Source organism: Hyperoodon ampullatus, assembly GCF_949752795.1.
Source record: "Hyperoodon ampullatus genome assembly, chromosome: 16".
Lineage (NCBI taxonomy): Eukaryota > Metazoa > Chordata > Mammalia > Artiodactyla > Ziphiidae > Hyperoodon > Hyperoodon ampullatus.
In genome coordinates this window covers 57,309,783-57,381,871 of record NC_136929.1, presented here as the reverse complement: position 1 = coordinate 57,381,871, position 72,089 = coordinate 57,309,783, and the positions used below count along the sequence as shown (strand labels likewise).

At 41.5% G+C, this 72,089-nt stretch overlaps 1 protein-coding gene across 1 annotated transcript; it reads left to right on the top strand.

Moving 5' to 3' along the window:
- Positions 1-25,651: 25,651 nt before the first annotated feature.
- LCP1 (lymphocyte cytosolic protein 1) lies at positions 25,652-62,814 on the top strand (the record flags this gene model as incomplete). The annotated part of the gene is made up of 15 exons (XM_079721684.1): positions 25,652-25,715; positions 26,324-26,487; positions 26,656-26,785; positions 28,936-29,068; positions 31,307-31,388; positions 33,223-33,388; positions 34,959-35,101; positions 37,829-37,924; positions 43,428-43,623; positions 45,948-46,026; positions 46,607-46,721; positions 47,964-48,097; positions 55,666-55,789; positions 59,303-59,427; positions 62,578-62,814. 15 exons carry the CDS (start codon positions 25,652-25,654, stop codon positions 62,708-62,710), a joined length of 1,884 nt encoding a protein of 627 aa, XP_079577810.1. The 3' UTR covers positions 62,711-62,814.
- Between the last annotated feature and the right edge of the window lie 9,275 nt (positions 62,815-72,089).

The window sequence follows — 72,089 nt, the reverse complement described above, 5'->3', positions numbered from 1 at the left end:
TTCTCCCATAGGAAGGAATGAAGCACTCATACACGTTACAACATGAATGAGCCTTAAAAACATCCTGCGAAGTAAAAGAAGCTAGACACTAAAGACCACATATTGTACGGTTCCATTCATATGATATGTCCATAACAAGAAATCTGTAGGGGGCTTCCCTGGTGGCGCAGTGGTTAAGAGTCCGCCTGCTGATGCAAGGGACACGGGTTCGTGCCCCGGTCGGGAAAGATCCCACATGCCGCGGAGCGGCTAGGCCCATGAGCCATGGCCGCTGGGCCTGCGCGTCCGGAGCCTGTGCTCCGCAACGGGAGAGGCCACAACAGTGAGAGGCCCGCGTACCACAAAAAAAAAAAAAAAAAAAAGAAATCTGTAGGGACAAAAATTACAATAGTGGCTGAGGGTTTGGGAGGTTGGGAGTCAAATGGAGAGTAACTGCTGGTGCTTTCTTTTGGGGGTGATGAAAATGTTCTGGAATTACATAGTATGATGGTTGCCCAACTCTGTCAGTATACTAAAAGCACTAACTTTCACTTTTAAAAGGTGAGTTTTATGGTATGTGAATCATATCTCAATCAAGCCATTATTAAAAAAATAAAGGGGAAATGGGTTGCCAGAGGATAGAGTTGGAAGATAATATTTTTACTAAATAATTCATTGCATGTTTTGAATTTTGAGCCATGTACATATATTATTAATCAAGAAATTAATTTTTAAATTTAAATGAATAGTATTTAAAACATGATGAAAGAGAGTATCATCATCAACACTCATGTATCCAACACTTTTGCCAAATCTCAACATTTTGCTGTGGACATAGTTGAATTCTTCTGTCTACCTTCCCACTACCCTCCCTAACTTGCCAGAGTAGCTGTGTTCTTGAATTGGTATTTATCATGTCTCAGACATATTTTTATTATAAACACACACAGGCACAGACATATCCATAAACTGCACTATAAGAGTTCTTTAAAATGTATACAAATATATTAGTATTATTCTGCAACTTTTGCTTTACACCAACTTTATATTTTCAAAGTTCACTCTTACTTAGTCAGTCTAGTTCTAGTTCACTCATTTTAACTTCTGGATACTGTACTGAACCACAGTTTACATATTCACTCTCCTGTTATCTTCATATTTGCTGTACACATTCATTCACTCATTCATGCCATTCCATAACTGGGCACTGGTACTGCTCCAAGAGCCAGTAAAGACCTGCCCAAAGTTGAGCTTATTTTGGGGAGGAGACAGTAAGCTTAATCTTTAACATGTATGTTAGAAGGTGTTAAATCTGTGGAAGAACAGAGTGAGGGTGATTGGAAACGACAGGAGAAGGAGTACAGTTTTAAATAGCTGGTCGTGGCAGGGGAAGTACAAGTCATCTGTTTCTGTGATACTGCTGCCTCGTAAACAACCCTGAATCTCAACTGTTTACAACAACGAACCTAGATTCCTGTGTCAGCTGGGATGGCTCTGCTTCAGAACATGGTGAGCTGGAGTTGGCCTGGGCTGCGGGTCAGTTTCAGGTTGGCTTCATGCATCTCCTCATTCCCTTTGGACAAAGATGTGATTTTCTCATGGTAAATGTACTCAGAAGTACAGGAGACCAAGTTGAATCACATAGGCATATTCAAGACCTCTGTTTGTGTCCTGTCTGCTAACATTCCAAAGCTCAAGCAAGTCGCGTGCAGTAAGCTCCGGTAGGAGGAGAAGTATGCTCCACCTGCCTGAGTGGGAGGTCCTGAGCCATCTCACAGCAAGGATGTCAGTGTATAATTCTATAGTGGAGAAGTAGTGTAGACTTGGAAACTATAATTTTTAAAAACTGAAGGAAGAAAAGAAAACTAATACCTAATTCATAGGATTATTGTGAAGAATAAATAAAATAATGTATGTGAACAGTCTAGTCCAGAGCCTGGTATAAATATTACAAGACTAGTTAACACATATAGCATTTACTGTGTGCCACACACTCTTCCAAGTTCTCTACATGTATCAGTCGACCTCACCCTCACAACAGCATAGAAAACAGACACTGTTCTTATCCCCATCTTCTAGATGAAGAAACTTAGGCCAGTGAAATCAAATAATTTGCCTGAGGTCACACAACTAATACAGTAGTAGAGATGAGGTTTGATAACCAGACAAGTGGCCCAGCATCTTTACTCTTAATCACTCTGCTATGATCCCCCTGCATGCCTCCCAGACCCCAAGTCTGGGTTAATGCTGTGTGTTCTCACGGGCACCCAGCTTTTCTTTTGTCATGGTTCTGAGTACCACTGTGAGGTCACTTGTCTGCATCCTTGACTACAGTGGACATTCTGCAAAGGTGGAGATTGTGCTCACCTTAATTACTCTCATTCCCTGCCCATCAAATATCAGGGGGAGGGGATGGGCAGTAGAGTGAGGCAGAGGCATTTTCTGCTTTGAACAATCCCCACAGTGCACGAAGGGGAAGTGGGGAGAGTATAAGCCATTAAAGAGGCTAGAAAAACGAGATAATTGATGGAGCAAGGTATCTAAGTAAGTAGAAGATATAAGATTAAGATTAAAATGAGGAACTATTGACCTTGAGAAGATAGAACACCTTCCCTTTTAAGAGTGAAAGAGAAGGAAAAGATGGGTCTTTTAATTTTTTTAATATTCCATAAGAAAACAAGTTGTCCCATTTACTGAATAACTGGTCCTCATTTATTTTAATGCTTCCTTATGCCAAGTTCACACGTACACAGGGAATTGTTTTTGATCCATTCCCTTAACCAGTACATACTCTTTGTAGTATTTCTACTATAGCTCTGTAATATACTTTAATTCCTAGTACCCTTCTTGATATATTTCAAAACTGTATTTGGTTATTCTCATACAGTTATTCTTCCTTACATATTTTAGATTTAATATTTCAAGGGCCATAAAATCTGTTGGCATTTTAACTGGAAATGAATTAATAGACTAGAATGGGGAAATTCAACATTTTCAAGAAAATGGCCATGTCTATCCATATATTTTCCTATTTTTTTGTCAATTATTTTATGTCCATGTATAAAATTTTATAACTTTTTCCATTTAGGTTTTGCCTATATATGTATTATAAATGCTACTACTGCTACACAAATTGAGCCAGATATCATTTTAGGTAATTTGCAAGTATTATTTAATTTAATCTGTACATTAACCCTCTGAGAAAAGTGGCAATTATTATTCCCATTGAAAAGATGGGTCTTGTGAGAGTTGAGGCTAGAGAAGGAAGCTCACACCAGATGACTCGGATCATCTCAGTCAACAAGGGGCAGGAATATTGGGCCAGGAAAGGATGCAGGCTGGTAGAGAGGGAGACAGAGGCAAGAGGAGAGAGTTTGGAATAAATGTCTAACTTTTGGGTTCTGTGATCTCTTTAATACCATGATAAATAGTATGATGGACCCAGAAAAAAGCACATACACACAAAATCATGCATAAAGTGTTAGGGGCCCATGGACCCCAGGTTGAGAATACCTGTTCTCAGGAATTAATGAAATTGAATAAAAGCATTTCTAAGAAGTAATTTGCAGGCAAACAGCTTGAGTTTATAGCATTTCAAGTCTGTGTTTCTGGAACTTTCTTCAGCAACATTCAGTAGCCGGGGAGTAGCAGCTGATGCGGTTTTAGGGATTGAGGCTGTGAGCTCCATAGCCGCCCAGGGTGGGATAAAGTAAGGAGGGCAGTAAGGGTAGAGGGAAGGCAAAGCACAGGCCAGTCAAGAGGCAGAGGTGGCCGTAGAGGCATGTGGATGGTGGGGTAGGGAGTGGGAGAGGTCCTCTCTGGGTGTAGGCCATCAGCGGGGCATGACCTATAGAGGACGTAAGAATAATAAAACCAGAATCAGTCTGCTGTTGATTATCATGATGCACAAGCAATTCTATACACTGACAGTCATAAAGTATTCCTCTCTAAAAAAGCCTTGGTCTAAGACCTAAACAACTGACTGCCGCTGGGTAGCCTTGTGCCCCTTGAGGCAGATAGAGAGATTACGATGGAGGGAGTGGTCCAGGATGTGGGTGAGGCGGTGGTGGGAGGCTGAGGTGGGGACCACAGCTGAGTGGGTGCTAGAGAGGAGCGTTCCTTCACGTGGGTGTTTGCAAGCAGCAGAATTCAATGGCTTTCATCTCCTAGAATCTAGATGTTGACTGGAATCCTACGAGCTTTTTTTTTTTTTTGACTTGAATCAGCTGCTAGGCATAACCGCACATTTCACCCTCTTCAAACATCAGCTCTGCTCACATCTGCATCTGCCTCGATGTTCCACCGCCTTTTTCACCCCTTTTTATAGCAGATGGCATTTATTTCCTTACATGCTTTTCTCCTCTGCAGACTGTGTGCCCCTTAAGAGCAGCGATTGTGTCTTACTCATTTCTGAATCACCAGTGCCTCCAGACAGGCACTCTCAAACACCTACTGAACCCACGCACAAGTGTATTTTGCTCTTGTTTTAGATTCCTCAGATGTCCAATGACCAGGCACCGGTAGACACCATGCCGCTGCTGTCCTCCCAGGTAAACGAAATGAGTCTCTGTTCTTCTTTATGAAGTGTTAACTGCCACACCTCCGTTCCATCCTGAAACCACAGGGATGCAGTTAGGGAGATCCACAGTATCTCACATATTTTCATCCATCAGACCATCAAGACAGTATCTGTGCTGCTGCAGAGTCCTGACCGATGATGATTCACCCCAGAGTGAAAACCACCAGCATTTGGCTGCTTTGTTGTGTGATCAACCCTGTCACTGTGATGCATGGATGTGTCTCTGGTGTCCTGAAAGAACTTAGGTGCCTCTTGAACCCCACCCCCTACAATGAATTACTTGGGAGTAATTATGCAATGGAGAAAACAGGGTCCAATTCACCCCCTCAGTCTTCCCTGGGGAGTCACGAGAGAGTTGACAGTTCTCTGTGAGGTGAACCACTTCTAGAATGGACTGAATCTCCACCATCTATTCCTATTCTTCGGCCCAGCCTCTCCACCAAGATGGCCCCTGTAGGGTTCTGACCAAGGCACTGCCACACCGCTGACTAATGAAGTAGAGAAACCAGAGCAGCTTGGTCTGATATTTGAGGTTGGAAGCAGGAACTTTCTAGAGGAGAAATCAAAGAAGCAAAAGGAGTATAATGGCAGCCCCCCAACCATAGTACTCACTGGTGGGGTCCCAGGCCCCTCGCAAATACAGAAGTGTATTGAACAATCAAGCATCTTCAACTCACCATCAGAGCTGGAGCATAGCCTCAGATTCTCATTCCTCGATAGCAGGCTGGCTGCTGGAGCTGCACACAGGCTCTGGGCAACACGGAGACAGACTGTATAATGTTTGGTCAGCATTACTCAGGATACTATACAACCTTCACATCCTCTGTTAGGCTGTGAGCGCTTGAGCACTTCCATTTGAAGATGAGAATTTGCCCTCAGGACGAGCATTTGGGGTTTGGGCATAGAACTGAGATATTTTAATTCTCTTGCTAATTTTATAAAATGTGCATTCAAAAAATAAGTTGTGGTCTCTAGGAAGGAATTTAGCAACATTGGACTATAGCAGCTGCCTAAGTGATCTGCTGGTGCTCTTTGTAGGAAGCGTCTAAATAATTGAAATCTTTAATTGGGTTAAAGAGATCCCTAGTACATAGGTGCTCTATAAATAAAAGAATGAGTAAATAATATGGTGACCTTCCCTTTCGGGCCCTTCCCCTTAAAGAGATCATTTTGTTTTGTTTGCACCAATAAGGTCACTGTTCGGGGACTCTTGAGAGGGGTTTGGTTTCACCTGGGGTGGGGCTTTCCCAAGGAACTCCCTTTTAGCTTGTTTCAGGGATAATGCCACCTCTTCCCTTGGCCCTTTCATTAAAAATGAATAATTTGTTTATCTTTGCTGTAAGTAGCTAGGCACCAGAGCATTGCGTTTGCAATTAGGGTCAGAGCAAGAAGTCAAGGTAGCAGGCTGACCTTGCCTTGTTATCTGAAATCAACAGGTTTAAGTAGCCCAGTGCCTACAAGACAGCTAGAGGGGAAAGAAAGGGAAGGAGAGAGAAAAATGCTTATAAAGAGGAAGTGGTAAGAGGCTTCTGAATTTCAGTGTGACCTGTCAGGTGATTTTTGCAGGGGAGGGGACATGAGAAAAAAAAAACAAACACGTTAAGTAAAAATGTCCTTATAAAGACAAAATCTATTTCTTTCCTGGCTGATGATTTGTCATTCTAGTCACTTCCTGCCTTGTGACCACACACCCGGGGTTGACAAAGTTGTTCTGCAGATCAGAAAGAAGGGGGTTTCTGGTCACATACCAGTACCACTGAGAACAGTTTTGCTACCAGGTAAATTTCCTTTGTCTTTTTGTCATTTCTAAGTGCTTATGATGTTTTGCTTGTTGGGTGGCTCTGGTTCTGTGGATTGTGGATTTTGCCCCCAGGGGACTAGAGATCTGAGCACCTGTTGCCCTTGTCCGCTATGAGCCGTGGCACCGTTTAACTGCCCAGCAAAGCTCCAGCCACGTCTCGTGGCCGCCCAGAGTGGGACCCTCCCCTCCGCTCTCTGGGGTGGCTTCTTCTCCGGTTATATGCAGTTATCACCCCCCCAAAAAAACTATGATTTTTGTTTCCTATTTAAACCAAACCAAGTTCTGATTTATTTCTATTGCTTTATTTCAAGGAGGCTATTTACTGTGATTTGATCTGCTTTCAAATGTTCTCAGGAAGCTGGTTATTGATTGTTTAGATGGTGCTGCTCATTGGCCTAATGGGGATAGTTTAACTTTAGCTCCTGTGGTTCTGTTTTTCTAAAAAAGTCCTTTACAGTACTTTAGTGGATGTACTAACATCTTGAGTCATATGTTACTGAGTGTGATACTGGTTATTTGAGTGATTTTGGGTACCGATGGTTTTTAATGGGTGTGCTTACTAACCACATGGAATTAGAGGCTGCCTCTTCTCCATTTATTCTCTAAAAATAAGAGTAATTTGTGTTGCTTAATTGTACTGTTTTGTAGACTTGTCTGAACTATTTGGTATCCTTATGATCATACAAATGACCATTAAGTTACGGAAGAAAGGCTTCAGTCTATAATAGAAATTCTTATAAAGTTGATATGGGATATTTATTCCAGAAACTTTTTTGAAACATAGCTTTGAAACTTGTAGCATCAGCCTTTATTAATTACCATTATTCAACAATATTTAGTACCATTGACAGATGATAAGCATAAAAGCCATCCGGACTGGAAATGGATTCATTTATCCACACACTTATCAAAACCCAATTTTTCTTAATCAAGTATAGCAACTTGTTTTCTAAAATTACCTCCTCAGGACAACTTAAAAAAAAAACAAACTGTCGTTAAACAAAGGTGATTTATCCACACGTTTTGATTTTGAATTTATGTAATTTATCATAATTGGTTTCTAGTAAATGAAATGGTTTAAAGAACATCTACACAGGCAGATTTCAATGGAATTAACTGCTTACCTATAAATGTGAATTTCTGAAGTTGTAAAATGTGATCATCAATATTGTTTGACGCATCTTACCTGAATAGTTCTAAACTAGCAAAAATGTGGAGTTGAGGGAGAAGGACTTGGACCCCTAAAAATAACAGATTAAAAATATGCTACGTCTTATTTTAAGTAAATATATTGATGAGAATAAAATGAATTAGGACGCAAAGGTATGTCAGTATTTTCCTTACATTGGGAGGAAATAAAAATGGAATCAAGTTTAGATTGTTAAAGCATCAACCTGATATGTTATAAAATATCCATTTCTCTTCATTCTTGTTCACTGCCAGCAACATGAGGGAAGAACCTTCTGGGTCTTGCCCTTTGAACAAGCACTGCTGAGGTGGGACATTTCATTAGCTATCCCAGGGATGCTTTCTTTTGTCACATTTGAAATTTTGTCTCCTTCATAAATTGTGCCTTGAAACAATCGGTAATTTGGGAAACAATTTCCGTGTTTTAATACCATTTCTAATTCTTTTGCTGAACCCTTTGGGGAATGGGAGGCCACAAAGTCACTTTCTCATTCAAATGTATCTATTTAAATTAGGACGGAACAAGTAGTAATACCACTTAATACTGATACGTACTTACTATGTAAGCCACTCTTCATGCATGACCTCATTTAATCCTCCCAACTACCTTTAGAGATGACGAATGGGCTTCGATGGTTGAAGGACACGGCCCAAGGTCGCTGGGTGAGGGGCAGGGGCGGTAGGTAGCCAGGATTTCAGGCTCCATTCTGCCTCTCTGTAAGCGTCCGTCTATTCCAGAGCCTATCTTCCCCACCAGCATCTTTTTCCCAGATGTACCTCGTTATAGGCTTTTCGTTCTGAAGCTGACTGAAGAGATCTTAGCATTCATGATTTGAAGAGAGAAAGAAAGAAGACAACAATTTGCAATAAACCCAGAAGCTCTTTCATAAATAAGAGGTATCATTGTGGGTTTCATATAATAATAGAATGAAGTGTTTTCTTTTAAGTAATGCATAATTTTACTCAAGAATTGTGTGCCTTCACAAACCTGCCTCAGCCACTTTCCCAACCTTATTTCTTGTCACTTCCTTCTGCTCTAGCTGCCATCTCCCACCTCTCCCCCTCCTCCCTCCACTTACCCACATGCCAAGTGCACAAGTCCACAAACCACCAGAAAGTTCCATGCTCTTTCACTTCTTTTCACTCCAACTGTCTTTCCAAGTGCTTTCCTCTTTATCTGTGAAACTTCTGGTCATTTTTTAAGGCTTATTTCAAGAAACCTGTCCTTTTGCAGGTCTTTCCTACTGGTTCTTGCCTCCACTGATTCTTCTGTGTGTGTTTGCTTAATGCCTTGAGTTTAGAGTAAGTAGAGCAGGAATCATATTGTTTTCCTTTCAAGTCCTTAATTTGCTGACAGCCTGAGCTCCTTCTCTGTCTCTCCTGGCATGTAGTAGGTGCTCATGATATTTATTGAATTTTTTCTCAGTTCCTTAGATATGCATAGAAGTCTTTTTTTAATTTCACTTGTTAACCTAATATTTACTGAGTTTCCCCAGTGACTGCTATGAACAGAGATATAACACTATTACAGTATTTTGCTTTCTAACATGTTTCCTTTCTGTCAAAGCACTATTCTTCATTTTAGTCTCAAAGCACTAAACAGACATTGACTTCAAGGAATTTAAGAAATTGTCCAATGACCATAGCCAGCAGGCAAAATTAATCTTATTATTTTAGTTTAAATACATTAATTGAGCTAAAACTTAGCTACCCTTACCAAAATTATGTAAGGGTATAAGGACCAAGAGCACAGGAACAGATACCATTAACTTTTACTTACTCACTTTGCACTCCTCTCAGAAAATTCTCAAGTCAACTTCTCCTTGTTACCAAAAAAGTGAAGGCTCCTCTGCGTATACGGGGGAGATGGCAAATGAATTCTCAAATCAAGTTAGGTAAAATAAAACTAAGAAATTTTCTCCTAAGATGATATTTATGAAGAGTCAAAAATTTATAAAGTAAAATTATAAAATCTGATGACTTTATGACTCATAGATTTTATAGCAAAGTGACATTATTTAGGTTCATGTAATTGTCTCCTTAGGATATTTTTTGTTTGCTAGTTTTCCAACTCACAGATATCATCAAATGCAATGATTCTATTCCATCTGTGTATGAACCCTGCAGAAATAAAAATTAGAATTAGAGTGCACCAAAATATAAAGCTAATCAGTGTCAGCAGACTCCAAGAATTTCAAGTTTCCCTATCTTGCCAGATGGCAATGCACTTCTTAAATCAGAAGAGTTCATGTTTCACATTGTTTTCATTTTGAAGTATAAGAAGTTACCACCCAGTCAGATATTCATCTTCTAGGAGCATCTCCCTACAGCTGCTGTGACCTCTGGGCTCCCCAGATGGCAATTCCCCCGTTGCTTTCCTCAGTTACCTCCTGATTGAACTTCCTTATACTGTTCCCGTTGTTTTGTTTGTCAATTTCAGTCATTACATCCGTTTTCCCAGCAATTTCATAGTCACTCCATCTTGTAAGATACTGTAAGCAGCAGATGGGGAACAAAGAATTTCAATTCATCATCCTAATAATAACAGCTTAGCCTTCTATACTACTGTTTTGAATTGAGTGTTTTTCTAAATGTTTTGACCATATTAATGCATTGAGTCATCACAGCAATCCTGTGAGGTAGGTATTGGTGTTATCTTCATGTTTGAAGGCAAGTTAATCCATTCAAGTGTTTTATTACTTTAATTTTCTACAATTGAATCAATTTTATATTAACTACTGAATTCCAGGGGAAACCTCCTGGAATAAACAGGCAGCAGGCCATGGTGCTTATTTGTACCTAGACCTTGAGTTGCACACAGATAATAATAATTTATCCTAAATAAATGCATCTGTATTGTTAATTGCTTTTATTAAAGACTATTCTTTGTCAACATCATCATCATCAGTATTTACTCAGCCCCTCTGCACTTGACTATTTGGTTTTTACCAACTTATAGACCTGTGCATAGGTCACAAAACATGATCTCTACCCTCAAAAGCTTTGAAAAGTTCTCAGTCATAGAAGATTAGAATACTTGAGTCAAGTGGCATTTCCATTTTCTAACTGTTGTGATTGATAGACAAGAATAAATTAAACAATTTAGTATTTATACCCAAGCACACATATCTATAATTACATAGTAATGGCCAAATATAGGTGTCCTAAAAAATGTGAAAGAATGAAAGATTGTTTTAATTGTGAGCTGAAGAATAGAGGTAAAAAGTGACCCACTTACTGAGTTAAAATAAGTTTTGCTCAACTTCATAGCCACGCCTGCCTCAGCCCCACTTTAAGTTACAAGGAGGCTTGTTTCTCAAATATGGTCGGTTTTTTCTGGCGGAAGGAAAAGCTAAGATATTAAATTGAGGAACTTGCAAAGAAAGCCACAGTTTTGTGGTTGCAGCATTGATTCTTGTTTTAGTTTAGCACCAGTTCCACGGACAGATGGACACACTTGCATGCTCTCTCCATCTCTTTGTCTGTCTGTGTGTCTCCCTCTCCCTCTCCTCTCTCTCTCTCTCTCTCTCTCTCTCTCTCTCTCTCCCTCTCTCCCCCCACCTCTCTCTCTCTTTCACACACACACACACACACACACACATCCTCTTGACTGGCTGAGCTAAAATGGAAAAGAGATTACATTCCCCACAGGCAGAAAAGCCAAGATGCCAAATTTGGCTGGCAAATTAATGTTGCATGTGAATTGCAATCTCTAAGATAATTTCTTTTCCTTTTTTCTCTGGTTGCACTTTCAAGAGGGAAGTGAATGAATGGACTAATTACTTTACAATTAAATAATACCCTGCATTTTGATTCCTCAGTCTGGTAGTTGTCTCCAATATTTATCCAAACTGTGTATCTGAATGAATGAAGTAAAGAGGCGCACAAATGCATCTGTATAAAATTTGCATCCTGGGCTTCCCTGGCGCAGTGGTTGGGAGTCCGCCTGCCGATGCAGGAGACACGGGTTTGTGCCCCGGTCCGGGAGGATCCCACGTGCCGCGGAGCGGAGCTGAGCCATGGCCGCTGAGCCTGCGCGTCCGGAGCCTGTGCTCCGCAGCGGGAGAGGCCACAACAGTGAGAGGCCCGCGTACCGCAAAAAAAAAAAAAAAGGAAAGAAAAAAAAATTGCATCCTCTTCCTTTTCGCCGTTCCTCAAGCAAAATTTAGAATTAGACCTGCATCTTTGTTAACCTCAGGTGTCACATTTTAAAATGTGGATCCTTGATGTCATGGGCTCACATTACCTTCACCAGGAGGCAATGTGATTAAGAAAGAAGAGTGGAAAATACATTCCTTATGGAGAAAGCTACATAATAGCTGCAAAGAGAAAGTAAGAAAAAATGAGGAACGTGTATGCAGTTTTGCATTATTGAGCCCCTTTTTCTTCATCTCAAAGATGTAAATGAACTTTCCCTTCATTTCCAATGCTTTATAACATTAATTTTTTTTCCCTTTGGAAAGATGGAATATCATGGGCACCTTTGATGACTTTTTTCAGATTTTTTCCCTTCCCTCATTGTCTTTCAAGTTGAGATTTTTCATCAAAATATCCCTGATGCTCTGTTTCTTTCCTGTGACCACAGAGGAAGACAGTTGGGACTCTTAATCTGTCTGGTGATTGAATATAATGTATATAACATAACATGTATTCAATATCATACATAATGTCAGTTTTTAAAGCTTGTGAGTCTGAGTGTCTGCAGTTTCTGTGCATGAGACAAACAGGTATGGTATAAAGAAAAGAGCAAATTTGGATTCCTTTTCCAGCCTTTTACTCATTGTGGAGCCCAAGCAAGTCTCTTAAGCCCCCTGACACTCAGTCCCCTCATCTCTGAAATAGGGAAAAGTACTGTCTATCCGTTGGGTCTTCTCTTGGGTCCATTTCCCCTTCCGTTTCCCCATTTCATTAGTCTGTGTGTATATCTCACTCTGTTCTACTCACCATCGCTGCTGACTTATTGAGCCCTCGCTATTTGCTAGGCATTGTGCTAAGCTCTTGACATATATTTGCTCTTATATTTCCACACAAAATCTGCATGGGGTTGATGTTGTCATCTTCTTAGAACAGATGATCAAACTGAGGTCCAGGGAGGCTTAGTCCAAGGTTACAGAGCTAGTCAGAGCCGAGATTCACACCTGGCCTCTTTTCCATTTTAATATTCACAGTTTCTTAAACATGTAAACCATGTCTGTTTTCATTGCATTGTATTTTCTAACATGATCCACTGGCTACTTTCTAATAAGCCTAAATATTCCTTTCTGCGGGTGAATATTCAATGATTATTCCTAATTTTCCATCAGGCGGAGATCCCAACTCTGCTTTTGATGGGTCTGCTGCTATACCAAACAAATAAATGCTTGAGGATATTATGGTACAGAGCTCTTAAGGATTATGAAGCATTTAGGCTATTTAGTTATTTAAAATTTTGACGAAATGTCGTAGCATATCCCATTAGTAAATTGGTATTGGTAAATATTTGCCCACCAAACTGTGGCTTCCAAGAAAGTGTAGATAAATCTAGTCTATCAAATGAATACAAATTCCTGCCTCAGTTTATCTGTGACTGCTCGTTTTGTTTTTTATGAGAATGAGCTGGTCCTTAGAAGTTATAAAAGAACTACCCCAAGGAGCCCATAGAAAATGAAGTCACATTATTGAGAGTCAATAGAAGCTTCTGTTGTCATTGCTAGTATACAGTTGTCAGCGGCATGTTGTCTTGGTGTTTTTACATCAGCTCAAACCACAGCAGAGAAAGTGCCTGGAGAATTCCGGAGTGGATAAGAGATAAAGGCAGAGAAGAGGCCAACAGACTCAGTCCCTAAGCGCTGGTGTACCTGAGAGTGAGGAGAGACATAGCCCAATGGTCTTCATCACAGATGCCCAAGATCCTTTTTCATTTCATGTCTCACAATGGATGTGCAGGCTTTTCTTAAGATTGCTGTACATTTTCCCACTCTGGCCACACTTCCTCAACTGTCAGAAGGTACTTTCCACGATAAGTATTTCAGGCAAGACTAAGCCCAGAGCCCCTTGACCTCTCAGCATGAGATCAGCCAATACCGATGCTGTTGGCTTCTAACTGGTATCATCTTCTAATTCCACAATTGCTTTTGAAACTGCCTTCAAGGACTCTGGAGGAGAGATGTGGTACAAGAGCCAAAGCAACCAAGCTAAGATCATTTGAAGATAAAGCGTAGGTGTGAAATCTAGATTTACACCTACCCACACATGTAACATACATACAATTAAGTGTGAATTTTAGACAGTGACTCTATATAATATTTCATATAGTTTATAGTGGAAATTGGGTTTGTTCCCCAAGATAATTTTGTCAAAGTTCTGGTTCTTTTTTATTTTCTCCTTCCTTCCTTCTTCCCTCCCTCCCTCCCTCCCTCCCTCCCTCCCTCCCTCCCTTCCTTCGCCAAGCACTGTTGTATACAATTTAAACACGTTATCTAATTTCATTCTAACACAACTCTTATGGGGTGAGCACTGTGATTGCATTATTAATATCCCCTTTGTACATATGAAGAAAGTGAGGCTCAGAAATTTCAAGTAACGTGTACTCAAGCACACAGCAAGAAGCTGTTGCATCAGAAAATCCAGCATCTTTTCACCATACCATGTTGCTTCCTAGTTCATTCTTTTTTATGTATATAGCAAGCTTAATTTCATAAAAGAAGATAAGATCATTAACGTACAGATGAGGTTTGTGAGACGCCTATGATGCCTTTTCACGCTTGCTTAGACTGGGAGAAAGTGGGTCGTGTTCTAGCACAGGTGAAGCTGTAAACTAAGCCTGTGCTGTTCTTAAATCGAGTGGAAGAAACTCCTCCCCTCATTCTCTCCATCCACGTATTGAAGATGTCAAGTACATTTCATGGACTGTGCATCTCCGGGTTTTTTTTAACCTTTAAGTTGTTTACATGTTCATTGACTTGTGTTTTTCCCGTACTCTGGTTACCCCAGACTAAGCTTCCGGAGGTTCTACTCCTCTTTTCTGATGAGTCACTGACTCACTTTGAGACTTTGGGGAAGAACTTCACTTTTCAGGTCCCCTATTTTCCCGTTTTCTCGTGCGGCAGGGCCATAATGTCTGAGGCTACCCCAGTTCAGAGCAATGTAACCCTGGGCCAGTTACTTAAATCTCAGTTCCCTCATCTATAAAGAGGAAATCATCATAATGCTCCATAGAGCTGTGCTGGAATTAAATATGATAACGCATATAAAACATTTAGCATTGGGTAACCACTCAGTAAACATTAGTTCGTCTTCCATTTGTCCTTTAGCTCTTGTTTTCTCTGGCTCCAACATAGATAAATAATACTTTATTTAGATATATAGATAAACTTTCTGTGGAGAGTATCTGGGTTCATCATTCTACATGAATAGGGAAAAGACTGACTGATCTTTAAGCTCTCTCCTCCTCATCTGTGGAAACCCAGGTCACATGTCACTTCTCCCCGGGGCACCACACGTGGCTCCCCAGGGGAGAGCTGTTTTCCCCATTCCTGTGGATCTAAAAAGTCCCCCTGTATTCTAGTGACTGGTGTCTCTCTCCCCTACTAAACAGGCCAGGACCACATCTTATGTCTGTGTCGCCAGCATCTAACCCACGACCTAGCATATGGTAGGTACTTACTTGGCAGATGTTTAGTGAAAGAAGAAATGTACAAATAAATATATGAATCCGCTTAGTGGTAGACACTTAGAATTACCAGAGGATGAATTTCATAGTCCAGATAATGATAGGCAAATTACATTCAAGTGAACTCTAACACCCACTCCTAAATCTTTCCTGTGTGTTCCTGGTACATTGAGTTTGTGCATCTCAGCTGATTTTACCCTCCCTTCCGTCCTGCTCTGTCTGCACACCACAGCCCCTTTCCTCCCAGCAGGACTCAGCTCCAAGTCAGACACTGTACACTTAGGTAGAGAGACCTGAGCATCAGCCACGGCCAGCAGGGTTTACAGAAACTGCCCAGCCCCAGGTTTTGTTACATCAGCCAGAACCCTCTGGTGGCTGGAGGGTGGGGACCAGGGGGCATCCCCAGCCTAGTTCAAAGACTGCCAAGGGACACTTGCAAAGTCATTTTTCCTACAAAGTGGTTTCATATAAACTTGATGCATCCACTTGCCTTCTTCTGTTGTTTGTATCTTTCAGTGGGAAGGATATGATAAGTATGTACACAAGAATATTATTGTTAAACTCCTCAAAGAAGGTGATAGTAGACTTCTTTTTTTTAATGTTTTTTTTATTGTGGTCAAAGTCACATAATATAAAACATACTATTTTAACCATATTTAACTCTACAATTCAGTGGAACTAAGTACATTCACAGTGTTGTGCAACTCTCACCATCATCCATCTCCCGAATTTTCCACCTTCCTAAACTGAAGCTTTGTCCCCTTTAAACACTAACTCCCCATTCCCCCCACCCCCTGGCCCTTGGCATCTACCAATGTACTTTCTGACTCTACATGAATTTGACTATTCTAGGTACCTTGTATAAGTGGAATCAAACAGTATTTGTCTGCACCTAATGTATACTGGAATGCATTTGTAAGGTTAACTTAATATATGTCCTGCAAACAGATTGTACCTTCTTTTTTTTCCCCCTGTGCTATACAGTAGGCCCTCACCAGCCATCTACTTCATACATAGTAGTGTACATTGGTCGATCCCAGTCTCCCAATCCATCCTACCCGCCCTCCTACCCTGGTGTCCATATGTTCGTTCTTGATAGTAGATTTCTTAAGCCCTGTATACCGTTTGTTTATGGGTTTGTTTGTTCATGGCTACAACTGATTTCCTACGTACTTATACTGCGTGCCAGCCAGGAGGCAGTGCTGTGAGATGATCTCATATAGTTTGTGATCTCATAATCTGCTGGAAGAAATGGAGATGTGGACATGGGGGTCTGAACCAGAGCTCAGAGGAGGAAGGACTCACAGAGCCCCACCCAACCAACAGAGGACAGGATGTCTGAAACCTTGCTGATCTCAGAAGTCTAAGGGTATCATTTTCATATTCATCTATGAATTTGGTGTTTTGTCTTAAGACCATTGTGCCTCAGCGTGAGTTATTTTAATGTGGTTTGCTTTTTGGTTGCTAAGAAATATCAGAGGTCCTTCCTGCAAAGTCAAAAATGAATATACAGATGAATACAGAGGACGTTCACCTTGCCTCGGTCATTGTAACCCTGAAGGTGCCAGTAGGATATGTATGTAGTATTGGGCATGTGTTGTTTGTAGCCCAGACCTGGATGCTGCCTGCTCAAAACCTAGATTAAGTTCTCCTTCATGTGTAGGAAACGTACATGAAATTATATTCATAAGATATTTGAAATCATGGGGGAATTATACTTTACCATATGTTGAGCAGGTCTTATTTGAAGAACAACATTCCCTCTTAGGTTTGAAAGCTTATTATAAAGGAAAGAGGAGAAATAAGGAGCCTTGGACTCCAGTCCCAATGAGCTCGGTGACATTGGTCACACCCTTTAACCTGGGTGTTATTTCACTCCTCTGTGACAGGAAGAGAGTGGCCAGATAGAAAATCTGGTGCCTTTACCTCTACATTCTGTGACTCTGTTTTTCTTGTGTTATCATTTAAGGAACTTGACATAGATGCAGAAGATAGCAAAGGAAACTATTAAAGATTTGGAGAAAAAGAGCCTCCCAAAGCAGGTTAAAATAATTTTTTCGAAGGCCCAGTGGCTATCACCAAGGCATGTGACAGAATTTTTATGAATTGAGCAGCTTCTGTAATTCCCTCTGAGAATAGCCCAAGAGAGGGAGCTTTAATCGTATCAGAAAAGATTTAGGTTACAGGGTTGGGATATGAGACACCAGAGAGGTTGTAGGGTTTCCTTATTTGGATATTTTTGAGAAAATAGTAGATGGCTCTCTTTCTGGGGCAGTTTGCATGCAGTCTTGCCTAGAAACTAGGAGTGAACTGGAGCAGCGGGACTTAAGATGTACGCAGTGACATCCCAGAAAGCAGATCTCACGTGCCGTTCTGGAAACTTCCCTGCTCTGTGCTGAGCAGTCAAGCAGCTGAGCAGTGGGTATCTGCCTTGGTCAGTGAGGAGAATGCATGAGGACAGAGCTTTACCTGCTGCTGAGGTAAGAGCAGGAGCAAGGTGGGTCTGGGAGATGCTGGGTCCACTTTTGAGGAGGTATCTCCCCAGAAGCTGCTTCAGGCCATGGTCACAGCTCCTGATGGCCCCTGACCCTATTTCTAGGCTCATTTGAAATACACCTTACCCTGGCTCTAACTTGTACATACACTTGTCAGCTAGTGAGCAGACTTTTGGAACTTTTAACATGGAAGGAAGGGACTTCATCTCTCAATTTACAGATGAGGAAACTGAGGCCCAGAGAGGCTAAGTGGAGTCTGACGTTATATAGACAGGTAGCATCCTGGGTCTCCCGACCCCCAGGCTCTCTCTTCCACCCCCTGCTCGTTATTTTATTCTGATTTCCTTGGAGATGTCCTTGTGTATAAATGATCTGATTACTTGTATTGCATGGGCTGATTGAGTTGTTTGCTATTTTATTTTTTGAAAAGCTTCTGTGCTAACTTCTTACTCTTATCTAATCTCTTCCCTGTCCCTCCTCCCAGCGTGCCCTGTGCTTAGCCTTTCCACCTGTTCATTTTTGATCTTCAGACCTCTCTTCACTCTATAACCATTTTGCAGTAAGTGAGCTGTAATCTCTGTGTTGCATTTGAAACTTGACATTTAACGGTGGGTGTCATGAAGCCCCAGTCTTCGTGGCCCCCTTGCTTGTAGCCCAGCAACCGGGGCAGTGCTTTGCACTTAGACTTCTAGGTGGCGTGAATGAATGAATGAATGAATGACGTCTGATATTGAGGTAATGGTGTCACAGTGGATAATCAACTAGCCCATAATAATATTCAGCTTTTTGAAAAGATTTCAAATAATCTTTGGGGTCCCCTGAGCTTTCAGTAGGGGAAGTCTGGATCTTAAGTCCTTGTGGGTGCATGTGAAATGAAGCGTAGCTGTGGATCTTCTAGACATGAACGCCAAGAATATCACTGTACAGCCCAGGGAAGGAGAGAGAGGCCAAGGCAATGAGGGCCTCCCCAACCCCAGCCTGGAGCATCCCCTTTGCTTGCAAGAGGTTTGCTCTGTGTCCCATCCTTAATGGGGTTGGACAGCTTGGTAGAAAACAGACATCAGGGGTGTGCTGGGGGAGGAAGCGGGGAGCTGGACACTCCTTAGTTGGGGACAGAGTAGGGCTCTGTGTGCCATGCTAATACAGCTTCAGAAGCCCCTCAGCTGAGTGATCAAACCACAGAGACCCCCAGAGAAACATCAGGTTCATCAGGTTTGGAGTAATCAGGGCTGCTGGCTTCCTCGGGGGGTGTTTTCATCCCCTGAGATAGACAGCAAGCCGCTGAGCCTGTGCTGGGAATAGCCTTCCAAGACTGCAGAGAGAAGAAGTCTGCCCTCTGCAGCAGCCTTGGGAGAATCAGTGTGTCTGCAGGGAGAGAAAAGACAATCTAAAAGAGATTTTGACTTGACAAAAGAATTCATAAGAGCCCCCTTAAGTGGCCATCTGTATTTGAGGACATGTATAATTATTTGGTTCTTAAAAACAAAGGCACTTTTAAAATACATTTTGAGAATCGTCCCTTGTGTGAAAGTTTGGAATATCTGTATCCACAGAGAAACTGTATCCCCAGCATACATAGTAAGCTATCACCACCACCACCCCACCCCTGCACAGTGTTCTACTTTGTAAAAGAAAGCAGACAGAATTAAGTGAAAGCAAAACTCCTTCCTTATCTAACTGTAGTATGATAGCTTTTAAAAAAATTTATGGGGATTTTATTTTGCTTCGGAATCCTAAGTATTTTATGTTTCACTTCTTTAATCATCAGAGTCTAACGCTAAAGATTACGGGATTAATGATGTTCTGGAAGACATGTTGTTTTGGGTTACTCACTACTCAAAGAGTTGTTAGGAAGTTGTGCAATTTTCCCCTGGATACATACTGAACTTATGAGGTAAAGGTGGGAATTTGGGTCCTGAGTTTCCAGTTTTACTTTCCCCACTGTGTCAAGTTGCAGGAAAAGTAGGGCACGTTCAAAAGATTCCCTTGGCAATGTGACGCCATGTTACAGATGCCACTCTGATCCTGGCAGTTATATAATTGGGTGTCAATCTATCGAATCAAAATACCAATGCACACAGTGTTACCTCCTTTCAGAAATGATGCCAGTCCAGGAGCCATTTCACTTTGCCAGGTCACCTTTTATCAACGTGTCGACTTCTTTTCATTATCAGTTAGGAAACTCCTCAGAGAAAATTCAGCTTACATTTTTACATTTATTTTAAAGAACGCATTTCCTTCTGTAAATTCTACAGCACTGTGTTCTATAGTAAACTCCTACAAATTGTTTCTACATTTAGATTTCAGGGAACTTGAGTCAGGTACTTTTATTATAAGAAGTCATTCTCAGAAATTCTCTTTCACTACCCATCTGGAAAATACCAGCCTCCTTGAAACAGAGACTCAGAACTGGCTGACCTAAAGGAATGAACAGGTTTGGTGGCTTTTGCAGTTTGGGGTGGTGGTTCTTTGATTTTCTTATGACTTTAAAAATAATCTTATAAAAAAAGAACAACTGGTACTTTCTTTGGCCAAATGTCCTGGGATTTTATAATCATTGATTTAATAAATGTAAGTGCTTACAGAGAAACTAGCCAGATGTGACTTAGATGAATGATTTGAGATGTGTCTTCTTAGATTTATGACTTGGGCAGTGATTCAGAAATGGGGTTCCAAAATTCACCACTGACTTGCAAAAAACCTTAAGATGGTTCTTGGCAAGTCCTAGTTAGAGGATGCAGTCGTTGAAAAGGGCCACACTTACTGCAGGAGCAGTAGAGCAGAGCCCAAGAAGCTGCTCATTCATGCCCTGAAAGGGACGTGCCTTCCTCAGCCACTTCTTGTAAGCTCCAAATGGGAGCATCCAAAAGCCACAGCCCATCCCATCACTGCAGTGACCTCTCTAGATTCAGCTGCCAATATGGTGCCAGTAATTTGCAAACAAACCCTTGTCCATTCTCCTTAAGAAGCTTAGTCATATTATAACCCAAACCATCAAACATGCGTGAATTAAAGTGGGTGTTTTTTTCAGTTAAATATATTAATAGACTGTGTAAATTACCTAATATTTGATTCTAGCCCCAGCCATGTCCTTCTTAGAAATGGTCTGATCTGCGTGTTTTTCCATCAGTTACCTCCTCTTCCTGCTTCTCTGCTTTGTGAAAATGCTGTCATTTGCACATTCAGTTTAATTAGTTAAAGAGTCTGTTCTCAGTTCCGGATCTTAATGGCCCTGTTAATGGTCAGTCCATCCTTTTCCTGCTCTGCTTTTTCAGCTCTGCATTTACAAACTCTAGCCTGGCAGTGCTTTGAGGACTTGTACCTAGACAAAGCATTTCATCTCATTGGAACTTAAATCTCTTTATTTATAAAATGAGGGAGTTGTACTAAATTATTTCTTAGCTCTGTCTCTAAAAGTTGGGTTGTGTTTCCAGGACTTACAGCTCACTCTAATGGTAAAAGAGGTTCTCTCTCCATATCTATTTGTGTTTGGGCGCAACAAACAACAAACGGTATCAGAGTAATTTAGGCTGGTGAAGGCTTCTTCTCCAATTCACCTCTTAAATTAATTTAATCTATTCTCTTTTCCTTTAGCTGTTAAATCACTGGAGGGTTTTGGATTTTTTTTAATTTGAAGGATGTCTCACTATTTGGCTTCTCCCAGTTGATCCTCCTCATTTATGTAAATCTCTTACAAAAATGTGGTTTACCAGATGCTCAAGGTTTTTCACCTTGTCCTACCTGCCATGGTTTAAAAATCACATGGTTTTAAAATAACCCTACTTTCCCTTCCTAGGTCTTTTATTTGAATGGACCCTGCAATTTTTATTCTAAAATATTTTCTCTGCTTTTTTACTGTACCATGATCTTGAGATTTTTTTTCTTACCCAACACTGTAATTCTTTCCTTTCTTCCTTGGCCCTGCCCTTGATCCTTAAAATACAGTCTCATTCCCTGCCTTTACATATATTTCTCACCAGTGTCTCACAGTGCTCTCAAATCTAAAACTCTTACGTCAAAGGATAGGCCAAGTTTAGATTTGGAGATCCCATTCATTCTCTTTTTTTTTTTTTTTTTTTTGCGGTACGCAGGCCTCTCACTGTTGTGGCCTCTCCCGTTGCAGAGCACAGGCTCCGGACGTGCAGGCTCAGCGGCCATGGCTCACTGGGCCCAGCCGCTCCGCGGCATGTGGGATCTTCCCGGACCGGGGCACGAACCCGTGTCCCCTGCATCGGCAGGCGGACTCTCAACCACTGCGCCACCAGGGAAGCCCCCATTCATTCTCTTGACCTTTAACATTGGTTCATATTTTCAGGGTAACTAGGGCAGTGTAGGCACGCCCCACCTGAAATGAAGAGCAGCGCCTGGCTTGAGTGGGCGTTCATAAATATTTGTAAGTGAATCAGTTTGTCTCATAATCCCGTGAACATCTGTGAACCAAGAAATAAGACACCCCCAAAATAAGAAAGGCAAGCCTTTACCAAAGGCCTTGCTAAAATATGATGGGGGAGAGCCTTCTCTTAATGCATCCATGGTGTATTGGTAGAGGGTATAAAGAAGAGTCAAGCCAATTAGTCACAAGAATTTAGTAAAGTAGACAAAGTTATATACTGATTTCTTACGACAGAAGCCTTGATTTCTTTTTTTTATAAATTTATTTATTTATCTTTGGTTGCGTTGGGTCTTCGTTGATGCACACGGGCTTTCTCCAGTTGCAGCGAGTGGGGGCTACTCTTCGTTGCAGTGCGCGGGCTTCTCATTGTGGTGCCTTCTCTTGTTGCGGAGCACAGGCTCTAGGTGCGCCGGCTTCACTAGTTGCAGCACGTGGGCTCAGTAGTTGTGGCTCACAGGCTCTAGAGCACAGGCTCCGTAGTTGTGGTGCACGGGCTTAGTTGCTCTGTGGTATGTGGGATCTTCCCAGACCAGGGCTCAAACCCCTGTGCTCTGCCTTGGCAGGCGGATTCTTAACCACTGCACCACCAGGGGAGTCCCAAGCTTTGATTTCTTAACACATGAAAGCGAAAGCTTCCTAAGCTAGAACACCTGGAAAGAGACTTCATATTATAGATTTTTTAATCTCCCATAGGCTAGGCATGTTATATACTTAATGAATAATTGCTGAATGAATGAATGGGTGGACGGAATGAGTGTCTAACAGAAATGCAAAGCAACATAAATAGACAGCATGGGAGAGGAGAAAAGACTTGAGAACTGGAATCTTGCTGCTCCTCTACCTGGCTGTGTGATCTGAAAGATGAATCTTCTCTGAGCTTCTGGTTCCTGCTCTGTAAAGTAGGGCTACATGTACCTATGCCATCAGCCTTCCTTGAGCAACATTATAAGCAACATAAAACTTGTGTTTGCTACATCCCACAAGTGTCCTCTTCTCCAGGCCTAGGTGAAGATATTGCTCTCAGACCTCAGTTCTCCTGCCCTAAGAAAAGTGGTCTGTCTTATGTAAATAGAGTGAATTATGTAACTGATATGTCCGTTCTTCACTGAGCATCTAGAGAACTCAGAGCTAGATTTTCAGCGTACTTCTAGCAAAATGTTCAGTCCTAACCATGTGTTTGAAATATGCAAGCTCTTGCTTGCTGTCCTCTTATTTCACCTAAGCTAGTTACTCCTTCTCCCTGATCACATGATTTTATTGGTTTACTTCTTAGGTTTGGTTAGATCTTTGTAACTGGGCTCAGATTGTTTTCGGAACAAGGCTTGATTTTAAAAAAAGAAAGGAAACAAACAAACAAACAAAACAAAGAAAGGAAAGAAGGAAGGAAAGAAGAGAGGAGGGAAGGTGGGGAGGGAGAGAGACAGAGAGAGAAACAGACAGACAAAAAAGGAAGGAAAGGAAGTGAAGGCAAGAAAGTCAGAAAGCCAGTAGCTGTCTCTTGAGGGTTATTGTGATGTGTGAGACTGTGTCTCCTTACGCAGTTAAGCCCTCAACAGTTTCTACCTTCCATCAGAGAACCCAATGGGCCAGTACATTTTTAGATATAAGGTAAATAATAATACAATAAATCTTTATTGATAATAAAAGATATTTTTAAAGGAATTGAAATAATAACAATATATGTAGTTCCACAATTTTTAAATCATGCTCCCTGGAATTCCCACCATGCATAGATGACAAGGAGGTGGGATAGTGGAGGTAAGGTGATCTTCAGGGTCTTTTTCAACCAAAGGCTTTCAGAGTTGGGTTTTTTTAAAATTGAAGTATAGTTGATTTACAATGTGGTATTAGTTTCAGATGTACAGCAAAGTGATTCAGTTATACATATATAAATATCTATTCTTTTTCAGATTCTTTTCCATTAGAGGTTATTACAAGATACTCAGTATAGTTCCTTGTGCTATACAATAGGTCCTTGTTGTTTATCTACTTTATATATAGTAGTGTGTATCTGTTAATCCCAAACTCCTAATTTATCCCTCCCCAGAGTTATTTTTATTTGTTCGCTGTTATTTACATGTAAGGTTTCTATTCACAGAGGGTTGCTTAGGAAAACAAAAGTTTGAAACTACTGATACATGTGATAAATGGTATGTGAGAGGATAGTGAGTTGGTGGATAATGGATGAGGATTTGCAAACTTGAGCATAATTCATTTTTGGCCAACAGGTTTAAGTGCTAACACTGTTCCCTTTCTTGTGTGGTTGTGCGTTGCCACTGAGAACAAGTACAGCACTATAAAATGATGTGCAAATATAGAAAAGGAAATCCATTTAAAACAACATCCAGTCACAAATTTTAAATATTTTTAAAAATCAGTAATTTCATGAAAATGCCCCAAATATAATTATACATAGAAGTACCCCTTCTCTCACCCCACTTATCCCTTCCCCACCAGGAAATCCTATAAGCTTTAATGGAACTCCTCTTTGAAACATGGGCGTGTGAATTAGCTAGAGACAAGAATATAATCCATTTTCTGTTGCATTCTCTTTCTACCCACTAGAGGGCAGCAGTAAGGCACAAGGAAAGGGAAAATACTCCAGCATTAGCATTAAGTTTCTCAGCCAACCCTAGCCTTTCTGAGAACACCTAAAAAGTCCCTCAAATTCCCATATATGAATTATTAGCGTGTCAGATTCCCTTCCTCTTTTCTTAAATATTTAGAGAACTTTGATAACTCCCTTTGAAGTTATAAAATTTATCTGTTGGCTTGGCCAAACATATTCATTTGAAGTATGAACGTGAAGATATCTCTTAAAAAGGCATTTATATAAAAGTTGTGTTTTGGTTGTATATTTCTGTGTTTCAGACTACTACAAAATGTGATTTTGAACAACCATCATTTTACCATCTCTCAGTTCTGTTGGTATCAGAATTCTGGGCAATTCTGCTTCATGTGATTTTGGCTGAGACTGTGTTCATCCGGGGGCTCTAGTGGGCTTGAATGTCCAAAATGGCCCACTCCACTGGCTGGCAGTTGATGCTGGCTGTCGGCTGGGGGCACAGCAGGGACTGTTAACCAGAGCATCCAGTTTTCATATTTCATGTGGCTTCTTCCTGTGGCTTAGACATCTCACAGCACAGCAGTTATGTTCCAAGAGGGAACAGCCCAAGGATGAGCATTCCAAAAAGAGGGAGCATTCCAAAAGGCAGGAAGCAGAAGTTTCCAGCCCCAGACATGGCTTCTCCAGCCTTCTAAATGGTCAAAGCAGTCGGAGGATCAGCCCAGATTCAAGGAGAGGGAAATAAGCTGCATCTCCTGATGTCAAAGGGAGGAGAGAAATTGGTGCAGACCATCTTTGGAGACCACCACATTCAGGGTTAAGAAAAAGGCTATTTCTTACATTTTGGGAAGATAATTATAAGTCATGATGGATGCAGAGGAATATTTCTTTACTTAATAAATGAGAATTGCTTCTCAGTGTTGTATTTTAAGAAGATACACATCAACCACTCCCTATGTTGTCCCCTCTCTGCAGATCTGTTGCCTAAAGCAATAAAAAATGGCCAGAGGATCAGTATCTGATGAAGAAATGATGGAGCTCAGAGAAGCTTTTGCCAAAGTTGGTAAGTAAACCTGATACCTCAATTCACACAATTCTCTTCTTTTTTAGTAGCTTTAGGACAGATTCAGTGAATGGTAACATGAGCAAAATAGCAGAAGGGACAGGAATACAGTGGTATTGGTTAGAGGAGCTGGGAAACATTTTTGAAAGCTGTTCTTCAAGAAAATTACTTCTTTCTCTATCTAAACATGGAATATGGGCCCTTTGTCACCTGTAGCCTTTCCTGGTAATGGCCAACTAAGTCTCATCTTTCATAGCTTGTCTGCTTTCTTTGGTTTCCTTTGTTTTCCTAGTATTCCATACTTATTCTTACTCTGTAGCCCCAAACCTGTAATTTATTTTCCCATCTGTTTCTATGAGAGTCTCTTCAGATTCAGCTTTCAGAACCTCTGTTTTGAAATTATGACTCTTGGATGTTGGAAGTGATGCTAATGCCCATATCCAATAGCAACAGGCCTCTTGTGAGATTCTGACTTTGCATGGGGTCAGGCCACAACCCCTGAATGACTGCCTCTCCTGCCCACTCCCCTCCAATCCAGCCTACTCTCACCTCTCTTCATGCTGTGACCCAAATCGCCCCAAACCTTCAGCTCCCCGTTTGCCTTACAGATTCTGATGGCAATGGGTACATCAGCTGCAATGAGCTGAATGATTTGTTCAAGGCCGCCTGCTTGCCTCTGCCTGGGTACAGAGTGAGAGAAATTACAGAAAACCTGATGGCTACAGGTGACCTGGACCAGGATGGGAAGATCAGCTTTGATGAGTTTATCAAGGTGAGTATGACGCAGAATCCAAGGAGATGCATTTGAAATGTGGGAGTTCAATTCTGAAAATGTCCAGAAATACATTCTCACCCTCCTTGCTTCAACATTGCTTATTCTTTCCTTTATGGTTTTCTCAATCACAGATTGGGTTTCTAAAGATAAATTATGTTTTTGCAGGTTTTTCATGGCCTGAAAAGCACAGATGTTGCCAAGACCTTTAGAAAAGCAATCAATAAGAAGGAAGGGATTTGTGCGATCGGGGGCACTTCACAGCAATCTAGTGTTGGGACCCAACACTCCTATTCAGGTAGGTGTACCAGTGTGGGGCGGGGAAGCTGAGGTGGACAGAGTGTTGGGATGAGCTGAGGGCGGAGGGAGAGAACCATGTCAGAAGGATCCACGTCTTCTAGGGTTACAGATTCCAAACTCAGTATTCAAACCTAAGGGGTACAAAGAAAGGCAGATGTTAACATGAGTGTATTGACTACTGCCTATTTTCCTATGTATAAGTGGGCCAGCAGTTCTGGCTCCAGGTAGGGTCTGATACCAAGTAATCACATCAGCATTTTAAAAGTACATTAAAGGCTGCCAAGATTCCTTTGTAAATCTTCCGGACAAAAAGAGCTACTCAAGCTTCTACCTCCAAAATTCATGCTCCAAAATGCCTGCTGAGCGGTCCAAAATAAGCTGTGTTTTCATTGATTTGAAGGAAAGTTGTATATTTATTCTGAAGGCTGCCATCCAGCAGCCTTCATGGAAACTTCTCCAGAACAGTACAGTAATCCAATAATTCCCAAACTGAGGTCTTCAAAACATTAGTTGATCTTAAAGATCAGCTCATGGTTAAGTACGATTCTTTTTGTTTGTTTGTTTGTTTGTTTGCGGTACGCGGGCCTCTCACTGCTGTGGCCTCTCCCGCTGTGGAGCACAGGCTCCAGACGCGCAGGCTCAGCGGCCATGGCTCACGGGCCCAGCCGCTCCGCGGCATGTGGTGTCTTCCTGGACCGGGGCACGAACCCGTGTCCCCTGCATCGGCAGGCAGACTCTCAACCACTGCGCCACCAGGGAAGCCCAAGTACGATTCTTAATTGCGAAGAAAATTTCACAGCTTTTACTATGTAAACGTGCATTAGGAATCTTCAAGACAATAATATGCTGTGTGATATTTCCCAAACTTTTGTGACTTAGGATTCTTCTGACGGACTCTTTTTTTCAGTGACACGCAATTTGGGAAACACGGTGCTGGGTGGTAAGGCATAACTTGAGGCTTATTAAAATTTCTAAAATCAACTTCTGGCAGCTTTACTGATAGGAAAGAAATAACATATCACAAATGATTTCATTTCATAGCAATTTCATTATACAGTTTTCCCCTGCTACCTGAAAGTAGAGTGTTCCTATGAAACCTTTCATAAACTGAAATGGCGTAAAGCAAAGAAGCAGTTACCTTAGGACATATCTTGCTAATGGAATGCACAGAATAAGTTGAGATGAGACAGATGCTCACAGACACAGTTCAAAACAATGGCCGCTTGATGCTGAGGTGCGGAGTGTGTAGTTCCCGGGAAAGGAGCTGGGCAGGGCCACTCTCCCTGCTAGGGGTGCCCACCGCCTCTGTAAAACAAACACTGCAAAACAAACACGGAGAGCTATTTTTACTTTTAACCTTTTCTCGTAAAAGCAAAAATCCTCTTCGGATTTCTTTTGGTTAACGGAAACAGGTACCAATGTAAGTCTTTTGTAAAAGTGAAGTGGCATACAGCCAGTTTCAAAAAGTGGGGTTACCTGTAATTGTATAAAGAAGCTCAGAGATATTGCAGAGATTGCCTGTGATCATCCCACATTTAAATCAGCAGAGCTAGAGCTAAGCATTAAACCACATTCACATTTAAATTGTATATAAATATAAATATTTAATTATTTATATATATTTACATGTATAAAATACAGATATGTATATATTTACTTCTTTTTTTAAAATAGATGTCTTATTTTTTTAATATTTATTTATTTGGTTGTGCCGGGTCTTAGTTGCCGCAGGTGGGCTCCTTAGTTGCGGCACATGGGCTCCTTAGTTGTGGCATGCGTGTGGGATCTAGTTCCCTGACCAGGTATCGAACCTGGGCCCCCTGCGTTGGGAGCATGGAATCTTAACCACTGTGCCACCAGGGAAGTCCCTATATATTTACTTCTAAATATAATATATTTGCATATATGTAGCGTCTAAATCTGCTTGCTATATATATGTTTTATGATTGGAGTGAACAGAGATTCTGTGCCTATTTCCCAAATCATTTGAGATTTTTAAATGTCAATAAATGTGAGATGATAGGATAATGGACAAGATTAACCTCACAGTGTCTCTCCTGGGCAAAAGAATCTAAGATCCATGTGTATAATTTTGTTTGTATCAGATTTTCACTTTGTAAATAAGTCATTTTAATCATTTACTTGCAGAGGAAGAGAAGTATGCCTTTGTCAACTGGATAAACAAAGCCCTGGAAAATGACCCCGATTGTCGGCATGTCATCCCAATGAATCCAAACACCAATGATCTCTTCAGTGCTGTTGGAGATGGCATTGTGCTTTGGTAAGTAACACTACCTTCTTGGCTTCCGAAGGTTTCCCTAGAATTTTCTGGAATACCAACAATTCACTGCGTTTATCTTTAGGCTCACTTCCTTTGGTACTCAGCTGGATCTGAAATGCTTTTCCAGACTTTCACGTGGCAGGTTCAGGAGAGCAAACTGATTTCAAAAGCAGCTTATAATGAGAAATGTAAAACTACCATCACTTGGGTGGAGGAGAGAGATGCACAGTACAGAGACAAACATGAACATAGAGATACAGTAACACAAGGTCAAAATCAATTATTTTTGGAATATACGCCATTTTGCTTCATCTGAGCATGGCCTGCTGTGAGAGTACATAGACTTGAATGATAATAGCAGCATGATAATTGAAGCATCCAATGCAAATCCTCAAGCAAAAGAACAATTATGTTGAACTACTATCATGAACTAAATATATGTTGTGTAAAAAAAAAAAAAAAGAACTATTGAGTGTTGCACAAATGCTGCAGGCGCCTGGAAAAGGAGGGATGTATTCTATGCACGGGAGCCCTCTCAACACGGTTGGTCAGTTCAGGATGGTGCCTTTGAAAATGCCTCTGTGGCTCTTGCTTTGGCAGCCTCTCTGTGGTTGTGAGATGTGGCATGAATGAGGAGGCTTGAAAGGCCCAGTCTCAGGTGGGCTCGGGAATTGAAGGGAAAGGTGTGTGGGCAAGACTCTGAGCCTCCTACCCCTCCTGTGCTCTGACCAGAGCAATTCCACTTTTGGTATTTTGTTTATTAGAGCTCACCATAAGATTTCATTTTTAAAAAGTTCAACGGCCGATAAAAGACATCAGAAACCTAGCCTGCATGTTCAGGTCCTGACTCTTTAGGTCCTGACTCTTTAAGACCACCCCCTGGTCTTCCCTCAGTCTCTTTCTAGTTGTACCTCCCAAGACCCCCATGACTCAGGCACCCAGCCCAGGGCACGAGTGAAGGGTTGTATGAAGGATTGGCTGCTTCATCAACCATACTCACTCTTCCCCATACACGCCCTGCTTACAACTTGCAACTCTGGCTTTGCCTTTTATTTTCCTTTTTAAGAATGTCCTTCCCCCTCCCCCCTACACAAATCCATTTACTGTAAAATTTTCTGGTTATTCCAACTCCTACTGATCTCTCCCTTCACCGAATTCTTAAAGCACATATTGTTTTTAGTACTTTGGGAGCCATTATAACGTTCTGCTTTGGACTGTTATGTAAATTTTCATATCCATATATTTTGTCTCTGTAATTTGACTCTAAGCTTTTCAAGGGCAGGGATGTCTTATACTTTTTTAAGCCACCCCTCTCTCCTACTGTTTCCCAGAGCTTCTAGTTCACTAGAGTTTCCTATTTTTCAAATAATGATTTAGGGGTTTGTTTTGCATAAATTGCAGTAAAGTGCCTTTTATTTAAATATATGTACACACACACACACACACAGAGCAAAGTTGTGGAAATACATCTTTATTTAAGCATCTATATGCCTAAAAATTGTTAGAAGAAAAGTTAATGTTGATTTCTCTTATTAAGAAAAGAAATAGTCACATTCAAGTTTATTATTCTTTGATTTTGTTGTTGTTCCTTTGGATTTTTTCCCAACTTCCTTTCTCTAAATAAGATGGAAGTGACCTAAGGAAATTTATTTTTAATGACCCATTGGAGGTTAAACCAAAGCTAAGTGGGTAAAATAAGTTTTTCATAAATAATAGCTACTTATTTTGGATGTCTGACCAATGTATTAGATACTTAAGTGGGAGACATTTCTGAAGTACTGACACTATAATGACTACAGGAGAATATAAAACATTTTATTATATGATCAGTTGAAGGTATAGAGTTTGACCAGCTGTCAAATAGAAATTTAGACATTATATAAGCTCAAAAGTGTATAGATAATCGTGAAGCACTCATAGAGAATTTGCCTTAGCTATCCACCCAGAATTTCCTAATGTGCTAAGGGAACCAGAATAATCTTCCAGCTTTTTAGGTGAGTGAATGAAGTAGGATTCTTATTTCCTGCCTCAAAATATTGTATGACTTCAAGGAAAATTAACCTTTCCCACAGATAGTTTGAATCTAGTTGAAACTGCAAAATTGATTTTGTATCTGAACACTGGGTAGCACCAATGATGTTGCTGTCCTCTTTGCTTATGGCATTGCTAGAATCTAAATTCAGTGTCACTGGGCTCTTTTATTTAGAAGCCTGCTTTCTTTAATTGTTTCTCTTTCAGTAAAATGATCAACCTATCAGTGCCGGACACAATTGATGAAAGAACAATCAACAAAAAGAAACTCACCCCTTTCACCATTCAGGTGTGTCTTCCCTGTGTTACCTTAATGTAGGATTGTGCTTTGAAGAAATGAGTCGCCGTGACTGCTGAGCCAGCCTTTTTCAGGCGCTCAGACATTATTTCCAAAGCCCAGGCTTTGGGCTGGTGATCTGTCATGACTAGTAGGCAGAGGGGGACACATTTCTATTTTGTCTTGTATTAATATAGTGGGGGGGGTGAGGGAGGTTAGTGAGTATTAGTAGTTGGGGTAGACTTTGTTTGTTCTGGCCACGTATGAATAAAATTCACATTGGCTAAAATTTAACTCAAACTTTCCCTGGCAATTTATCTTGGAGCTGATGCCAACTACACAATATTTTATCTGAAAAGATTAGCCTTTCTAAGAAGTGAGGGGGTAAAAAACGGGAAGTGCTCTAGCAGCCTTCACAGTGGTATTGGCCACAGACACCAATGTGATAAATATAACTTGCTTTTATGCCTTCAGTTTGTTGATTAACTGGAACAGTGACCGGTAGTAAGTAAGCTGCATTTCTGTCTTATGTTCCAGCATTTTAACATTATTGTAATCTTCTTGCTCAGAAACCACATCTCACTTCTTAAATCATGAGCGATATATTATGTCCTGTTTGGATTTAAGCAACCCTGTGTTCTTAAAAAATGGAAGCCATGATCAAAGCAAGAACTATGATTAAATGTACGTGAAGGCACTTAACGTCATACTTAATCTTTATGTTAAATTTTAGTCTTGGCCGTAAGTGGACATGATATTTTTTACTTGTCATTTTGAGCTCTACATTAGGGTACAAACCCAGTTTTCTTCTGACAGTCCCCTTCCCAATTCACTGGTGGCCTATGTTTTGTTTTTAATTTATCCTAAAAACAAGTTCTGTACATCTTTGACTCAAAAATAATAGTACAGTTGACCACTGAACCATGGGGGGAAGGGGGTGTGTCAGCCCTCTGCTCAGTCCAAAATCCAAATATAATTTACAGTCTTCCCTTCCTGTACTTGGTTCCTCTATAACCATGGTTCTGCATCCATGGTGTCAACCAACCGTAGATCATGTAGTACTGTAGTATTTACTATCGAAAAAACCTACATAGAAGTGGATCCAGCAGTTCAAACCTGTGTTGTTCAAGGGTCAACTGTAGAAAGACCCTGGACTGCACATTTCACTGACCCTATTCCAACTGTATATGAGTTACCTTACCTACATTGTTGTTAGTTATAAGAACATATAATCTGTATGTATGTGGATATGCGTGTGTGTGTTTGTGTGTGTGTGTGTGTACTCAAGGTCCCTAGATATTATAGATACTCAGTAAATTGTCCTAGTAAAAACCGCTCTGTCTTTTCTAGGAATTTCATTTGAATCTTTTTCATTCCTTCAGTATCCAGTCTGAATGTCAAAAAGATATTTTGTTACTCTCTCTCATGACCTTGATTTACATTAACAACTGGGTTATTGACAACAGCCAGTCACAAGACAGTGACTGCCGTCAAATGTGCCCCTTCATTGCTGCCTGATGGAGATGCTGAGAGCGGAGGCTCCATCATAGAGCAGTATGGAAAAAGAAGACTCGTTAGTTTCATCCTGACCAGGATGAGCCTTCAACTCAGGGCTCTGGCTTGATGGACTAGGCACTGCCTGAGCCCACTGTCTGGGTTACTGGATCTTACTCCAGTAAAATCCAGGTGTTACTCCCTGCTTTTTTTCAATGTTAAAAATCTAGTGAAGACAATGCCTCTAGACCTATGAACTTTCTAGAAGCAAAACGTTGCTGCTGCCGATCAAGAACGATCATTTGGCATCTGCAAAGTCAAAAACAAAACTTGCATACTTTTTCTCCTTCAGGAGAATCTGAACCTGGCTCTGAACTCTGCCTCAGCCATCGGCTGCCACGTGGTTAATATCGGGGCTGAGGACTTAAAGGAGGGGAAGCCTTACCTGGTCCTGGGACTGCTGTGGCAGGTCATCAAGATTGGGTTATTTGCCGACATCGAACTCAGCAGAAACGAAGGTACCAGCAAAGCCTCCAACGTTAATAACGGCATGACTTTTTGTTAGTGCGTGTGTTGGGGGCTGTGAGAGGAAGATGTCAGGAGTTGTCAAACTCAGAATCCTCAGTTTTTGAAACTACAGTTATATCCAATCCATTGTATTAATGTAACACATTCTTTCCACACTGCCCAGACTTTTTTTTTTTTTTTTTTTTTTTGCGGCACGCGGGCCTCTCACTGCTGTGGCCTTTCCCGTTGCGGAGCACAGCCTCCGGACGCGCAGGCTCAGCGGCCATGGCTCACGGGCCCAGCCGCTCTGAGGCATGTGGGATCCTCCAGGACCAGGGCACGAACCCGCGTCCCCTGCATCGGCAGGCAGACTCTCAACCACTGCGCCACCAGGGAAGCCCCTGCCCAGACTTTTTGAAATAACAGAGCAAAAGCTTTTTTAAGATTACAGACTACTAATAAGGCTTGTTTAGAACCTATAGCTCAGTCTAGCTGTCTGGGACCCCAACCTCAAGAACTTTTCTGAGTTCACTTTGCCTTTAGACACTTTGTAACAACTTCGGCTATTTTAAACTTGGATTTTACTAAGTGATTCACATTCATATACTGCAGTGATAGCACCAGAGTAGAAACTCAGTTTCTTTCTTACTAAGATTATAGGAAATTACATTTAGAGTTTCAGAGTTCTCAACTAAATATTGTAGCTGTCAGTCTTATTCCACCTGCTGTCAGGGTCCTAAGCATTTAAACAATTCAGCCTGTCCTTTAGACAGTAATAGTAGACCTTGGTAAATATCATACAAAACACACTGTTACCTTTCATTTTTCCTGTACAGATCCTAGTAATATGAAATCTGTAGCCAAATTCTAACCTTTTATATATATATATTTATATTTTATTTACATGTCCAAATCAAAGTAATCAGTGAAGAATCTTGGGGTACCATTTGAAAACCAGTATATTAAACAGAATATAAAGAGGAAAAAAGCAAATAGGGAACTTAGAACACATTAGAAAGAATATTGATTTGCAAATAATGACCTCAGCTAAATTTAAACCTTCTAGCTGAGCAAAAATGACTTAATTCATCTGGGAAACAGAGGAAAGAGTTAATTACACTTTTTGAGATGCTATAGTTATGCAGGTAAGCATTTGAAATATAAAACACCTATGGGAATAAACAAGAGGACATTGTCATTATTATGAAATAGATCTCTTAAAAGCAAAAATGTCGTGTCATATCAAACATGCTCTGCCAGACCCAGCAGAGTATTCTGAGTCGATAGTCTTGGTTATTTCCATGGCTCTGTTCCTGTATTCTTAGGCATAGCACTGATATTCATTAGTGCCTCGTCCTTCCCACCTGAAAAAAGGGGATAATAAATAGGTTTACAATACCTTACACCTCTTTTTAGGGAATAATAATAAAGTGTTTATTCCATGGGAAAGGCTATATGTCCCTCTATCCCAGAGAGATAACGTGGTATCTTTGACTTCCCAGCAGGGCTCAGTTTAATTTATAACTAATCCATCCAAATATCCCCTGCATTTATTTTTCTTCGGTTTTTGCACTTCCTCAGCACTGGCTGCTCTTTTGAGAGAAGGGGAGAGTCTGGAGGATTTGATGAAACTCTCCCCTGAGGAGCTCCTGCTGAGATGGGCTAATTACCACCTGGAAAACGCAGGCTGCAACAAAATCAGCAACTTCAGCAGTGACATCAAGGTAGGAGGAGTGTACTTTGTACACGACTAACCACAAGGGTGAAGGGAATTTGGGCATTAACAGACAAGAGACAAAGATGAAGACAAAGGGCTTCATCTCTTCAGAAGTTCTGGTGTTAGTTAGAGTGGCCGGTGCTGTTTTGGAGCCCATGCTGTTCTCGAGTCCATGTGCAGCTCCAGCTCAGGGCCACATACAGACCTGCCCAAGGCCCTAGCAACCGCACCGCATCAAACGAGATGGGTGTCCCCTGGAGTTTCAACATCATAACGTAGAGGGATGAGGGTGAGATAGAGGAAGAGCAAGAGGTAAGACTGATTTTTAGGTAAAGAGAGTCTGTATAGGATTCTAATGTCTTTCTGATTTTATCAACGGGAGCATCAGATGGGGATTCCTTTAAAAAAAATTAAACCAGGATTACTCTTCTAATTATCCTAATCATAGCAAACAGTATGTACTGCATGCCAGGCACTGTTCTAACTGCTTTATGCATGTATTGACTCATTTAATCCTCACAACAAATCTTTGAGATAAGGATTATTATTTGCTCATTTTGCAGATAAGGAAGCCGAGGTAAAGAGAATATAAGTAACTTGTTCGAGTTCACATAGCTGGGGGAATGGGGTCAGGCCTCAAACTGAGCAGGTGACCTCCATGGTACTTGACCACCATACATACTGCTCCTCTAAAGCAATTCGTAAATTTCTTGAAAGCTTTTTATTTGTAGACACCAGAGTGATGTTTAAAAGATAATGATTCTGGAAACCATCTGCAATGAGAATTAACCCCAGAACACGTAGAAGACACAGTCCTACAACAGCGATCCAAAGGGGGAAAGGCTGAGGGAAGTATGCACTGTAGTTTTCAAGTTTGTGAAAAGTTCCATGCTAAGGTGAAAGGAGCAGCTTGTTAGCATTGATAACAGATGGACCGACACAGAAAGAGCTTAAGGAGCGGGAAAGAATGTCAGTCCCAGGAGGAAATGGTATGAGATGCTGGAATGCAACATGAGAAAAACATTCCAGTCTCCACTTTCTCAAAAGTTAAAGACATTTTCTCCAAAGAGGAAGAGTCAGAGGAAAGGTCACATGACTCACCAAGTCAACCCAGGCTTGTAATTCTTGAGTGACAACTTCCCCCTGCTGTGGACTTAATGGCTTTTAGAACTCAAGGTCTGCCAGGCACACTACCAATTAGAGTGAAGCTTCTAGATGGAAAGTCCCCCGTTCCTTAGGACATAAGCTAATAATGCCAAATTTATTTTTTCTAACTACACAGCTATCATTGGTTATTAACATTCTTCTTGCACCACCAGCCAAACTGGGATTAAACAGAAACTGGACAGCATTATCTCCCTTTGTGCTCAACACTTAGGCTCTGCAATTATTTCAGCCAAAATTCTCAAACTTTTCAGATAAAATTAGGATGCTTGGTTGGAGCCATAAATTTACCTGATTTCCTATGACTGAAAGGCTGTGTTCTTTAGAATATGAGATAGGAACTGGCAAGCTGAGCACTTATACAGTGGTTGTGCCTGTTCTCTGGGAGTAGCTGCCTCACCACAAACGTCAGTGCTGTGACATGTAAGTCTGAGCATGTGGCAACTTTGGGAGGTGCCCTTAAATCACACAAAGTCAGCAAAGGAGGGGAGAACCCCCAAAATACAATGAGACAAGTTTCTTAGGGTCTGGTGAAATGAGGTGACTCTTAGCAAAGCTAAACAGATGTGACACATGATGTGCAGATTTTATTCATGCCTAACCCTGCATGGAACTTTCACTGACTTCGAAATACCTACAGCAAAAAGTAAGAGAAAGGAGAAGGTAGAGAGAAGAGATGAAAATCAGTTTCCCAGGTGCAGCATCCATGGCCGGTGCTCTCTCTTCTCATCTTTCTAATGTCACAAGAGGTGAGCATACCTCTGCTCTCCCTGGGCTCTACCCAGTTTTTAAAAACAAACAGAGCGACAGCTGATTTTTCAGTCTTTAAGAGAAATTAAGATGTCTTTAAATGATTTAAATAAATTACCTGAAAATCTGATGCTTTCATTGAATGAGAATAAACTTATAATTTTAAGACTATGATTCAGAAAATTTTTTGTCAATAAACCTATTTCCAGAATCTAAGAAAACATGAGAATTCAATATTTATATCTACTCTGCAATAGCTAAACTAAACCACTTTTTCTAGCTTCTTGATAAATAGTAAATGCACTTACCTTAATATTGCTCCCTTTACATAAAGACTGCTTGTGAATGCTTCAATATTCTGTCTTCGAAATCTTTTTCTTTTGCTGATTGTCCATTTAAATGTGTTTTTAAACTCTGCCTTAAACTTCTGCTTCCTTTTTCTGTCACTTTTTTTTTTAATTAAACCTTAGCTGACTGACTTCTACAGCAATATAAAGGTATATATATTTTCCTGTATACAATTTAATACATGTAAACAAATTATTTTTCTCCCCTAAGATCAACAGAATAACATTTGCCTTTTATGTATGTCCTGTATTTTTAACTGTTATACTCCTTTTAAAGAAAGGCAAATATAATATATAAAGAGACAAATAGAAAATTCAAATTAGTGAATGTTCCCAGCTTTGTTAATTAAGTTGCATTCTTGAATGATAGTTGGATGAGAAATGAAATATGTTTGCTTTGGGGAAATTATTGTCGTGCTAAGTATGTAATTAGCTGTGCCATTTTGAAATTGTAATTTCCTCATTTCTCACAGGACTCAAAAGCTTATTACCACCTGCTTGAACAGGTGGCTCCAAAAGGAGAAGAAGAAGGTATTCCTGCTGTTGTTATTGACATGTCAGGACTGAGGGTAAGACCACGCCCCAAGTTGTGTTAGATGTGATGATTCCTCTGCATTGGCTGTTCTATTGCCCTGTGTGATGCTGGCTCCAGAGTTCCATGAGTGGACATCTCTGCTTAGAGCCATGTTAAATTGTTAAAAACTGTTAACAGTTTTGGGTTGTAACTGTGGAAAATTGAATCTGGAAATAAAATTAAGGAAGGAGAGGAATGCTAATTAAATGCCATACACCATCAGAGGCACTTCTGCATGTGTCCCATCATTTAATAGGCCCTACAACGCCAAGAAGGATTATTTTTTCCATTTTTAGGTACCTGAATATTATTTCTAGAAATAGACAGGATATTTACACAAATAAATAAATTCCCACTATCACGATGAAAAACAAAATGAGATTCAGAGGGGTTCATTAATATGTTCAAGATCATATGACAGATTATTGGAAGTCATGTGATCCAAGGCTGGGGCTCTTTCCTCTATTAATCATAATATGAGGAAACCCCACTTGCTGGGTTCTTCCTATGTGCCAGGTATTATGCTGGGCATGTTGCTTACACTGCCCCTAATCCTTGCAAACATCACTAAAGTAAGTGCTAATAACTCTGTTTTATAATTGAGAAAACTGAAGATCAGAAAAGTTAATAATCACCTCATGCCACAGAGCCAGTATGTGGCATAGCAAGGATTTAAGCACAGGATAGCTCCAAAATCCACTTAGCCACAGCCCTGCCTCACTACACCATTGAGGGTAACGGGAGAAAGGGCTGGACAAGATCGTCTGAGTTTTTAGAGATGTCTGGTATGAGGACTTATTGAAAACAAAGTGGACAACCTGGAAGAAATGGACAAATTCTTAGAAAGGTATAACCTTCCAAGACTGAACCAGGGAGAAACAGAAAATATGAACAGACCAATCACAAGTAATGAAATTGAAACTGTGATTAAAAATCTTCCAACAAACAAAAGTCCAGGACCAGATGGCTTCACAGGTGAATTCTATCAAACATTTAGAGAAGAGTTAACACTGATCCTTCTCAAACTCTTCCAGAAAATTGCAGAGGAAGGAACACTACCAAACTCATTCTATGAGGCCACCATCACCCTGATACCAAAACCAGACAAAGATACTACAAAAAAAGAAAATTACAGACCAATATCACTGATGAATATAGATGCAAAAATCCTCAACAAAATACTAGCAAACAGAATCCAATAACACATTAAAAGGATCATACACCACGATCAAGTGGGATTTATCCCAGGGATGCAAGGAATCTTCAACATACGCAAATCAATCAATGTGATACACCATATTAACAAATTGAAGAATAAAAACCATATGATCATCTCAATAGATGCAGAAAAAGCTTTTGACAAAATTCAACACCCACTTATGATAAAAACTCTCCAGAAAGTAGGCATAGAGGGAACCTACCTCAACATAATAAAGGCCATATACAACAAACCCACAGCAAACACCACTCTCAATGGTGAAAAACTGAAAGCATTTCCTCTAAGATCAGGAACAAGACAAGGATGTCCATTCTCACCACTATTATTCAACATAGTTTTGGAAGTCCTAGCCACAGCAATCAGAGAAGAAAAATAAATAAAAGGAATACAAATTGGAAAAGAAGAAATAAACTTGTCACTGTTTGCAGACAACATACTATACATAGAGAATCCTAAAAATGCCACCAGAAAACTACTAGAGCTAATCAATGAATTTGGTAAAGTTGCAGGATACAAAATTAATGCACAGAAATCTCTTGCATTCCTATACACTAATGATGAAAAATCTGAAAGAGAAATTATGGAAACACTCCCATGTACCATTGCAACAAAAAGAATAAAATACCTAGGAATAAACCTACCTAGGGAGACAAAAGACCTGTACGCAGAGAACTGTAAGACACTGATGAAAGAAATTAAAGATGACACCAATAGATGGAGAGATATACCATGTTCTTGGATTGGAAGAATCAATATTGTGAAAATGACTATACTACCCAAAGCAATCTACAGATTCATTGCAATCCCTATCAAATTACCAATGGCATTTTTTACGGAACTAGAACAAATCATCTTAAAATTTGTATGGAGATACAAAAGACCCCAAATAGCCAAAGCAGTCTTGAGGGAAACAAACAGAGCTGGAGGAATCAGACTCCCTGACTTCAGACTATACTACAAAGCTACAATAATCAAGACAATATGGTACTGGCACAAAAACAGAAACATAGATCAATGGAACAAGATAGAAAGCCCAGAGGTAAACCCACGCACCTATGGTCAACTAATCTATGACAAAGGAGGCAAAGATATACAATGGAGAAAAGACAGTCTCTTCAATAAATGGTGCTGGGAAAACTGCACAGCTACATGTAAAAGAATGAAATTAGAACACTCCCTAACACCATACACAAAAATAAAGTCAAAATGGATTCGAAACCTAATGTAAGACTGGACACTATAAGACTCTTAGAGGAAAACATAGGAAGAACACTCTTTGACATATATCACAGCAAGATCTTTTTTGATCCACCTCCTAGAGTAATGGAAATAAAAACAAAAATAAACAAATGAGACCTAATGAAACTTCAAAGCTTTTGCACAGCAAAGGAAACCATAAACAAGATGAAAATACAACCCTCAGAATGGGAGAAAATATTTGCAAACGAATCAACGGATGAAGGATTAATCTCCAAAATATATAAACAGCTCATGCAGGTCAATATTAAAGAAACAAACAACCCAATCCAAAAATGGGCAGAAGACCTAAATAGACATTTCTCTAAAGAAGACATACAGATGGCCAAGAAGCACATGAAAAGCTGCTCAACATCACTAATCATTAGAGAAATGGAAATCAAAACTACAATGCTGTGTCACCTCACACCAGTTAGAATGGGCATCATCAGAAAATCTACAAACAACAAATGCTGGAGAGGGTGTGGAGAAAAGGGAACCCTCCTGCACTGTTGTTGGGAATGTAAATTGATACAGCCACTATGGAGAACAGTATGGAGGTTCCTTAAAAAACTAAAAATAGAATTACCATATGATCCAGCAATCTCACTACTGGGCATATACCCAGAGAAAACCATAATTCAAAAAGACACATGCACCCCAATGTTCATTGCAGCACTATTTACAATAGTCAGGTCATGGAAGCAACCTAAATGCCCATCAATAGATGAATGGATAAAGAAGTTGTGGTACATATATACAATGGAATATTACTCAGGCATAAAAAGGAATGAAATTGAGTCATCTGTTGAGACGTGGATGAATCTAGAGACTGTCCTACAGAGTGAAGTAAGTCAGAAAGAGAAAAACAAATATCGTATATTAACGCATGTATGTGGAACCTAGAAAAATGGTACAGATGAACCGGTTTGCAGGGCAGAAGTTGAGACACTGATGTAGAGAACAAACGTATGGACACCAAGGGGGGAAAACCACAGTGGGGTGGGGATGGTGGTGTGCTGAACTGGGCGATTGGGATTGACATGTATACACTGATGTGTATAAAATTGATGACTAATAAGAACCTGCAATATAAACAAACAAACAAAAAACAACTAATACTAAACTTTCTTTGGGTTATTTGTATGGAAATATGTTAATATAAATGTTTCAGACATTACATGAAATTTCTAAAAATCTTATATGTTCTGGTATAATGTTATAAGTCATAATTCTAGTTATTACTTCAAAATGTATATCTCAGAAATAACTAAATTTTCTTGCCAATTGCATTATTATGAACTTTCATCAAATCTTTAACCGTGGTCATTTTTAAGACTTTTGTCATTTACAGACAGTTCTGGGTGTACTCTGATGCTTTTGCAAAAATATTCCTATAAAAGGGTTTCATCTTCAAGGAATTCATGGAAATGACTCTGACAAGTACAGGTTTCTGGTAACTGACTATACTGCTGAACTGAATGAATAAGCATTTTCAGAACTCTAATGGAAAACTGATGAATTCATAAAAGTATTAACAAAAGATCAAGATAAAAAAATTAATTACATGAGACTGAGTGAACTGATGAAGATGATTATAATTTTTGTGACTTTCTGTTTGAATAAAAAAAAATCCCATAAGGACTCAGAGGCAAAAAATATACAAATCAATTTTCACTGCAAAGTAAAGGAGCTGTTACAGTGGAGGATTACTGGACTGAATGTCAATATTATGACATAGTATGAGTGTGTTTTGTGTTTGGTAATTGCAATCATTGTTGCTTTTGTTGTGGTCATCCAAAAAAGAAAATTTTATTCTTACAGTTGTCTCATCTGTTGTTCAGCCACATTATCTGACACAGATAGGATTTAGAAAGAATAATCTTAGAAAATCAGTATGGTTGAAATCCTCAAGAAAAAAAATCCTGTGGGTCAATCCAAAAGAAAATCTTGGTAGAATGTTTTTATCTTATTTAGAAAAACAACTTTGGAAAGAAAATAAAAGATTTTGACAAAAAAATAAATAGAACTATACAGTATAAAAAACAAAAGAAAACAAAACAAAGGCCACAACAAGGGTCCAATTAAAACTTCAGTTTTGCCAGCACTTTAGTATTGATGTAGAGAAGTTGCCTTACCCATTCTTGTGCCTCATTTCATATCATTAGAGTTAAATCCAATGAGTTAATATTGAAGTTAACTCATTCCTGCATGAGAAGTAGAGCTCCTGAAATGTATAGTGTTATCTAGCAAAGCATCATATTAAGAGATAATTCTAGTTTTAATAAGTTCCAGTTGTCTGAAAATTTGTGGTTTCATACACTTTTAAGAGCATTAAAGGGCAATGGACCATATTTCAACAAAACTTTAGTTTTCTGATAAGAGTCTATTTACAAATGACTGGAGATTCTCTAGAACTATTTGAATAGACTTTTAATATATTAAGGGGGTGATCCTCAATCTGAAGTCTGCAGAAGCCAAATAGATATTATATATTTATCAATGACACTGTGTAGCTTAAACTTATTTTGTCTGAGCTGCAAGTACACCAACTCAGTGTGGGAAAGGCAGTTAAACTAATCAGAAGTTCTTGTTGGCAGATGTAAATATCTTTGATGAACTGAAAATAGGAATATAATTTATTACTTAATAAATGAACATTTTTCATGAGGTCTATGCAAGAAGATAATAAAAAGGAAACCTAATGGTTGAAAATAATTAAGATGAACTTAAATGATAAAACTGTAGACTCTACTGAATCCCTTTAAAAGCAAGACAACCAACTATTCATCTGAAATGGTTCTGTTCTGTATGAAGATGGAAGGACTTGATTACTTAACTTTTGAGATTCCTTTTACTTGTGACTTTCTGATTTTGGTTCAGGCAAATACAAGTGATAATTTGCTGTTATTAAGTGTCTATCTGAGGTTGAATACTAAGGGTTTCAGTAAGACTCCCATCTCTTTTTCATGTTATCCATGTCTACTTTGTGCCTAGAGAGGCTTTGACCCAGCCTTGAGACATCCGTCCTTTTTCATTGCAGGAGAAGGATGACATCCAGAGGGCAGAATGCATGTTGCAGCAGGCGGAGAGGCTGGGCTGCCGGCAGTTTGTCACAGCTACAGATGTTGTCCGAGGGAACCCCAAGTTGAACTTGGCTTTTATTGCCAACCTCTTTAATAGATACCCTGCCCTGCACAAACCAGAGAACCAGGACATCGACTGGGGGGCTCTTGAAGGTAACTGGAAATTGGTTGCTTAAATGTTTGGAAAAGCAGTCACAATTCTAATTCAAGGGCAATTCAAAATCACCTCCTAAGCAAACATAAGCCCCTCACGTGGAAGGTTTGCAAACAGGTCATCAATTCTCTGGTACATAACAAAGAGAATAAATAGATTAATCAAGTCAATTACAGACAAACAGGAATAATCAAATACCATTATATCACATCCATTATACATAGGCTTCATCCATTATCAGAATTAAATGTTTTAGGGAAGACAATGCATTTAATTATCAGATGAAATAAATCCTGAGTTCCAAAAACCTAATTTATGTACTTAATGGACTGAGTGTTAATTCCTAGAGGCAAGAAATTGCAGCCACTCATCACTTAAAAATGATATTTAACTTATGTTAAGAGATGCTTACTGAGATTTTTGTTTTGCTTCTTTGATTTGGATAATGGGGGCCGCAAAATAATATTTTGAGGCAGAACCCATGACTCTTATATTTAGGAGGTTAAAGCCCTAAGACTGGACAAAAAATCACACAGCTTTAGTCAAGTTCTAATAGGTGATAGTGCCAGAGATGTTTTTCTGTTTTTCGTCATGAGTTGTCCCGATATTGAGACAGAAAATCAATACAAAAGTAATAATAAATGAATATCACCAAAGAAAGAAAATCCAAATTTAAAGAATTGGTTGATCCTTTTCTGCAACACTTTACTCTAGCTGGAGGTGCAAAATCAATCTGTGTTCCAACACTGCTGCATTTGTATGATTTGATAAACAGTGGTCAGGGGTCTGTGCATTCTGTTGACTACCAAATATGTATATCAAGCCCTCTAATCACCCATTTCTAGCTGCCTCTAGATCATCCAGATTTGAGTCCATCACTATCGCTTGAAATTCAGCATATAAAAGACAGAATTGATCATTTCCCCTTCCCCCATTGCCTCTCTACCCCCTGCCCCCATTCCATCCACTCTCCTTTAGAATTTCTCCATTTCCATTAATCATACCATTTTTTTCTTCAGTTACCAAAACTCTGGGTTCCACTTTGATATCTTCCTCTCCTTCACCCCAAAATCTCTTGAATCAACAAATACTAATAATTCTTCCCACAGAATGACCTTTAGATTGTTATCTTTCCTTTCGGCTCTTCCGGACTCATTAAGTCATACACCAACTCTTTCACTAGGTCTTAGGGGTCTACTCCTCCATCCGTCAAGCACTTGAATGTGCCCACGTGCTGGTGTCAAACACTATCCCCTCTGTGTGTTTAATTTAAATGCATATTGCCTTTCAGTAATTCTGCACGCTGCTGCCAAGCACATCACAGTGCTGTTTTCATTATATCTCTGCCTTGCTCAAGAATTTATTATAGCAATAAAAAAAAAGAACCCATAATGACTGTCACTGTCTAATATATCAACCAAAATCTGCTACCTGGCATCCAAAGATCCCTGATTCTGGTTCCAGCCACTAGACAGCCTTGTCTCTGTGGACTATACAACACAGATCCCTGAAAAATCAGTTCCTAATGGTTTGAAGACAGACCTTGCCTATCGCTCCCTTTGTGTTCATACTTACACAATCTCCTACTTCCACTCCTTACTTATCCCCCCAAATCCTCTCTTCTTTCCTCTTTACTATCCAGATTTTACTAACCCCCTAAGGTAAAGCTCAAATTGCACTTCCTCCAAATTTAGCCCATAAAATTCTCTCCTTTATCTCAACTCAAATATAAATATCTACCTCATATGCTAGCCCTCTAGCTTGCATGACCCCTCTTTGATGCCTAAAATACTTGTTTTTCCAGAAAGAATGTAAGCATTTGAGGGACAGCCCTGAAGAGTTTCCCCACACAGGATCTTGCACACCACTAATAGATGCTCTAGAGATACTCATTGAATTGAAATGGAAAAAAAATTAACACAGAGTAGCAACCCTCATCCAAATCCATTAGGGTTATTATTTTTTTCTACTTTCAGTGGGTTTTTTTTTCTCGAATTTTCCTTTTGTTTCTTTCTTTTTTTTTTTTTTTTTGCGGTACACGGGCCTCTCGCTGTTGTGGCCTCTCTCGTTGCGGAGCACAGGCTCTGGACACGCAGGCTCAGCGGCCACGGCTCACGGGCCCAGCTGCTCCGTGGCATGTGGGATCCTCCCGGACCGGGGCACGAACCCGTGTCCCCTGCATCGGCAGACGGACTCTCAACCACCGCGTCACCAGGGGAGCCCTACTTTCAGTGTTTATTACAGCTTCTTTAGTTAAACTTTGATCATAAAAAAAGACATATTTTCTAGGTACGTGAAAGATAACTGGTCTTCATTCATTTAGGTGAGACAAGAGAAGAGCGGACATTTAGGAACTGGATGAACTCCTTGGGTGTAAACCCTCGAGTCAATCATTTGTACAGGTAAGAATATTGGGAGACTCTTCCTTAATATGAGATACCAAGACCTGGAAAGATCCCCAAGATTTCAAATACCACTGTGGTGTGCAATTCTCTTTACAAAGTGTGTGCACCTCGGTGAGAAGGGGGAAATGCCACATTGAACAGCAGATGTTAAGAAACTCACTTCCATACACCAACCTTGCTGTGTATTTAGTACAAAAATCATAACCCAGCAGCAAAAGGACAAATGGAATCCCTGTTTGTAAACCCAAGATCTGCTCAGAAGCAGGCCAAACAGTAAATGTTCAGTTTGTGGTTGTATCTCCTGTGCCATTTGTTAGAGCCGTATTTCTTTTTCTGGAGGCTGTGTGTTTCTGCTGAAGGGGCAAAGGTGGTCACACCTGGGGGAGACCTCCAGTAAATTCCCTCCCTTTCTCTGAGTCGAGGTTTCTTCACCTCTAAAGATGGAGCTACTGATGCCAGTGTTGCCAAGTTGCTGGGAATGTTCCTTGAGCTAATATATAAAGAATTGCCTGGCCTGCTGCAGGAGCTTCATAAATGCTGAGTATCTGAGAATTCTTTTGTGTTTGTTTTTGTTCAGTGACTTATCAGATGCCCTGGTCATCTTCCAGCTCTATGAAAAGATTAAAGTCCCTGTTGATTGGAACAGAGTAAACAAACCACCATACCCCAAACTGGGGGGCAATATGAAGAAGGTAAACAATGACTCTTTTTGTGTGTGTGTGTGTGTTGGGTCTTCGTTGCTGTGCGCAGGCTTTCTCTAGTTGCATTGAATAGGGGCTACTCTTCATTGCATTGTGCGGGCTTCTCATTGCAGTGGTTTCTCTTGTTGCAGAGCTCGGGCTTTAGGTGCACGGGCTTCAGTAGTTGTGGCACATGGGCTCAGTAGTTGTGGCTCGTGGGCTCTAGAGCACAGGCTCAGTAGTTGTGGCTCACGGGCTTAGTTGCTCCACGGCATGTGGCATCTTCCTGGACCAGGGCTCAATCCCGTGTCCCCTGCATTGGCAGGCGGATTCTTAACCACTGCACCACCAGGGAAGTCCCAAACAATGACTCTTCTGATGTTCTGGTAGGCAGGTGAAGTCATAAGCCTGCAAGAGTACCTTGTGAATACTTTATCAGGAGGCCAAACTTAGATAACTGTTTATCCATGGATTAAATTAGAGTACTGCAATCAGAAACCTGAATGGTTTTATTAAAGTGAGTTCATTATTTCAGTTGATTACTTATTTATAATTCCATGTTGGATGTCTTTAAACTTTATGATGTAAAAATTCTAATTAAGATAATTAGAGCAAGCAGAGCTGCAGGGTTGCTTTTGCCCCAGCAAGATCATCATTCTAATTTTCTAAAGAATCGAAGCCTTGTACTAACAGTTTGACTTGTACAAATAGTATGTCTAGTGTCAACGTAATGGGAACACATTGTTTTGTAAAAGCAGCCACGGGGTTGGCACGATCACTTCCCACCATTTCTCGTGCCTGTGACCCAATGATCCATGAGTCATAGCCACGGGAATACCTGTCCCACATTTCGGTCTACCGTGTGCGTGTAGGACGGAGAATTCAGATGTTCTATGTCAATCTCTATGAATTCAGCTATTTTAGGAATATTATAGACAGGTTACTTAGTATGGCTGTCTAGTTCTGTAGTGTGATATAGCCATGAAAATGTTCATCATAATAATTCATTTGGGTTTTGCACTTAAAGTACACTATGAATATGTTTTTGGTGGGAGTGAGGGGTTCGATTTAAGAAAAGACAGAAAATTATTTGACTAACTTAGAATCCTAGAATTGCAGAACCAGGCGAAGCTTGAGAGATCAATCAATCTTACCTTATTATTTCATTTTGTGTCTTTATTATCTTATTTTCTCGGGTATTTATCATCATAGAGATGATGACATTAGGTTGTTTCCCTTCCTGCTCATTAACAGCTTGAGAACTGTAACTATGCAGTGGAACTGGGGAAGAATCAAGCGAAATTTTCCCTGGTTGGCATTGCTGGACAAGATCTCAATGAAGGAAACCACACCCTGACATTGGCCTTGGTCTGGCAGTTAATGAGAAGGTAATGCAACTCAGGGGAATGGCATTTTATTGAATGTATTCTTCATCTAGAAAAATACTTGCAAATTTCAGAGTTGTGATTTAATTTAATAAAACTATATTTTAAGCTAAACTTAAAACCAAAGGAACGTTGGTGGAGCAGTCCTGTTTTTTTTTTTTCTTCCGTTCAGTTCTGACAGTTTTGTTTCAGGTACTTTGAAACTCTGTTATTAGGATCGTCAATGTTTTAGATTGTTATGTTCTCTTAATGAATCACCCTTTTTCATTATGGAGTGACCCTGTTTATGCCTGGTAATATTCTTTTCTCTAAAACCTATTTTTCCTGATATTAATACAGCCACTCCTGCTTCTTCTTGATTAGTTTAGCGTGGCACATTTTTTTCCATCCTTTAACTTTTAACTGATTTGTGTAAATACAGTCACTTATCTTTTAAAGGGACTTTCAGAATAAAGGGGGAAATATGCTATATTTACCTGCATATCTGTCATTTCAGGTGTTCTTCTTCCCACGGTGTAGATCCAGATTTCGATCTGATATCACTTGCCCTCTACTTGAAATATTTCTAGCAGTGCACACCTGTTGGCGAGGAATTATTTCAGCTTCTGTCTGTCTGAGAAAATCTTTATTATATTTTCATTTTTGAAAGGTATTTTATCTGAGTGTACAATTCTAGGTTGATAGTTTTTTCTTTCACTATTTTGAAGATGTATTCACTGTCTTCTAGCTTGCATCATTTCCAGTGATAAATCTGTTGTCATTCCTGTCTTTGTTCCTCTGTATGTTATATGTCTTTTTTCCTCTGGCTTCTTTTAAGATTTTCTCTTTATCACTCATTTTAAGTAATTTGGTTATGATGTGCTTTGGTGTTTCTTGTGCTTGAGGTTTGTTGAGGTTCTTGAATCTGTGGGCGTACAGTTTTCATCAAATTTGGAAAAATCTTGGCCTCTGTTTCTTCAAATATGACTCCTGTACCCACCCTCTAGTTTTTTGGGAACTCCAGGTACACATTTATTTGGTCATTTGAAGTTGTCCCAAAATTCACTGATGCTCAGATCATCTTTTTCCTTTACATTTCATTTTTTCCTCTCTCTGTTTTATTTGGGATAATTTCTATTGCCTTGTCTTAAATTCACCACTCTCTTCTTCTACAGTGTCTACCATTAATTCCATTTGGTGTATACTTTTTTATCTTAGACATAATAGTTTTCATGTATAGAAATTTGATTTGGGTCTTTTTGACATCTCCTCTATGTCTTTCCTTAACCTTCTTGAACATATAGAATATAATTATAATAACTGTTATTTCTGGGTCTGTTTCTATTAACTGATTTTTATCTTCATTATGGGTCATATTTTTCTCCTTCTTTGCATGCCTACTGATTTTTCATAGTATGTGAGGCACTGTGAATATGACCTTGCTGTGTGCTAGATATTTCTGTATTCCTTTAAATATTCTTGAATTTTGTCCTGGGATGCAGTTAAGTTACTTAAGCACAATTTGATCCTTTGGGGGCTTACTTAATATCTTAATTAATCTTGAGCTAATTTTGTCTCTCAATACTGAGATAATCTCTTCTGAGTACTTTACTTGATGCTCCATATATCATGAGATTTTTCCACTCTGACTGGTAGGAACCAAATTTATGCCAGCCCTGTGTGAACGCCAAGGATTGTTCTGCCTATTTATTTCTGAAAGTTCTTTTCCCAGCCTCTGGTAATTTCCTCACATGAATGCTCCAAGTAGCACTCAGCTGAACACTTGAGGTAAACCCTCTGAAGATCTCTGGAGCTTTCTTTCTAGATGACTGTCCTCTCCAGGCAGCTCTCTTCTCTCTGCTATTCTGCCCCACACATTCTAGTGCCCTGGCTTCCTTGAGTTCTCAACCCTCTCCGCTTGCCTCAGGGTCACTGTCATGCTGTGTTTGAGTTCTCTCTCCCTGCACTGCAGCCTGGAAACTCTCCGTGCAATAAGCTGGAACAATCTTAGGGTTCACCACATTTGGTTTCCTTCTCTCAGGGACCACTGTTTTGTGCTTCCTGTTGTCCAATGTCTGCACAACATCATTTCGTATTTTTTCATTGTGATTTATGTGTTTAAGGCAGAAAGGTAAACTGGTCCCTGTTATTCCATCATGACCAAAAGCAGAATTTCCTGCTACTTCCTTAACAGAGAACTTTAGGTACCTTTTAGAGTCAAACATAAAATTGATTAATGTGAGAGCTATGTGGCCATATTATTTAAGCAACAGTAGAATATAATAAGATATACAAATAGAAAATAAATGGTGAGAAAAGTAAACAATTTTGGGTACAAAAGCATGAGCCTGGGAAGAATTCTAGACAGCAAATCTGTAAGCATGAACTGGTTTACTTTTACATGCTTTGCTCTTTCCCCCTTTACTCATAGCTCTGACCAGGCAGAAGTCTTCCGTTCCTTAATTAGAACCTATGTTAGTGTGACTTAATTCATTTTTCTGCCTGGATGGAAGCCCAAGAAACCATATGTCACATTACATTATGTCTAACAAGGTAATGGCAGAGACAAGGGTTTGTCCCTAAGCACTGCCGCTTTATTCCCAGGCCACTGTCTGCAGATCCTAATATTTATAATGGTCCTTGGAGTAATCATGTCAGTGTCTCCAGGTGATGTAGGGTGATCAGAAATGATCATAATCAATTTAACTACCTGATTTACATTTGCTTTATCAAGTATGATGCTCCATTACTCCTTTCTCAACTGGGATCTCCTTAATGATTGAAGGCAGATGTCATAAGGCTTCTCTGGCACAGAAAACTCAAGAGCTAAAGAAACTTTAGCCTCTATTTTACTGCATGTATCTAGAACATCACTGAAAGTTCCTAAGGGCCGTTCTCACTGGTGTATATGCAGAAACGATTTCTGAACTACTCTCTATTTTCTTTCACATGTGTTTTTAATTCTTAACAGACTGGCTTTTGGTACTGATTGCTTTAAAAACCAAAGCAAAAGTCTTTTAAGTTGCAACAGTTAAACTGACTCATGGGTTTGAAGATGAAATTATCTTTGTTATTTTCTATTTTAGTGACTTAAAAAGAAAACTCAGGGGGTTTCCCCTGCTGGCGCAGTGGTTGAGAGTCCGCCTGCCGTTGCAGGGGACACGGGTTCGTGCCCCGGTCCGGGAAGATCCCACATGCCGCAGAGTGGCTGGGCCTGTGAGCCATGGCCGCTGAGCCTGCACGTCCGGAGCCTGTGCTCCGCAACGGGAGAGGCCACAACAGTGAGAGGCCCGCATACCACAAAAAAAAAAAAAAAAAAAGAAAATTCAGGCCAACTCTATTCTATTTTGAATTTCATAATATCTGAAAATCACTTTGTAATATGATCTTCGTTCTGGAAGTTTTATAAAAATGTGACCCAACATCATAGTTTAAGGCTAGTATATATATGATAAGGGCTAGTTTGCTGCTGTGTCTCTACCTGGTAAATAAGTCATATTTCTCATGGGTCTTTACTGTATAAGAATTGTGCCTATAAGAAAATGGACAGAGAAATACATTACTGTGAAAGGCGATGAAATGACTGATAATTATGTAAATGCCACCAGAAGGGTATATTTTTTCTCTGTATGCCACACATTAACATATCTAATAAATTTAGAGCCAGTTCTAGCTGGAATTTATTTCATTGGATTTCACAGATGTGCTAATTTGGTCATTTATCAGAACAATAAATGGCATGTCATTTTTCCCTTTAGAAACAAATGAAAGCTTAAACCTCCCTTTCCCCTTCAGTAGCCTAGAAATCGTTCTCAGATTGGAAAGCTGGCAAGTTGCACGTGTCTAAGTTTGGAGACAAAAGCCTGAGGCAAGTAGGCTGCCGGCAGACAGCCACAATAGTTAGACTCCAACAGATGAATCAAGAGTCTGAGGCAGGCAAAGGAGGGAATTCTCCCCAGATCAAACAGGCTGTGGATGGTGAATTGGGGATAGGTCCTTGAAAAACAAAACACTGAGGTATGTCCCTCTGGGTCACATGTTACATAGATAACACAGTGTTTGATGGCAGGAAAGCACACAAGTCATAATCACAGCTTCTCCAGCCCCACACCCCATCCATCGTCTGCTGTTGGATGAGGCCCTTGGCTTAAGCTGGAGCTCATGGGGCACTTCATTTGGCTTCTCAGCATCGCGTGGTGTGCAAACACCAGGGATACTGGGATCTTGTCTGCAGGGTTCCATTTAATAATAGCACAGTCCCCCCAAAACATGTTTCATGATAAGGAATGATTATGTCACAAGGAAAATCCTAGGAAGACACAAGCCAAATTGATTTTTGTTTTCAATTTTGCATCTACATTTGGTGCTTCATGGACTTTCTAGACTGGGGTCTCCAACCTAAATGTTTGCCTTTCTTCCCTTTGTTTTTCTGATGTCCTTACAAGCAGCTGTCTGATTCCTTTTAAACCTCCACATCTCCCTTGAGGCGGCCGAAGGACAACTCTGTGCTCCCGACCACTGTGTGCCACCATGAGGGGCTATTCTCAGACCCCTGAATGCAGTCAGCTGCCTCCAGGGTGTTCTGTGTCTAAGTCTCCCTGTCCCTTTGTGGCCTTTTATATTTGCATGAATAGACTTTTGTATAAGGGTGAGCTTCTCCTCTGCTTCATTTTCTTCCCTCACTCAAGGAGTGGCTTGAAAGCACGGCTCCTGTCCACTGGAGAGAGTCAACAAAGCAGGCTGGGCCTCCTGGCAAAGGGAAGTGAGAGTTCGGTCCTGAGATGAGTGAGGCTGCTGGAAGATTAAACCTAGTCTGTTTCTCAGGTTATTTATGGACGTGACCTGATGAAACAAACACTAACCCACCATCTCTTAATGAGTGGACTAGGCAGAAATTCTTACATGGTATAGTAAATGCTGGTAACTTAATGCACATGCTGTTAGGAAACAAGCCGGTTATGACATAAATGATAGGATCAAACCTCAGGCCTTTTTCCAAACCAGTAATATTTTGAAAATCTAACTGGAACTTATCCCATTTGTACTCGTCATTCCTTAGCATTTTGGTCCCATCTCTGGGCGCAGACTAAGCATTTCCCATCTTGACTTTCTCCTTGCTTTTCCTGGGAGAAAATCATTCTGTTAGTTTCATCTACTACTCTACTCTTTCATTTGCTAGATACCCAGTATGTACTGGGCACTCAGCTAACCCGTGAAAGCACTGAGATGAAAATGGTCTATGGACTCTGTCCAAGGGCACGAGGTAGGCAGAGACATGCACATCAACTCCATCAAAAGCTCTGGGAAACAGGTTGGAAGCAAGTGTAGCAATAATGATTAATATACTGCATGGGTCAGAAAAATGATGCTTGAACTGGGACTTGTTCTCAGGATTAGAAATTCACTAGAGAGGAAGGACATCCAAGGCAGAGCGCACACCTGAGTCATGGAAGCAGGAGGCAGGAGGACGCGTGGTGCGGTCGGTGAGCTGCTGATGGTTCTGTGCAGCTGGAAGAACATGAGTGTGTGTGACCACAAAGCCTTGAAGAAGGAGGGGAAGGAGGAAATGAGAGAGGCACTGACAAGGGACACTCAGGTCAAATTGCGAAAGGACTCGTGTGCCATTCTAAGGAATTTGATCTGTGTTCTTTGGGCCTCAGAGAGTCACTTTAAATGACATGACCGGAACAGTAGTTTAGAAAAGGCAGAATGAAGAGGAACCAGCTGATGTGAGGGAGTCTGGGGAGGTGTCACTGAGAGGACTTAGATGCCAGATTGGTCCACAGGATTTTATTGTTTTGATAAAGAAAAGTTGCAGAAACCCTTTTCCTCCCCATCGCCAATGATAGGAAAGCGCTTTCACCTGAAGGAAGCAGGGCATTGCTCCTGTTTCCGAGATTACACTTGGAAACCATCGTGGAAGAACTATGTTTAGCACAGAAGCAGTAACTGGGGAAGATACCCGATGGATTACGTAATGAGCAAAACCCTGGGCACCCAAATGGAGGGTGACCTCATTTAGGGAGGCCCTCCAGACAGGACTCAATGGCACGATACTTGAGTTTCATTTTGGACAACACACACTGAAATTCTAGTCTTTCGTAGGTAAGAGAGTCCTCCCCCCTTACAAGGCTGAACCGTGAGGCCAGCAGACCTGCCCACCTGCCCTACTGCTTGGCTCTCTCCCTGTGTTTACCCTTTGAGAGAGATTAGCTTGGGGAATGGTGAGTCTTCTCTGCTCCATGGAATTTTAAGAGCTTGAAGCATCTTCTTAATGTTTCCCCTGCAAAACCCACTTCTCATAACAGTATGTATCTAAGGCAATTCTTACCCTCAAACTAGAGATTAACTAGAGATTAATGTGTATTCCCAATATTTCTACTTCTGTGATACACAGAGGAAACTCTTTTATATTTTTTCTTTATTATGTTGGCTGCTTGGGCTTTGAAGTATAGCTGATTTACAATGTTGTGTTAATTTCTGCTGTACAGCAAAGTGATTCAGTTTTATATATATATATATATATATATATATATATATATATATACATTCTTTTTCATATTCTTTTCCATTATGGTTTATCACAGAATATTGACTATAGTTCCCTGTGCTATACAGTAGGACCTTGTTGTTTACCCATTCTATATATAATAGTTTGCATCTCCTAACCCCAAACTCCCAATCCATCCCTTGGCCACCCTCTTCCCCCTTGGCAACTACAAGTCTGTTCTCTATGTCTGAGAGTCTGTTTCTGTTTCATAGATACATTCATTTGTATCATATTTTAGATTCCACATATAAGTGATATCATATGATATTTGTCTTTCTCTGTCTGACTTACTTCACTTAGTATGATAATCTCTAAGTCCATCCATGTCACTGCAAATGGCGTTATTTCATTCTTTTTATGGCTGAGTAATATTCCTTTGTATATATGCCATATCTTCTTTATCCATTCATCTGTCGATGGACATGTAGGTTGTTTCCATGTCTTGGCTAATGTGAATAGTGCTGCTATGAACATTGGGGTACATGTAGCTTTTTGAATTATAGTTTTTTTCTGGATATGTGCTTGGGCTTTTCTAACATTGAATTGTTCCTTGATTTTCATAGTTCCTTTAAGAAAAGCGTTACTGGTTCAAATCCTTTATTTCATTTTCCTTTCCCTGCTTCTCTTCTGCTTTCTCTCTGTACAATGACAGTGGTATGCGCTCTGCATCTCACTCTAAGTATTAAGTTCTATTTTGTTATTCTAAAAGGAACTAATGTCATTACATATTCTTTTTTCCTCAGATGTAATGGTGTTCAGGCCATCTTCTGTGACAGGAAAAAAAAAAATTTTCTATGCTGCTGACTCTCTGTGAATAGTGAATTCTTTTTAAAAAATTTTTTGTTGGAGTATAGTTGACTTAAAATGTGTTACTTTCTGCTGTACAGCAAAGTGAATCACTTATACACATATATATATCCACTCTTTTTTAGATTATTTTCCCATATAGGTCATTACAGAGTATTGAGTACAGTTCTCTGTGCTATACAATAGTGAATTCTTTAGCAACTTTTCTCCAGAAATCATTCTTGATTTTGTTCAGGTACACACTGAATATTCTTGAAGAACTTGGAGGTGGGCAGAAGGTCAACGATGACACTATTGTCAACTGGGTGAATGAAACATTGAAGGAAGCGGAGAAAAGTTCATCCATCTCTAGTTTCAAGGTAACACGCGTGTCTCCTGCTCGCGGCCACCTGAGCATTATGCTTATCTTTATTGCTTCCACTCTGTTTTCAAGAGTGACCTTCAGTGTGAGGTCTTTGAGGCTCGCCCTCCCGTTTTGATTTTGCTTGAATGACCCATTATTGTTTTGACATTCATAGGCCATTTCATTGACAGATTTCTTGTCGTTCTCTCCCATAATAATTAATTTTAAAAACCCACTCGTTTTTTACACGGGATTGTAGACGTTGTTCTTCCAAAGTAATGTAAAATATAATGTTTTTTAAATGTGCATAGCTCCATGGTTCAGATTGTTAACATAATGAGGGTGAAATGTAAAATGCTAAAAGATCTCCCATGGGATGTTTTTTTCTCTGAAAAAAAAAGCAGTTGCTTACTTGTATCCAAATCCCACTTTTATTAATAACAGCATGACATTTTATTACATTTCTTCACTCATGTTTTATACATTAGCTGGATCCTTCCTCAAGGGCCCTGCGCACTTGATTGACCATATAATGTCTGCGTCATATCTTAACTACATTTTCCTGGCTTAAAGGTCAAGATGGCGGAGAGGGACCCCTGCAGAGTTATATTAACAGGGCGGGTGAGGCAGTTCGTCATGCTATCAATCCTCTTCTTCAAAATCAAGAAAAAAATGAAAATCTCTCCCCTCCCAGAAAGGGCAGAAGGTATATCTGTAGGCCGGGCTCTACCAGGAGTGCCCAGTCCCTGGGAGCTCAGCACAGGAAGCGGCCAGCTCTGTCTTCCCTCTGCTCACCATCCGTTTGGCCTGGAGGTCGAAGTGGAGGCTGGTGACAGATGTGAGCAAGTCCTTCCAGAAGGAGATTTGGGAAGGCGGTGGCGAACAGCACAGTAGAGGGGTGCTCCCAGGATGGAGCGTGGTCTCAGTACTAGGGGCTCCTTGTTTGTAACAGGGGGCTCCTCATTTCCTCTTCACAGACATGATGAAGACAGCTTTACCATTTTCCTGATGTTTTTCTTTTCTTGGCTGCTTCGGGCGGCATGCGAGATCTTAGTTCCCTGACTTGGGATCCTACCCGCGGCCCCTGCAGTGGAAGCGTGGAGTCTTAACCACTGAAGCACCAGGAAGTCCCACCATTTTCCTGATTTTATAGTGAGGAAACTGGGGGCTCATTGAACTCCTGAGGTTACAGCTAGTAATTGCAGGTGGTGTCCATCAGGGAGGGGAAAGCACCTTTCACCTGCGAGGTGAGGTTATAGAGTGGAGAGTATCTATAGGTCACTTGACCATGGCTGTGAAGTGAATAGCCCCGGGCGTGCGTCGCTCTGTAAAACAGCTGCCACTTTACAGGAATGCATCCCATTTCATTACCCAGCAGCTTCTGGGGTGATCCTGTGGGGATTCACTCTTGGGAATGTTTAGCAATTTTTTGCTTCTTGTGATGCTCTGGGCTAATTTTCTCCTGTCTTCTCACTGAGTCATTGCGGAATTGATTAGGTCAAAAGGACCACAAAAGGAAAATGTCAAATTAGCCCCATACTGCTTTTAAGTGAAACCCTTCAAAAACTGAGCACAGCGCACCCCAATTAACCATCGCAGAAACAGTCCTGGGCCCTCCTCACCTATGAACGCTGCCAGCTGCTGGCCATCTCGCTGCCTGTCAGCCCACCAAGACTGTGGGAAGGAAGTAGGAAAGAAGGTGAAACTCAAATCTCTCCATTTTGCTTCCGTTGTGCTTCTTTACCAAAAAATTCTATGGAGATAGAAGCTCAGGCTAATGGTGGAAATCAGATTACGATTATATGTATATTGATCTTAATTTTGTGGTAGTTCTTACATAACCCAGAAGTAAATAAAAATGGACCCATTCTATTTTTTAAAATAGTATTCTACCTCTACAGAGGGTCAGTGCTGGAGACCTAGCATCTTGCAGGGGTCCTGTGTCTTGTTTCTTTGTTAGAATTGGTTCTGATCTGGACCCGCAAGGTATGAGGTGTTTGAACTTGACTATGCTCAGATGGTGACACACAGTTGCCTCGGCATGTCTGTACTCACAGGTGCAGAGTTTTGTGCATTTACACCTTAAAAGCATTCACAGGGAGTTCCCTGGTGGCACAGTGGTTAAGAATCCGCCTGCCAACACAGGGGACGCAGGTTCGATCCCTGTTCTGGGAAGATCCCACATGCCGCGGAGCAACTAAGCCCGTGAGCCACAACTACTGAGCCTGCGCTCTAGAGCCCGAGAGCCACAACTACTGAGCCCGTGAGCCACAACTACTGAGCCTGCATGCCTAGAGCCTGTGCTCCGCAACAAGAGAAGCCACGACAATGAGAAGCCAGCGCACCACAATGAAGAGTAGCCCCCGCTCGCTGCAACTAGAGAAAGCCCGTGCGCAGCAACGAAGACCCAACACAGCCAAAAAATAAATAAATAATGTTCCTTTAAAAAAAAAAATCAGGTAGAACCTTTAAAAAAAAAAACATTCACAGCTTTGCGTGTGTCCATCAAACTGTTTACAGACGCCAAAGAAAGAGCCCAAGATTTAAAGTCAGAATACCTGGGTTCAGATCCCAGCCCCACCACTTATTAGCAAGCCACTTAACTTCAGAAACTCCCTTTGCTTGCTGTAAATTAAGATTAGATGCCTCCATCCAAGGCTTGTAGCAGTAAGTGAGATAACCTATAAAAAGTGCTGAACAAACTGTGAGACACCAATGGATATTAGTTGCAGTCATTGCATTTGATCACATAATTGCTGTCACTGTCTACTTGGACCTATGGACCCTTTTCTTTCCCTAAGGTCCCCAGAAGAGGGGCATTCACTGAATCCCATCCAACTGAGCCCGCATCACTCTCCCTGCCTGTCACCTCTGGGATGTCCCCTGAAAATGAAGCGAGGGTCCTCTTTATTTTTATTTATTTATTTACTTTTTTGTGGTACGTGGGCCTCTCACTGTTGTGGCCTCTTCCGTTGCGGAGCACAGGCTCCGGACGCGCAGGCTCAGCAGCCATGGCTCACGGGCCCAGCCACTCCACGGCATGTGGGATCTTCCCAGACCGGGACACAAACCTGTGTCCCCTGCATCGGCAGGCAGACTCTCAACCACTGCGCCACCAGGGAAGCCCGCGGGGTTCCTCTTAATGTCTTTAGTCTCTCTTTTCTGATGGTTTCTTTTTCAAATCATCCCTTCCTCTACTAATAACCAGTACTTGAATGAAACATACTATATATCAACCTCTCTGCTTTTCTCCAGTTGCTCTAACTTCCTTCCATTCACTATTTGGGAATGACTCCCTGCCTGTTGGCAGACAATGGATTTCCTCCACTTAGTGAACCACCAGGAAGCTACTAGTGATGCCCCTACAGAAATGACCACTGGTTTGAAACACCATGTGCGGCACTGTGGCATTTCCCACACCAGGCTGTATATATTCGTATTTAAGAGGAAAGAACCACTCAGTTTCCTTGAGCCAAATAGAAGTAACTTGGGAGCATATTGTTAAAACCCATGCTTTCTCTCTATGCAGGACCCAAAGATTAGTACAAGTCTGCCCGTCCTGGATCTCATTGATGCCATTCAACCAGGTTCCATTAACTATGACCTCCTGAAGACAGAAAACCTGAACGACGAAGAGAAACTCAACAATGCAAAGTACGTAAATAAACCTGGGGTCAGGGAGGAAGGATGAGCCGGCCTCTGGGTAGCTGTAAACCCTAGTGCCTGTGCCTTCATGCAAACACTTGTAGGTTCGCTGTTGATGCTTTTTCTTCTCATGACGTACTGTGTCCCATCATCATTATTTTCAATACTGGGCAATAGCAGTTTAAGGCTCCAGGTGTTAGAGGGAACAAGACAAAACCGATTGATAACAATTGAAACAATTGAAATTGAAAACAGTTGACTTCTGATTGATAAGCAAGCCTGTAATTTCATAAAACCAATTTCCTAATCATAATCTATGGGAGGCTTCCTGAATAGAGTTTGTACATGGTGCGTGCAAATATAAACATTCTATTTGTGAATATCTGTGGATATGCATGGGCAGGGGTGGGGTTCAAGACCAGAGTCTTCTCCAGCTTAAGAGCAACTGCCATTTGCTTTACTTGTAGAATGAGGGTCAGCAGAACCCAAATTTGGTCTGTTGTCAGCTTTTATACATCAGGTTTTATTTACATAGTTTCTATAGCTCTTTCCCTGATACAGTAGCAGAGTTGAAATAGTTGTGACAAAGCCCACAGAGTCTGAAATATTTGCTATCTGGTCTTTATGGAAAGCTTGCCTTCCTAGAGAGGTGCCTTTCTACCCTAGAGAGGTGCCTTTCTAAGAGCAGGCTGTATTAGTTCCTAGGTCTGTCATAACAAAATAGCACAAACAAGGTGACTTCAGACAACAGAAATTTCTTCTCTCACTGTTGTGGAGGCTAGAAGTCCAAGATCAAGGTGTCGGCAGGGTTGGTTCCTCCTGAGGGCTTGGATGGAGAATCTGTCCCACACCTCCCTCATCGTTGGGCTTATAGACGTACCACTCCAATCCTGTCTTCACATGGCCTTCCCTGTGTTTCTGTGGCTTCACGTAGCTGTCTTCTGTGTGTGTATGTCTGTGTCTCTTCTCCCTCTCTTATAAGGACATCAGTCATACTGGATTAGGGCTCCACCCTACCCCAGCATGACCTCATCTGAACTAACTATACCTTAAATAACACTTTTTCCAAATAACATCACCATCTGAGGTACCAGGGGTTAGGGCTTCTGCATACGTTTTTTGGGGGGCAGTATTCAACCCATAACGCAAGTCCAGGGTTACCGAATGACTAGTGCCCAGCAGCCCTGCTGTGTATCTCATCCCAGCAGCGCCCTTCTCTCTGTGCCCAGTCTGGGAAAGTGGAGATGTGCGTTCCTGGTATGCTGACGTTTAGCACGATCTAATGGAGAGAAGAGAAATAATTCAACAGCAGTTACAGTAGAGTGTGAGGGATGGTGTGGAAGGAGGACCCCAGGGTGCTGTGGAGGGGACAGGAAGGGAACTGAAGCTCTACCAAATAACATCGAAGCTGGGACGGATTGAAAGGACAAGGAAGAAGGAGCTGGAGGGGGCTTCCCTGGTGGCACAGTGGTTGAGAGTCCGCCTGCCGATGCAGGGGACATGGGTTTGTGCCCCGGTCTGGGAGGATCCCACATGCCGCGGAGCGGCTGGGCCCGTGAGCCATGGCTGCTGAGCCTGTGCATCCGGAGCCTGTGCTCCGCAACAGGAGAAGCCACAACAGTGAGAGGCCCGTGTACCGCAAAAAAAAAAAAAAAAAGAAGGAGCTGCACAGGTGAAAGAGCTAGGAAGACTATTCTAACAGAGGGAAGAACATGGATGAAGACCCAGAAATTAAAAAAAAAAAAGGCCTTGAACCTATAGATGTTCAAGAGGGGTGTGATTAAGTTTAAGGAACTCGCCCAAGGTTTTACAATTATCAAGTGGTTCAACTGAAATTCAAAGTCTGACTTCAGAGCCCAGGCTCCTAAGCACTGTCCTGTAAAGGCAAGATACAAAATTACTTAGAAAAATGGGTAAAAAGAATTATATAGAATCCTAAAGGTGGCTATGGTGGCAGGATTGTGCATGGTTTGTTTGGTTTTTGAAGCTCTATTTTCTAACTTTTTAATAATTTTTCCTCTATTTTATAATGGAAAATTAATTTTATTTCATTAATAATTAATATAGAGGAAGTGATTGAGAGATGGACAAGGAGAAAGAATGGGGATGCTCTGGCCCAATGCTCTTAAATTAATTTGATCAATAAAGTAAGAATAAAGTTATTTCAGGAGAGCAAAGGGAGTAATGGGGCTTTGGGTGGAATGGAGAATCTCTGGAGTAGCCACTGCAAGAAGTTACTAGTGGTGCAGTGGTTGAGGGTCCGCCTGCCGATGCAGGGGACACGGGTTCGTGCCCTGGTCCGGGAGGATCCCACATGCCGCGGAGCAGCTGGGCCCGTGAGCCATGGCCGCTGAGCCTGCGCGTCCGGAGCCTGTGCTCCGCAACGGGATAGGCCACAACAGTGAGAGGCCCACGTACCTCAAAAAAAAAAAAAAGTTACTAGATAATGAATGAGGAGAAGAAAAGAACTGCCAGGTAATAGTGTGGGCTCATTTGAAGATAGACTACAGCTAATAAAAATTATCTTCATATAACTATAAACAGAGCAAAAATATTCTGCTACAGCTATGGTGATCTTACGTGAAAAATGTGTAATATAAAACTCTGGTTATTCTACTATTATAGTATCATAAATAAATACACATACATGGAGGCGAGGATTAGAATGGAACAAGAAAGGACTTGATGGGTAAGGTCGAGGTATTACAGATGCATTTCCCCTTTTTTCTGCCTTGTAAAAATGTTTCTGTAGTTGAAATGGTGTCTGCAGACTTTCCCTAGCACACACTCTTGTTCAGTTCTATGACTTTTTCTGCCACTGTACAGCCTAAGCAAATAAGCATGCTGTAGGCACCAAAAGTGGTGCTAGCTAGGAAGCTCTCTAAGGACAAATAATAAATTTGGTAATTATCACGAGGCTGGACAGCAAGTTTGACGGAGTCAGGAGCTTTATCAGGCCAGCATTTGCCCTCGAGTCTCGGGAGGAGCCCAGTGATTGGCTCCAGCCGTACCAGGAATGAGCTCTGTATAGCAGATAGTTTATAGTGCAGAGTAGAGAGTATATAGTATAGATTATATAGAATGACTATAACTGTGATCCTCAGGGGTCCCCTTCGTACTTGCTTAGGCTCCTCTCATTCTTCCTCTTTTCTCTTTTAGGTACGCCATCTCTATGGCCCGAAAAATTGGAGCAAGAGTATATGCCCTTCCAGAAGACTTGGTTGAAGTGAACCCCAAGATGGTCATGACAGTGTTTGCTTGCCTCATGGGGAAAGGAATGAAGAGGGTGTAAGGCCCAGCGGGCAGGACTGGAGGCGCACATGCGTTTCTGGCTGCTCAGCACTGGGTGCTCCCAGGAAACACGGGGACAAGTCCAACCATTCCAACGTTTTCAACTTGGTGACATTATACAAGGTTCCAAAAAAAAATGTGTATCTGTTCAGCCAAGTAGCCTTCGTGTATTTAACAAAAAGTGCTTTATTCTTTGCAAAAGACCCAGTCTCTTACAAATATTTTTTTTATTATTGAATTGATTGCTTTGAAAATCTAGAGACAAAAAGAATTTATTTTCCAGGCACCCTTTCTGCTTTTGCCATTATAGTCAGGTATAGAAGCTGTAGGTAGTGTTGTTAATTTTAACATAATCTTTCAAACCAGCTTAAATCGGCTGCTTTCTTGTTTAGGGTGAGAACCAGGAGGGGAGAACCATCAGACCAGCCCTAAAACCGGCTTCTGGAGGCCAGCGTTTGATCTGTTACGAGCCTCCTTCGTGTAGCCCTTCTGCGCCCTGTCTCCCTGTGACTTTGCTCTCCACTCTCTCAGAACTCTGCCTTCTCTGTGGCCGACCTCTGCCGGCCGTCCTCCTCTTGGGGCCATTTGGATCATTTGACCAATCAGTCAGGCTGTTGGGATCTCCAAGAGTCTCTGGTAACCTGAAGACCTAAGGCTCATCATCAGAGCCTTTTCTCAGAACTAGGGTCCCAAATGTCATCAGATTTTTTTTTTCAGCCAATAGGAAGCCCTCTGTTTTTAACCCTACGATTTGGGCTCTGACCAGATCTAACATCTTGAATACTGTGCCTTCAAATAGATTCTTACTTAACTCTTGGTGGAAGGTTCTATCCAAGGAGGGTGTCATTGAGCAGCAAGGCACTAGGGGGCAGTGCAGAGCCATAACAAAGCATCTGTTCTTGGGTGCTGCCTCTCCGTGTATGTAGCTCTGTGTGTTAGATCTAGTTATTGTGGTGTGGCTGGATATCTGGTGACTGGGAACCATCTTGCTCTGATTTCATTTGTTCTTAGATCATAGTGCACGTGATTGCTGCCAGGCCATAGGACCGATGTTTACTTTTTTGGTACCCTCAAGCTCCCAGGGGCCATATGTGCCAATGACCAGTGACCCCCACCTCACCCCCGTACCCCAGCACACACACACACACACACACACACACTCACATACACACATACCTAGCCAGGTGTCAAGCTGGGTAAGAACTGGCTGCATTGCTTTGCGAAGAGCTAATGACTGGATAGTTAAAGAATTCCAAAATAAAACCAGAGGAACAGTGTGAATTTGAGCAGCTCTAATAGACTATGCAATTTCCTTGAAAGCTTACCAAAGGCTAAATAGCAACAGAGCACTGGGCACCAACACTAGACCCCCTCTATTGTGGTGGAAGGGCTCATCAATGAGGTATCTTCTTTAGGGGTGGTATGTAGTGGAACTTAGCCATTTTTCAAAGCAATCGAAAATGCATCACCCCAGATCTGCTCCTTGGCAGTGGGCTCAGGAAGCCGACCTGTGGCTTCTCCCGGTCCATAACCTGTGTTTCTGCTGCATCTGAATGCAAAGCGGTTGGCTTTGTCTTAATCTGCACTTCACCATGTAGCCTCAGACAATTCTCCCCCATCTGCCTCCAGGAAGCATGTTACTGCCTTAAAGGACAATGAAGATGAAGTAATGCTCAAGTTCTCTCCAAATAAAATGTTCCCTGTATTGGATGTCTTCTGAAGGTTTCGTAAGAGTGTATCCTAGCTTATTCATTCATTCAGCCAACACGCACTGAGGGCTGAAATGTGCCAGGCATTGCGCACGGTTTGGGGAATACACCTGTAAATGAGGCAGGCATTGTGCTCAGCTGATCAGGAAAGCCTGATGATAAACAACTCCACTGACAGCTGTGATGAGCGATTGATGCAGGCAGGGTGACACAGGCTCACAACAGAGGACGCCATCTAAGGAGAAATATTTTCGCGGGAAGCTGAAGAGTAAGTTGGAGGGGGGTGGACAAAGAGGAGGCCAGAATGAAAGGTTTAAGACACAAATTCTCAGACACACATTGAACCCAGTCATGAGCAAAAGCCAGACTTGGGAATTGGTGCGAAACGGTTTCTAGAATGATTCGAGGAGGAATCTTTTGGGCTGGCGGTGCCTGAGGTTTCCTCTCTAGCCTGGCTGGGCCTCACTTTGGCTGGCACGGGGTGGGAGGCAAGGTGTTTGCTGAGGAATTCTGCTGCAGCCGGCCCCCGCGGGTGGGCTGCTGGGGCAGAAAAGCATCTGTTTGGCAGGGTCACATCCAGCGCTGCACAGGTGTCACTCGCCCACGCAGCTGCTGGGAAGCTGGGCTTTTGTGCTTAAGCTGTGCATCCTGGCTTCACCAGCAGCAGCTCTTTGGAGATGGCTCTTTCCTGGCCTGACATTCCTACAGCTTCTACACTTAGGAGGTAGCGGCCTGCCCTACATATCAAGAGGTTACCAATATTAAGTGTGTTTTTTTGTGTATAAGACTGCACTGATAGGTCCTGACCAGAAAGACTGAACAGGTACAGGAAAGCAGAATACTATCAAGGGAAGAAAACTAAGACTCTTGGAGACAAGAAGCCTAAAGGAATACAGCCATCTGAACACGATAATTTTTCTAAATTTAAAAGTTTTTTGTTACATTTTAGCCCATCCAAGTACGACATCAGAAAGTAAAATTGTACCAAAGAGTCTACAGTGGAAAGCAGGCCACCTTCCCACCCCTGTGTCTAGCGATGTGCTTTGAAGCCAGCTCTTATTGGCTCCACCTGGCTCCAATGTTAAATCGTTATCTTGAAATTGGCCATGGTGGGCGTATTTACAGTATAGAAATAATCAAACTCTACAAATAGGGGTTTTTATCCCCAGATATCTGGTTTACCAACCCACCACTACCTCTGTCCCAAAACCTCAGTTCCCCTCCTTGTCAGCAACCACTGTTACCAATTTCTTTTGTATCTTTCTAGAAATAGTCTACGCACATGTTACACACACACACACACACACACACACACACACCTTTCTATTGCAAATATTAGCACACCATACACATCATTCTGCATCTCATTTTCTTCACACTAAACCTTGGAGACTGTTCCACGTTGCCAAATATAGACCTGCCTCAATCTTTTCAACAGGTGCAAAGTATTCTGTTGAATGGATGTGCCAACCTGTATTTAACCAGTGGCCTATAAATGGATATTTAGGTTGTTTCAATCCTTTGCTACAGCATATAAAGCCACAGTGAATATTATGTCCACTTCTTGTGCTCAGAATGTTCATTTTAATGTAACAGGTACTTAAGTTTCTGCTCTAGCAAAGGTATTAAACACTGTAGAGTCACACATCAATCCTCCTCTGAAGTTTCCTTGAAGTATTTGACAAAGAGCCCTGAGCTGGGATGGGCCCTTGAGCCCCTCCCATCTTCTCCATCTCACATCTAAAGTATGTTAATCCAGTGGGGAGATAATGTGCACATGCAAAATGTACTCAAAAGCAGAATGTGATAAATGCTGTAACAAATTTGTAAATAAAGTATGGGAGCTCAGGGGAAAGATTAATTCTGAAGGAAGGATTAGCAACATTTTTCAGAAGATCTGAGCCCTGACTTATGAGAAGTGGGCAGGAACCATGCCTCACCATGTTGATGTCTCCAGCAGTGCCAAGCACTTTCTAGATTTTTAAGGAGAGCTGGGTAACTGAAAAATCGATTTGTATTAGACGTGAACAAATGTTTCCTGACTGTGGGAGATGCCAGAGAGAAGTCATTGTGAGAAAAGTTGCGAAATAGACCTACCTGCAGAGTTTTTAGAAGGGGATGGATTCCTGTTTGGAAATTAGGCCATTAGAGCCTGTCTTGAGACAATGCATAGGACTAGATGGGCTTTTCAAGTCTCAGCCAACCTAGTGATTTCATCCACCTAAACGCACACACACAATCTAGTCTGTCCCTTGGAGCACAACTGTGGTCTCGATTATAAAAAGAATGGAAACTCAGCCCACCTTACACCAGCCCATCTCAGACTGATGCTTAATGCACGAGAGACATTCCCCTGTGCTCCCAGTGTCCCTGGGCGGCTCCGAGGCCCACCTTCCCTGCAGTTACTGTACCTGTTGTCATTCAGCAGCTGCCAAGATATCGTCGACTTTGCTCTCTGTCCCCCGCCCTGACCCCCCAGTGTACTAGTGCACTTGGATGAAATGCTGGCAGTGCTCTCACAGTGAGCTTGACATGGCACGTCTCTGCCGGCCTCATGATCCAGTAACCAGAGCTGATGCTCAGCACAAGTCAGCAGTGCTGACCGATCCTCTTGTGAAATCTAGTTCCTTTGACAGTTTCCTAATAAAATTCCAGGAATTAAACTCTCAGCTGCCAAGGACTGCTCTTTCCACGGTGTCCTCACCCCCTATTTTCCAGAAGGCAGAGTTTACCAACTGCGGCTGTGTGTAGGTGACCAAAAAAAAAAAAAAAAAGGAAAAGGAAAATTGTGTAAATGTTTTCTCATGTCTAAAGTCTACACATACTTAATAACCCACCTTAGGTCAGACACAAAAGCACTAGTCAGCACCCAACATCTCACCTTTAACAACTCAGAGAGAGGTCGGCAAAATGGCAGGGATTTGTATATTATCTGGCATGTCAAAATTGGGGAGTTCCATTTCAATAAGTATTCTGGTTAATACAGAGCTAGCATGTATACTTTTTGGAGGATTAGAATGCATGCAAATGTTTAATTCTAAAGCTCTGTGCAATACAACATAAAAGTTAATGATTCAGCAGGCACTTTTGGATTCGGCCAGACCACGGGCCCACTGTTAAGAGTCGGAATGTTCAGACCTCCTTGCTCTAAGTTTGGGGCTAAGACCAGGGGCACTTGGAAGCTGGTTAGAAATGCAGAATCTCAGCCCCACCCCAGACCTACTGAATCAGAATCTGCAGTTTAATAAGATCACCACTTAATTCATGTGCACATTAAAGTTTGAGAAACACTGTCCTAAGAGAAGATCTGCAGTTGATAGTCAGTTGCATTTGAACCAACTTTAAATTAGATTACACTTTCCCAGTAACACTAGACTTGAGAGATTGAAAAAGCCCTCCACTAGCATTTCCCCATCATCGTTGTTCATTGGAGGTAGCCAAAGTGGCTCTGCCCTCCACCTGGGTATATCCCCCACCACCCAGCCTTGTCCTTTGCTGTCCCTCTCCCCCATGGCCCCTCTCTTCCCTGTGGCACCCACTGCCAGCCACAGGCTCCAAAAGCTTCATGTCCCTGGTCCTGCTGGGTAACTTAAGGTGTCTCTTGGCACTGCCTTCTCTTACCTGCTGCCCAGGGCTGCTGCTTTCATGCATCTGACCCAGTTGGTGCCACATCACTTAAGTCTTCTCTCTCGTTCCTTCAATACCTCCATCAAACCTACTGACTTTTCTCCCACCATCTCTGGAGCAACGTCTCTATGACTTCCAGCGACAGCTAGCTGACTTAGTAAACCAAACTGTCCCAGGGGGAGGGGATTGTGGCCCTTCAGTGCCCACTCTTTTCTTCTCCAAAACATGCACTTTACAACGACTTTCTAGGGCTATAGCTTCATCATTGTTATCTTTGCCAATTTCCTAATGGCAAAGAGAGAGCAAAGTGCCTTCCAGATAAACAGTTATAATATGCAAAGGTCCAGAGGATGGAAGAAGATGGTTATCTTTGAGGAACTGAAAGACTAGTATGGCTGAAGGAAAGGGAAATTTGCCATATCATGAGAAACAGATGGACCAGAGAAAGGTTTAGAGCTGATTCTCAGACTCAAGTGTGCTTGAGAATCACCTGGGGAAGTTGTTAAAACACAGACTTTCCAGATCCAACCTTGAGGTTCAGTGCTTAGAGGGCTGGTGGGTCCAGGAGTCTGCATTTTCCACAAATACTCTCAGAGATTCTGGGACTCACAGGCCACCCCTGGAGAAGCACTAGTCCAACCCAGCTGTTCTCAGCTCTGGCTGCACAATGGAATCGCCTCAGGAGATTTACAAGAAGCTGGTGTCTATGCCCCGCCCTCTGAGGTTTTGATATAATTGATCTGACCTGTGGCCAGGGCAGCTGGAGATTTAAAAGATACGCAGGTGACTCTAATTACCAGTCAAGTTTGAGAACCAATGGGATACAGCCTGGGGTGCTCTTCAAAGGGGCGGCCTGGGCTTCCCTGGTGACGCAGTGGTTGAGAGTCCGCCTGCCGATGCGGGAGACGCGGCTTCCTGCCCCGGTCCGGGAAGATCCCGCATGCCACGGAGCGGCTGGGCCCGTGCGTCCGGAGCCTGTGCTCCGCAACGGGAGAGGCCACAACGGTGAGAGGCCCGCGTACCGCAAAAAAAAAAAACAAAGGGGCGGCCTGGGTGGAGCATCTTAAAAAGCGGATAGACCCATAAGAAGGAGTAATGGTTAGAAACGGGGAGTGAAGGGATGGAAGTGTTTCAATGACAAACCCTGCTTTCTTCACAATTTAACCATCCAGCCGACAAGCATTTGTCTCTCTGGGTGCCTAGTGACCTTCCTGGGGCCACGACTCCCAGGCTCAGTATTTGTAGCCAAAGCGAGGGCATGAGAACCTGAGATGGAGTTCTCTGCCTTCGAGCCTCAAATCCCCCTCTTCAATGACTCCCAGGATGGAATCATCTTTCCTCCCCCCTCAGAAACACGGGGACCGGTTACACCAACCCTTTGTGCAAATTCTAAAACTGCTTCGCTCTGCATGAATAAACATGAGAGAGAGAGTGTGTGGAGGGAAAACACATTTATCAATTACGTGTCCTCCAAACCTCCCAAGAGTATGCAGCTTTAATGGCTGAAAGACTTTGAAAGGGAAACTTGTAAATTGAGTTGCACCTAAACTCATGACAAAATGCCATGAAATTGACTGACTCTCTCAGCGCTTACCTAACAGTAAGCCTGAGCTGCATATCCAAGTCCCGGCCAGTCCAGATCACGGTGGCGATGCCCTTATCCTCAGCCCGCTCCAATTGAGAGAAGGCAAAGCAGCCACTATTCACAGGGGAGGTTATCTTTTTAGGCACCGTCTTAATAAAGGCAGAGGGTTACGGCTCTTGAAGAAACACTTGCCATATTATTTTTGCACCTAATGTTCCAAATTGACTGGAGAGGGAGTAATGGTTAGAAACGGGGAATGTACAAATGTACAAATTAGCTGGTCCCTAGGGGGCATGATTCAGTGAGATCGATCCCCCAGGACCAGATTGGCTTCTGGGGCAGTGACTCATCCCCCAACTCTCTGGGAGCAGCAGAAGCAGAGGACAGCTGTCACCAAGGTTCACCTGACCTGGGTAAGGCTCCGGGAAGAGAACACATTGGCCCCTCTCAGCTCCCTTCCTGGTTTATCTTTTTTTTTTTAATGAATGGGACATACTAAACACCTGTTTTGCCAGTCACTTTCAGCTGCTCTCCCATTGAATTCCCACAACAGCCTTCAGAGGTAGGTTATCATTAGCCTCATTTTTCTGCAGGGGAAACTGCACCTCCGAGAAGCTAAGAGATTTGCCTGTGAGCCAGGGTGGAGTCCATCTGATCAAGCTGTTGTGTTCTTCTCTCTCTCTCTTCATGCAATAACTTCAACTTAAGAGTTCAGTTTGAGGAATTTTGCCTGTACACAGTGTAAATACCACCACAGTCAAAACAGAATTTTCCCACCACTCCAAAAATTTCTCCTGTACCTCTTTGTAGGTTAATCCCTTCCTCCCCAGCCTCAGGCCCTGGCAACAACTAACCTATTTTCTGTATCTGTAATTTTGCCTTTTATTGCATCATATAGATGTCCAGAGTATATAAATACCTCCTACAAATCGGTAATAAGACAAACCTGATTAAAAATCAGGCAAACTATTGGAACTCACATACACACACATATACTTATGGCCAATTAGCACAAAAAAGGTTCTTAACGGTATTAGCCATCTCAGAAATTTAAATGAAAGCCAAATTAGACACCACCATACACTTACTAGAATGGCTAAAATGAAAAAGACTGCATCAGATAACAAGGATGTGGACCAACTAGAACTCTAATATATTGTTGGTGGGCATATAAAATGATACAACCACCTTGAAAAAAAGGCACAGGAGTTGCTTATAAAACTAAATATCTCTATGACCTAGCAATTCCATTCCTAGATATCTACCCAAGAGAAACAAAAATGTTTGTTCATCAAAAAAGCCTTGTAAAAGTATATTCATAGCAGCTCTATTCATAGTGGTCCCAAACTGAAAACATCCCAGATGTTCATTAATAGGATAATGGATAAACAAATATTATTATATTACTCAGCAATAAATAGGAATGAATTGCTGGCATATGCAGCAACATGAAAAAAAATTTTAAAACATGCTGGGCTTCCCTGGTGGCGCAGTGGTTAAGAATCTGCCTGCCAGTGCAGGGACATGGGTTCGAGCCCTGGTCCAGGAAGATCCCGCATGCCGTGGAGCAACTAAGCCCATGTGTCACAACTACTGAAGCCTGCGTGTCTAGAGCCCATGCTCTGCAACCAGAGAAGCCACCGCAATGAGAAGCCCACGCACCGCAACGAAGAGTAGCCCCACGCACCACAACTAGAGAAAGCCTGTGTGCAGCAACAAAGACCCAATGCAGCCAAAAATAAAAATTAAAAAAAATTAAAAACAAAAAACATGCTGAGTAAAAAATGCCTGACAGGGCTTCCCTGGTGGCGCAGTAGTTGGGAGTCCGCCTGCCGATGCAGGGGACACGGGTTCGTGCCCCGGTCTGGGAAGATCCCACATGCTGTGGAGCGGCTGGGCCCGTGAGCCATGGCCGCTGAGCCTGCGCGTCCGGAGCCTGTGCTCCGCCACGGGAGAGGCCACAACAGTGAGAGGCCCGCGTACCGCAAAAAAAAAAAAAAAAAAATTGCCTGACACAAAAGAGTACGTGCTATATGCCGCGGACTAAAAGTTTGTGTCCTCCACCCCACCTGCCCCTCATTTATTTGTTGGAACCTAATCCCCAATGTGATGATATTTGGAAGTGGGGCCTTTAGGAGGTGATTAAGTCGTGATGGTGGATCCCTCATGAATGGGATTAGTGCCCTTATAAAAGAGACCCCAGAGAGCTCTCCAGCTTTCTTTCTGCCATGTGAGGCTACAGCAACAAGGGGGCCATCTTTGCACCAGGAAACAGGTCCTCACCAGATATTGAACCTGTGCCTTAATCTTGGACTCCTCACCTTCCAGAACTGTGAGAAATAAGTATTTGTTGTTTAAGCCACCCAGGCTATGGTATTTTTGTTTTAGTAGCCCGAACTGACTAGGACGACATATGAAGTTCTAGATCAGGCAAAATTAATCTGTGGTAATAAAATCAG